Consider the following 57,756-nt stretch of genomic DNA (forward strand, 5'->3'; position numbering starts at 1 on the left):
TAGCTAGAACATATTTTCAACATGTACTTGTAGACTATTAAGTCTCTGCCACTCCAATAGTCAGAAATTAGCTTAGCAAAGGTACATGTACACTTCTCTTTAGTCAATGTGTTCAATCATCACCAATCAATAACCCAACTAAATTAATTTAAAAACTAATAAAGTTTAACCAAACACAAAACTGATACTAGGTCACCAAACCTCATGCCACAGTAAAGAGCTAAATTCAATAAGTTTAACTGGGACATTGTGAATGAGCTTGCTGATTAAGTAAAATTCAAAATTGCAATTGTAACATGGAGACAGAAAACTAATGACAAAATTAAGAGGGAATAAACAATTGCCTAGATTTGTTATCAAATTCTAACTTTGGATGAAATTGATGTTTATTGAAACTTAGGGAAAAAATCTAAACTAAATTAAGCAATTCACTCTTGTTAGATTATCATGCCAATATATATGCCAAAAGATACAAGACATAAGAAGAATTCTCAGAAAAACATAGAAAGTAATAGATTATACAATTGATCATTGTTGGGAATCTTATCTCCAAGATAATAGAAATTTAATAGTTAAAATATGAATTATAGCAAAATCAAGAAATATAGCCAATTCAAATAGGTTTCTAAAGGGAATCAGACAAGCACCTTACCAGTGGCTCTACCCTTCGACCATGTCAAGGGAAGTTCTAAAATCTGCTCAAACAGCTACATTAGTCCAAAAATCACATAAAGGAATCAATGTGTTAAATAGAATGGAAATTTGACCAAACCAATTCTCTGCTTCAAAGTTTTAGAAACATAGAAACTACTTACTAGGGCAAAAAGACTTATGATCTTCAAATTTGCATGTCAATTTATTGTTGGAACCCCGAGGTGTTTTGATGTGATCAAACAAGTTAAGCTAGGTCCTGCGTTGTTTAACCCTTGTGTCTAAGTGTGGGAGCTTAGGAACACAGGTCCGAGAAGCGCTAACGAGAGAAGGACGACAGGGGAGAGGCGACGGGCTCGGTGCGTCCGGGACGAGGTGCCGCCAAAGAGTACACCGGACGAGAAGAACGTGCGGCGTTCGAGGACGAAACCGGGAAGGAAGGTCGCCGAGGAGAAGGCGGAACATGGGTTGGTGAGCCCTATTCAGGCGAGATCACCTAAGCAAGCGGAGCCGGGCGAACAAACCCGAGCCGGATGATTTGGATGAGGCAGAACAGTCAAAGCTCAATTTGTTGACCTTAGGCTCCGGGCGTCGAACCATTCCGGCGCCGAACCGTAGGGCGCCCTGAATCGACTTTTCAACAGGATCGAGTTTTGACCGGATACGTTTTGGGGATAAATTTATCAGTCTGCCCGGAACCCTTCCAGGCGCCGGACCAAGACTATAAATATAGCCTTGGTCCAAGCAATTATCAATTAAGAACAACTACTTGTAATCCGTAGCTTTCATTTGTGTTATTTCGTTCTTTACCTGTGAAGAGGCTACTACGCTAAGAGAACCAATTAGTGCGTCTTGTTTGCCTTGGATTAGCAATCCTCGATCGCAAACCAAGTAATTCCTCTGTCTATTTTCTCTTTTAATTAGTCTTTTTTACAAGTTCTTTTAAGTTAGTTGAATATCCGAGAAGGGTTTTGCCTTTATTTTGTAGGCAATTCACCCTCCTCTCTTGCCGGCCTCCAAAGGGACCTACAAGTGGTATCGAGCAAGGCCAGGAGGACTAACCACCGATCAAGCAATAAAGATGGCGGACCAAGCATTGTTCCACCAAAATTCGAACACTGGAAGCGACGTATAGAGGTATTCTGAAAAACAGATTTTGAAATTCGGTTTATTATGAAATATGGTTTTGTAGCTCCAATAGATAAAGATGGAAAAGAAAAAGAAGAGAGCGATTGGACAAAGAAGGAGCAGAATGAGTCGGTAGCAAACAGCCGTGCGGAACATCACCTGCTGAGCGTGTTACCGCCTCAAGAGGTCAACCGCATCGGAAACTATGTATCTGCTAAAGAACTTTGGGAGAAGTTCTTGGAACTCCACGAAGGAACGTCTGAAGCAAAGCTCGCTAGAAGGGACATCCTCCGCAACAAACTGATGAACATCCGTCTGGAGAAAGGTGAGAAAGTAGCTGGTCTACATGCGAAGGTAAAAGAACTAGTTACTTGTCTCGAAAACCTTGGTGAAACGGTAACAAACCGGGACACTATACGCTACGCGCTCAACGCGTTTCCAAGAACTCCGGAGTGGACATCAATCGTCGACGCCTACTACATCTCAAAAGACCTAGAGGTAAGTACTTTAGAAGAGTTGTTTTCTACTCTTGAATTGCATGAAACCAGGTGTGCAGGAACGACAAAGGATACAACCCAGACTATGGCGCTGAACGCAACCCAGAAGGATGAACTCGAGTCAGACTCCGAAGACGATCAAGAAGCATACATGGTAAGAAATTTTAAAAAGTTTTTTAGATCTAATAAATTTAAAATGCAGAATAAAAAGAATCAAGGTAGAAGAAAGGTATGGTGCTACCAGTGTCGGGAAGGACAAGGGAAGAGTGCCTAACTCAAGAAGGTCAAAATGAAGGCACTTAAGAAACACAACCTAAAAGCAACTTGGGCGACACTTTTCCTCAAATCGGCTCAAGAATATGCCGGATAGCGATGGCAAGCTAAGGACAAAGTACATCGAACCCGGCATTGATGAAGGGGCGACCTCGGATGGAAGTAGCGGCAGGGGAGACAAGTCTGATATGGTAAGTGAGGTATGCCTCTTACCTCCTGATGAACTTTACTTTGGTATTAAAGCTATGACTAAATCCATGTATAAATTAGAAAATGAAAATATCAAATTAAAAAATGAAATTTTGGAAACAAAAAGAATTTTAGCAAAATCATGTCTTATAGAGGATTTTGATAAATTAAAAATTGAAAATGAAAAACTAAAAGAAGAAATAGAAAGATTGAAAAAATATAAAAGTTCAAATCTTTCTACTTTTAGAAATTATAGAGGTTTAAATTGGTATTATAGATTTCATCAAAGTCAAATTAGAAATATATCAAAAATCTATGTACCTAGGAAATACTTGGTTAACCCTGTAGGTAGGAACCTCTACTGGGTTCCAAAAACCTGTTTAATTTAAAATTAGACTTAGCATTTTCAGCAAGGAAATTAAACGACTAATTTCATTATGAGGCTTTGTCTAAGGAAGTGGTTGTTGCTCCAATAACCAAGAAGGCCTAGTACCTCGCCATGACCTGGAAGCCAAGTATCGAAATGAAAAGTTTAATTGACTAACTGAAAAAGCATTAATTTAATTTACCTAATGCTTTAAAAGAGTTATTCAATTTGTGTTAGAAAATACTTAAAATTGATTTATATAATAATAATTTTTTTTGGAAAATAAATTTTTTTTTAGAAAATTTTTGAAAATTATTGACTTAGATATTTTTTAATTAACTTAGAAATTTTTTTATGAATATTGTCTTATACATTTTTTTCGCCTTAGAAATCTTTTATAAAAAATAACTTAAAAATTTTTCTGAATATTGACTTAGAATTTTTTTTTTTAAAAAAAAAAAAAACTAGATATTCTCTTTTGAAACATTGCCTTACAAATTAATATTAATTGCCTTAGAAATTTTTTTATGAAAATTCACTTAAAATTTTGTTTACCTTAGACTTGTTTAAAGAACCCCTATTTTTAATGTGATCAAAGGGGGAGAAGAATGTTAAGTCTAGGGGGAGGTATATAAATTTTTTTTATGAAATATCTTTGGACTTAATTGCAAATAAATTGTTTTTATTGCATCTGTTTTTCCCTAGCTTAACTTGGGTTGCTCACATCAAAAAGGGGGAGATTGTTGGAACCCCGAGGTGTTTTGATGTGATCAAACAAGTTAAGCTAAGTCCTGCGTTGTTTAACCCGTGTGTCTAAGTGTGCAGGAGCTTAGGAACACAGGAAGTCGAGCGGAAGACGCGGCTAACGAGAAGGACGGCATGGGGAGAGAGCCGACGGGCTCGCTGCGTCCAAGGGACGAGGTGACCGCGGAAGAGTACACCGGCGGTCGAGAAGAACGTGTGCGGCGTTCGAGGGACGAGAAACCGGGAAGGAAGTAGGTTCGGGTGAGCCCTATTCCGGAAGGCCGAGATCACCCAAGCAAACAGAGCCGGAGCGAACAGACCCGGACCGAGATGAGCTGGATCGAGACGAGCTGAACCGGAGTCAAAAAGTCAATTTAAGTTGACCTTAGGGCTCCGGGCGCCCGGAACCCTTCCGGGCGCCCGGAATCGACTTTTCAACAGGATCGAGTTTTGACTCGATCCGACCGTTGGGGGATAAAATTTGTCCCCCCCAGGGCGCCCGGAACCCTTCCAGGCGCCCGGACCAAGACTATAAATATAGCCTTGGTCCAGAAGCAATTATCAATTAAGAACAACTACTTGTAATCCACAGCTTTCATTTGTGTTTTTTCGTTCTGTGCTTTCAACGCTGTAAGAGGCTACTCCGCCCAGAGGAGAATCAATTAGTGCGTCTTCTTTGCCTTGGATTAGCAATCCTCTGATTGCAAACCAAGTAATTCCTCTGTGTCTATTTTTTGTTTTAATTAGTCTCTGTTTTTTTTACAAGTTCTTTTAAGTTAGTTGAATATCTGAGAAGGGTTTTTGGTTTTATTTTGTTGGAACCCCGAGGTGTTTTGATGTGATCAAACAAGTTAAGCTAGGTCCTGCCTTGTTTAACCCTTGTGTCTAAGTGTGCAGGAGCTTAGGAACACAGGAAGTCGAGCGGAAGACGCGGCTAACGAGAAGGACGGCACGGGGAGAGAGCCGACGGGCTCGGTGCGTCCGAGGGACGAGGTGACCGCGGAAGAGTACACCGGCGGATGAGAAGAACGTGCGCGGCGTTCGAGGGACGAGAAACCGGAAAGGAAGGCTGCTCGAGGAGAAGGCCGGAACATGGGTTCGGGTGAGCCCTATTCCGGAAGGCCGAGATCATCCAAGCAAACGGAGCCGGAGTGAACAGACCCGGACCGAGATGAGCTGGATCGAGACGAGCTGAACCAGAGTCAAAAAGTCAATTTAAGTTGACCTTAGGGCTCCGAGCGCCCGGAACCATTCCGGGCGCCCGGAACCGACCGGGGCGCCCGGAATCGACTTTTCAACTGGATCGAGATTTGACTCGATCCGACCGTTGGGGGATAAAATTTATCCCCCCAGGGCGCCCGGAACCCTTCTAGGCGCCCGGACCAAAACTATAAATATAGCCTTGGTCCAGAAGCAATTATAAATTAAGAACAACTACTTGTAATCCAGAGCTTTCATTTGTATTAATTCGTTCTGTGCTTTCAACGCTGTAAGAGGCTACTCCGCCCAGAGGAGAATCAATTTGTGCGTCTTCTTTGCCTTGGATTAGCAATCCTCTGATTGCAAACCAAGTAATTCCTCTGTGTCTATTTTCTGTTTTAATTAGTCTCTGTTTTTTTTACAAGTTCTTTTAAGTTAGTTGAATATCCGAGAAGGGTTTTTGGTTTTATTTTGTAGGGCAATTCACCCCTCCCCTCTTGCCGACCTCCAAAGGGACCTACAAGTGGTATCATAAACCAGAGGAGCGCCGATCGAAGGAACAAAGATAGATGACCCAGCATTGTTCACCAAAATTCGAGGGGAACTTCGCAGACTGGAAGCGACGTATGGAGGTATTCCTAAAAACAGATTTTGAAATTCGGTTTATCATGAAATATAGTTTTGTAGGTCCAATAGATAAAGATGGAAAAGAAAAAGAAGAGAGCGATTGGACAAAGAAGGAGCAGAATGAGTCGGTAGCAAACAGCCGTGCGGAACATCACCTGCTGAGCGTGTTACCGCCTCAAGAAGTCAACCGCATCAGAAACTATTTATCTGCTAAAGAACTTTGGGAGAAGTTCTTGGAACTCCACGAAGGCACGTCTGAAGCGAAGCTCGCTAGAAGGGACATCCTCCGCAACAAACTGATGAACATCCGTCTGGAGAAAGGTGAGAAATTAGCTGGTCTACATGCGAAGGTAAAAGAACTAGTTACTTGTCTCGAAAACCTTGGTGAAACGGTAACAAACCGGGACACTATACGCTACGCGCTCAACGCGTTTCCAAGAACTCCGGAATGGACATCAATCGTCGACGCCTACTACATCTCAAAAGACCTGGAGGTAAGTACTTTAGAAGAGCTGTTTTCTACTCTTGAATTGCATGAAACCAGGTGTGCAGGAACGACAAAGGATACAACCCAGACTATGGCGCTGAACGCAACCCAGAAGGATGAACTCGAGTCAGACTCCGAAGACGATCAAGAAGCATACATGGTAAGAAATTTTAAAAAGTTTTTTAGATCTAATAAATTTAAAATGCAGAATCAAAAGAATCAAAAAGGTAGAAGAAAGGTACGGTGCTACCAGTGTCAGAAGGAGGGACACCTAAGGGAAGAGTGCCCAGAACTCAAGAAGGTCAAAATGAAGGCACCTAAGAAACACAACCTAAAAGCAACTTGGGACGACACTTCTTCATCCGAATCAGAAGCTCAAGAATATGTCGGGATAGCACTGATGGCAAGCTACGAAGGACAAAGTACATCAGAACCCAGCATTGATGAAGGGGGAGCGACCTCAGATGGAAGTAGCGAAGCAGGGGGAGATTCAGGCTTCAAGTCTGATATGGTAAGTGAGGTATGCCTCTTACCTCCTGATGAACTTTACTTTGGTATTAAAGCTATGACTAAATCCATGTATAAATTAGAAAATGAAAATATCAAATTAAAAAATGAAATTTTGGAAACAAATTTTTTTTTAACAAAATCATGTCTTATAGAGGATTTTGATAAATTGAAAATTGAAAATGAAAAACTAAAAGAAGAAATAGAAAGATTGAAAAAATATAAAAGTTCAAATCTTTCTACTTTTAGAAACTATAGAGGTTTAAATTGGTATTATAGATTTCATCAAAGTCAAATTAGAAATATATCAAAAATCTATGTACCTAGGAAATACTTGGTTAACCCTGTAGGTAGGAACCTCTCTGGGTTCCAAAAACCTGTTTAATTTAAAATTAGACTTAGCATTTTCAGCAAGGAAATTAAACGACTAATTTCATTATGAGGCTTTGTCTAAGGAAGTGGTTGTTGCTCCAATAACCAAGAAGGCCTAGTGCCTCGCCACGACCTGGAAGCCAAGTATCGAAATGAAAAGTTTAATTGACTAACTGAAAAAGCATTAATTTAATTTACCTAATGCTTTAAAAGAGTTATTCAATTTGTGTTAGAAAATACTTAAAATTGATTTATATAATAATAATTTTTTTGGAAAATAAATTTTTTTAATTGACTTAGAAAATTTCTGAAAATTATTGACTTAGATATTTTTTAACTTAGAAATTTTTCTATGAATATTGTCTTATACATTTTTCCTTTGAAAATTGCCTTAGAAATCTTTTATGAAAAATAACTTAAAAATTTTTTCTGAATATTGACTTGGAATTTTTTTTATTAAAGTAGACATTCTCTTTTGAAACATTGCCTTACAAATTAATATTAAATGCCTTAGAATTTTTTTATGAAAATTCACATAAAATTTTGTTTACCTTAGACTTGTTTAAAGAACCCCTATTTTTAATGTGATCAAAGGGGGAGAAGAATGTTAAGTCTAGGGGAAGGTATATAAATTTTTTTTATGAAATATCTTTGGACTTAATTGCAAATAAATTATTTTTATTGCATCTGTTTTTCCCTAGCTTAACTTGGGTTGCTCACATCAAAAAGGGGGAGATTGTTGGAACCCCGAGGTGTTTTGATGTGATCAAACAAGTTAAGCTAGGTCGTTGTTTAACCCTGTGTGTGCAGGAGCTTAGAACACAGAAGTCGGCGGAAGACGCGCTGAACGAAGGATGCACGGGAGAGAGCCGACGGGCTCGGTGCGTCAGGGCGAGGTGACATGGGAAGAGTACACCGGCGGAAGAGAAGAACGCGTCTGACGTTCGAGGGGCAGGAAGGAAGGTCGCTGAGGAGAAGGTCGACATGGGTTGGGTGAGCCCTATTCTAAGGCCGAGATCACCCAAGCAAACGGAGCCGAAGCGAACAGACCCGGATCGAGACGAGCTGAATCGGAGTCAAAAAATCAATTTAAGTTGACCTTAGGGCTCCGGGCGCCCGGAACCGACCGGGGCGCCCGGAACCCTTCCGGGCGCCCGGAATCGACTTTTCAACAGGATCGAGTTTTGGCTCGATCCGACCGTTGGGGGATAAAATTTATCCCCCCCAGGGCGCCCGGACCAAGACTATAAATATAGCCTTGGTCCAGAAGCAATTATAAATTAAGAACAACTACTTGTAATCCAGAGCTTTCATTTGTATTATTTCGTTCTGTGCTTTCAACGCTGTAAGAGGCTACTCCGCCCAGAGGAGAATCAATTAGTGCGTCTTCTTTGCCTTGGATTAGCAATCCTCTGATTGCAAACCAAGTAATTCCTCTATGTCTATTTTCTGTTTTAATTAGTCTCTGTTTTTTTTACAAGTTCTTTTAAGTTAGTTGAATATCCGAGAAGGGTTTTTGGTTTTATTTTGTAGGGCAATTCACCCCTCCCCTCTTGCCGGCCTCCAAGGGGACCTACAAATTTTGCTCAAGAATAGTTACAAATACATCAGCAGCTGACAAATCTCCCCCACCTTCACAAGTCCGCTCCTTTCTCCATTCCCTACAATTTCCACTCAGTTGAACATGCACTCCACTATAGTCACTATCAAGTTTGAGACACCCATTCACTTCAATCATTTCCCTACACATAAGAACATTTTTCATTTCAACTATCATATATATATATATATATAGAACAGTGATATCCTGCGCGACGCGCACAGTGCGCAACTTGCGCATCGCGCAGGATATCAACAGCTTTGTTTTTTTTTTCATTTTTTTGATTTTTTTAATATTTTAAATTTAAAAAATCAATTAAAAAAATTAACATTTCTTTATATAAATTTCTAATACATTAATATATCCCCTCAACATATTACAATACTCAATAAATACTTAAATTAATTTTATTTTAATTTTTTTTTAAAAACCAAACACTATAACCTAATTGGGAAGCTTGAACCCCAGAGGTAAAATCTAAAAAAAAAATAACTTTGATACTATAACCCAAAGCCTGAACCCTAGAGGTAAAATCTAAAAAAAAAATAGTTTTGATACTATAACCTAAAGCCTGAACCGTAGAGGTAAAATCTAAAAAAAAAAATAGCTTTGATACTATAACCGAAAGCCTGAACCCTAAATAGCTTTGATACTATAACCCAAAGCATAAACCCTAGAGGTAAAATCTAAAAAAAATAACTTTGATACTATAACCCAAAACCTGAACCCTAAAAATAAAATTTTAAAAAAATAATTTAATTATTTGTTGCTACAACGCTTGTATTAATTTTAATGAGTTTCAATCTTAATTAATTTGATGTGCCAAGTGACATGAAAATGGATCACACCAAATTTTGGCGCCATTGCCGGGGAAGTAACTAGCAATGTGTGTTTATTTTAGATTGATCATTGAGTGATTTTATTGGTTAGCATTTTTCTTGATTGATATGATTGCTATTTCTCTTTTGTATTTTCATGTTGGTTTATTCTTGAAATGTTTAGTGATTCTACTGTTCATGTTTTCATTAGTTTGAAACTTTATGCTCTTGGATCTTCTAACATTTATTTTTAGTGTTGAATTATAAGAACAGGAGATTTCTTTAGCATGGATCCAAATTTTCAGAATTTTGGAGGTGGAATGGAGAGTTATCAGTGTTTTCAACCTGAGTATCAATTTTACCCAAATTTGGATCAACGAAATAGGTATGAGTCATTTTCAAATGGTTTTAATGCTAATTGGGTAGATAATTCATGTTTCAGGTATGAAAGTGCACAAGGACCATTTGTTGAACCATATCCAGCTTTCCTAAGTTCATATGGGTTCCAGGAAGTTTCAACAAATTTTATGCCAAATTTTTTTCAACAAAACAATCTCCAGATGGATGAATCAACATGGAAACTCAAGGAGATCATGCAACAAATGAGTAAACATCAAGAACAACAATTTTCAAGGATTCAGAGCATACAGAGTCAGATAGATCAAATTGCATCAACCATCAATCAGCTGCATGCACAAAACTCCAATGGAGAGATGGAAAGTAGCGATTCTGTCAGGCCTGACCCTACTCCCATTACTTCACATGATTTTTCTAGTATTTTTTGTGATGATTATGTGATTATGCAAATTTCTGATCCTACTGATGTTGTTGTTGAAGATGTTGTTAGTGATTCAGGTTCTGAACATGTTTTTGAAGATGATTTAAGTGTAGGGGAATGTTTACTGGAAGCATTACCTCAAGAATCACCAAGAGTTGAAGATGTAAGTGTAGGGACTTGTGCTATGGAGCCAAGCACCCAGGAATCACTACATGAGGATGAACATTCACAAAAACAAGAGCTTGAGCCATATCAATATGATGAGGAAGAGGTAACAATCACCACTCCAGGTACCTTTCAACATGAAAAGGTGAGTTTTTCTTGTGATTTATCAGAAAATTCAATAGAGGTACCATTTGTTGATTTTATTAGTTGTGATTCATTCCTTGACATATCTTGTACCAACACTAATATTCTCCTATCTTCTTTTTACCCCACATGCGTGTGGGAGACATTTTCTTTGATTGATATTGTAGGAGAACATAAGCTTCCGGAGTGGATGCTTACACTGAACCGCCTTAGACCTCCGGAAAGAATTTGCAATGGAAAAATGGTCAATAAAAAGAAATTGATTGCAACCAAAAGTACTCCATTCCCGGTGTGGATTTTGTTGCTAAATCTTCTTCGACCACCGGAATTAAAGGGGAGTTGGTTCTAATTTTGCTTTATCTTGCAATTTTAATTCATGCTTTGTTAATAAATTCTTGCTTCATACGTGTCTTTAGTTCCATACTTAGCAATTGCATTTTATTTCCGCACTTTGCTTACATACTTTGCATTTTGTTTGGTATACATAGCATTTCACTTGGAATAAAATTCTCCATGGAAGTTTCTAGTAATATTTTTAAGATGGTAAAAGTCTCTTAAATTTGATCATCAATTTAGGTCATTTGACATGATTGGATGCTTTTCTTACATGTTATTGGTTAATTTGGTGGTGGATTCCAATTTGATCAATTAGGCATGATTGCATAAATAATACCTAGAGAGGACCACTATAAGCCTACTCTCTATTATATTTTTGTGTGGCATGCACTCATAGCAAATTAAACTCTAGAACTTGCTTAGTTTCTTTTCAAAGTCACAATAGCATATGTATCCATGAAAAGTAAGGATATTTGTCATTTTTATTCCATCATAAATTCTAATTTCTTTCTCCACAATTTTCTTGAAGCATTTTCATCTAGAATTCGAAATCTTTATTATCTTTGCTTGTCATTATTTCATTGAGAGTATTGGTTGAATTCTTGATGAGTTAGATTTTGCAAGAAGACAAAAGAATTAAGTGTGGGGGAGGTGTATATTGTTTTTGGAATGTTTGGATTCATTTATTAATGTTCGGGATTCTAATTCAAGCTAATGATGGAGTTTTGAAAAGATGCAATGAAGTTAAATGCTTAAGGGTTTTATGGTTGGAGTGCTATTGTTCTAGAAAAGATAATGCTGAAAATGCTTTTATGAATGGAGTACTCTTTAGATTGTATGCTAAATGTATTCATCATTTGAGTTTTATCATGTCAAGAGTAAGCTCAAATTGCTTTGGATTTTGAGACTTGATACTATGTTGATACATTCAAAACTCTAGGAGACATATTGTGAATTCTGAAATTTGGATTGCTAAACAAGTCCATGAAATCATTCCAAATTGTATCAAAGGCATGGAGAAATGTAGTATGCAGTGAATTGCAGCAGTGAGAACAGCCACAGACATGATCGATTGCTGAAATGGTTGTTGCTATGATACCAAGTTTTGGTGAAGAGCTCAAAAGAGAAGAAAAAGAAAAATCATAGAATCTGATTTCTCAAATTAGTTGCTGGAATCTGAATCACAAAGCTGTGGAAGTATGCACCAATTACCAAGAGCAAGTCTTTTGTGTGCGAAACTTTGAGGCTGCAAGAAATGAAAGTGCATTTCTGGAGCTAAAGATTAAGTCCACCATTTCTGAATTTTTCAGAAAACTGAACATCAATGTTGTACCAAACTCTTTGAAGAAGTTCTCAAATCATTGAGAAACTCGAGTAAAATTCTTGTATTTTCAGTGACAAATGGTGTTTTTTTCTCCTTCCATGATGTCTACAAACTCTAGATCAGAACTTCAAAGCTAAAACTTACTAAATCAATTCAAGAAAATGCAGGAAAGAACTGAGATAGTGGTTTTTGTAGCTTCTGAAATCTGACATTGGGAAGATGTATGTTGCAGAATTCTATAGCATTTTGTGCCGGAAATCAAGAATAGCCTTTAAACATATGTGAAACTCAGGTTAGATTCTGTTTAGTGGTTAAAACAAATGGTATTCTAGCTGCCATGGCATCTACCTCCAATTCTGAAATTGGAATTTAGACTTGTGCAATGCTGTTAAAAAAAATCAAGAAATTAGAGAAGTTGTTCAAATGATACAAAGAGGTGCAAATCTTCAAGATGCCACAACACATGCCAAGATGTTCAAGACACAATTGATATTTGCTGCTAGAGAATAAAATCAGAGTTCAGAAGAGGCATTCACTTGGAGCAGAGTGGTCAAGTGTATGGCAATGCTGGAGCTAACAAAGATGATGAGAAATCAGTAAGATCAGATTTCAGAGTTTGGATTAATGTTCAGTCGTGTTGAAGCTGAAAATCCAAGTGTTGAAGCTGAAACTCGTGTTAAACAGAAACAGAAATGGAAGAATTAAAGGAAGTATAGAATCTGTATTCTCTGATCTAAAAGGAATTGAAGACAAATTATTTTTGATGTGGAATATAAATAAGATGAGTTGTTGGGATTAAAGCTTCAATGCTTGGTCTAAAGTCTCATTCAAGGATTATAATTTAAGCTTTACAATGGAACAAATGGGAACTAAAGAGGATGATTGCTGAGATTACAGAAACTATCAGAGAAGTAGAAACCAGGAAATGCAGATTCTGCAGAAATGAATTGGGCTTTTAGTGCCAGATTTGAAAAGGAAATTGTATTAAGCAGGAACTGTAGAAACCTGAAAGTTTTAGGTTATGCATTGTGAAAAGTCTTAAGAGACAAGATGAAAGAAGTATTGAAGCTTTGTGTGACTAAACGTGACAGATTGATACAAAGTCAGGAACTGAAATCAGTAGGTTGCTGTACAAAATAGATTTTGAGGCCATTGGTTCAATAAATTTTTGGAACTCAGCTGCTAATTCAGTATTGACAGATGATTATCTTTCTTCTCCAGAGTTTACAAGATTTAAGATAAGAAATCTAATATTTTACAGAGAAATTGAGCTGGAGCTGAAATCTGAAATTACATTAAATCTACAGCTGAAGTTTTGGACTGTTTGCAGCAGGAGAAAGCTCAAAATGGAGCTGTAAGTTTGTTGCATTGTAAGAGAAGAGGTTAAGACTTAATGCCAGTCAAGTGCAGAAAAGGATGTTAACAGAGTGCAGATTGGTATGCTTGAAAAAAAAAACCAAATCAGTAACAGGAAGCAGTAATGTATCTCCAAATTACTGGAAAGATGCAGTGAGCTGTAGAAGCTGGAAGTGGCAGAATTAGCGTGCTGTGGTATCTTGTTATGCTAAGCATTGTGATTCATATGCTCAATTCTAGATGCTGATTATAATCAGTGATGGATTCTGAAAACTGCAAATCTGTTAATCCCTGAGATGAATTTAGTGCTGTTATCAAAGATTGAAAGTTGGACAACATAAAATTCTGTTATCAAGAATTTAAGTTGAGTGTTGAAATTTCATTGAATCTAGATTCATTGAAACTATCGGATATATGAAATCTATGTGCCAAGTTCTTTGCAGATTTTTGATTTGTGTGTGTCAGCTTTGTATCGATCTCCACACTGATGGTCTTTTATGTTTTCAGGCCTATTTCTCTAGCCTTACCTTTGACTCTTATATTGATTCCACGTTTATGCAGAGCTTGAGGTCATTCATAAACAGGGAGCTCCAATTTTTGGAATCTGATTAAGGAAGCAGTAACATCAGAGTTGGCTATTAAGTGTACCAATCTTAAAATTTAGAATTTTGTACAGTCTAAAAACGGATGAGAGCTGTAAAGTGAACTTGAATGCAATTCTTTAACAATGAATATCAAGTGATGAGGAAATGAAATGGGATAAGTGAGATCAGATTAGAGAGAAAAGTTTATGAATCCTGAGTGAGCAGATATGCAGAAATGCAGGAATGCAGAAATTACAAGAGCTGGAATTTTGCAGAAGCTGCACTTCAGAATCTGTATGGCACAGCAGTGGTTACTGAACTGGTTACTTCAGAATTAGAATTTGAGCAGGGAAGATGTTTACTTTCTTTAATCTGATTGAAGTTTCTTTGATGAAAGTTGAAGCTGATACTAAATTTGCAATGCTATTTATTCAGATCAAGTTCAGAAATTTTTGGTAAAAAAAACTCAGTTGGTTTTGACAGCTATGGCATTAAGGAAATTTGTTTGCCTAAGACTTACTTTGATTTCTGTAATTCTATTCGAATTTGAATGATAAAAATGCTGAGCAAGTCCCCTGGAATTGAAAAAAAAAAAAATTATGCTGGAAACTGCAGTGCAGAAATCAGAAGTTGTTAATATGGATTCTTGAGACTAATCCTTCATGATGTTTAGCTGAATCTGATGCTTTATTGTGGATTTGAATTGGTGACATTACAGAACTCAGAGCTAAAGCAGTAAGAATGGAAGAAACAGAGGAAGAGAAGTAAAACCTGCAGAAAAGTAAAGAAAAAAACAGTAGCTAAAAGGATATCAAGCCATTAGATACATGTTGTGTTTGAATTGTCCGAGACGGCCAAGTTTAAGTGTGGGGGAGGGAACTCTTCTTGGCTAGTTGATGTGAGATTATTTTTGTGATGGAATGAAGTGGAAAAAACAGTAAAAACAGTGAAGAAAGAAAGAATGGCACATTTAAGAGAGTATCAAAGTTGGAGATAGAGTATCAAGATTCTATGTTTGCATTCAAATTGAAGGGGAATTTAGCTTGATACTTTGAAGTGGTAATAACAAATGGTATTCATCTCTTTATACATCAAATTGGTCAACTCATCAAGTATATTCCTCCAATACTCTTATCTTCCCATTTTCTTCATGGAATTCTTTTCTTTTGCCTACTACATTCATTTTCATTGTTCTTTTTGACTCCATTTCAATTCTTGTTGATAAATCCTTTTGATTCATGTATGCTATGTTTATAGTGGTGGAGAATTAGAAAATAAGCAAGCTTATGGTAGTGAAATGTTGTGAGTTGCATTGAGTGAGCTCCATATATATACATGTTTTGAGTGTGAGGGCTAGAATAGGTAAATCCTTTGTGAGATTGCAACTTGCTTAATTTTTCAATTGGATTGAAACCACCATACCTACTGATTATTGTTTGGATTGTATTCATGATTGTTAGTGATTTTTAAGATGATCTTAGTTAAATTCTTTTTACTATCTTCTAGGTATTGTTAGGGAATTTTATATGGAGATGATTTTGAGTTTTCTTTACTTGCACGGAACGTTCAAGACTAAGTGTGGGGGATTTGATAACCATGATTTTACTGTATTATTCTGATTCATATATGCATGGTTTGATGTTGATTTTATAGGTTTAAATCATGGTTACATCACATTTCATACATTGTGGGTATTTTTGGGCTTAATTGCAAATTATCTTATTTTTGGTGTTATTTGGTGCTAATATTTAATTCTTATTTTGTAGGCATCAAAGGATCTTGGATTTGGATCTATTTGGACTGAAATTGGGCTCGAATCGGAGTTCAAATAAGAAGATCAAGTTTTGGGTCGTTTTGGGCCGTTCATCAAGAATAGGACAGATCTGGACCATCCGTTGAAGATCTGGCCGATCTAACTTAATGGAGAGCAGATCTGAGCCATTGATGAAGATCCAGAAGTTTTGATGCAGATCCGAGTTCATCTAGCTATTGATCCATCCCGACTTAATCTGGACCGTTTATTGAAGACTAGTCGGATCTGGGTCATCCAGTGATGATCTGATCGATCCGACCTACAGGAGAGTAGATCCAGACCCTAGATAAACATCAGTACCTTCGGATCGGATTTTGGATGACTTTTCACCGTTGATTTAGCCCAAAAATCATCTCAGCCGTCCGATCAAATCTGAGATCTGTTTTAAATCTGAGAAGCTACAGTACAGCTCCTTCGTCGATTCTCCTGTGCTTCGCGTCGCGGCGTTTCCAGTGAGATTCCGACCACCATCCTCTTCCAGATCTACTTCTCAGTGAGTCTCATTGGTGTTGGAGCTTCCATCCGTTGGCTTCCAAGTCTTGATCATCTGCACGCGCCGGCGAACATCTCTCCGGAGCTCAGATCTGTCCGTGAGTTTCCTCTGCTTCAGCCATCATCGGAGGAATTCCTTGGTGACAGTGGCTCGCCTTCTATCAGAGAGCATCGATTCAGAGACTGCATACTTCAGATCTGCAGAATTTCGAGCTTGGCAGATTCATTCTTCACCAGCTTTTCCGGGAAGATTTTCTTCGGTGCTGGGGAATTCTGAACTGAGTTAAGTGTTTGAGAGCTTCTTCATTCATGTTCCTTGTGTGACGGCAAGGAAAGACTCATTAGAAGAGTAGATTTGAGTAGAGATGGTTTAGATTCAAATTCTGCAATTTATTATTTCTGCAATTGTTTTGTTTCTTTAGATTTTGTCATCGGATTCCTTGTTTCTTTTAAATCTGAACTGAGTAGTTATAGTTTTGTCCCTTTAGATCACATTTCTGCAATTAAATTCTGTTTAACTTGTTTCTTTCAATTCTGAATTTGTTAATTACTGCTTTGCAAACCCCATTTCTGATTTCTAATTGAGATCCTGATTTTCTTTGAACTTCTAAATTCTAACCAGTAGTTAGCTGATAACTTAGCTTGAATTCTAGTTTTAATTCCATGTATCAGTTCACAAGTTAGGGGTAGTTTTAATTCAAAAACTTCAATGATGCTTGGATCCGAATTTGTTTGTGTTGTGAATGAATTTGATTGTAGATACTTAATCTGAGATGATGAATGTTACCTCTGTTTTGTGTGTACTTGAAAGGATGGAGTAGAATCATGTTTGAATGAGGTTGATCTTTCTTGTCTCTGTTCTTGATCTTATTAGATGAGATTAGTTTGAAGTGTGAGTTGAATGGAAAAAGTTTAATTGACCTTGATGATATAATGAATTCAATTTGAACCAATTCTAGAGTACTCACACATTTATTTTGCTAGTAACCCTTGGAAAAAAATATGACTTGGGACTCGTTGCTACAACGCTTGTATTAATTTTAATGAGTTTCAATCTTAATTAATTTGATGTGCCAAGCGACATGAAAATGGATCACACCACAGGCCCGCCACAATTTTAACATTGTCTAGAGCTCATCACAAGTTGAATCATCCAATCCTCCCCAAATAATGTGAGATCTGATGGTGAAGGATTCACCTCAGTGTCACCATTACTTGGTGCATATTTTCATCCAAGAAAAAAATTCATGTAATAAATTATCTCCTAATACAGTTTGCAGAAATCCATAAACCATTTTAGCATGGACATTATTCAAAATCTCAAATCAAAAGTAGTTCCATTATCGGATCAATTAGTTACTAAATCATAACACCTATCAGAAACATAAAAGTAAAAAAGTTGTGTATTGCATGTTCCAAGAAGTGTAAAAGTATTGTCTATTACCATGTAACAAGGGGATTTCAAAACCAAAATCACTAGCTTCCGATTCAAACATGTCACCTCACTGATATGAGACAGGAGCAAATCATATCCTAAGCTTAAGTATGTGAAGAGTGTTTAAATTGTTGAAAAAAACTAACACCGCAAGATTAAGAAGAAAGTAAATGCAAATGACATTTCGATATTGGTAGTTATCACAAATATAGAAAAGTTATGACTCGTGTTGATAATAATAATCTATGAGGTAATAAAGCACCAGAATCAGAATATAGGAGAAATAAAATAAAAAAAAAATATTTAGAAAGTTGCAAATTTCTTAACTGTTACAATTTCCACTTCTGTCGATAATTTAGCACATTTCTTTTTTTGCTACTACAGGCCTGAAGCACAAAGAGATTTTATTCATTGGTGCTAATCCAGTGGCATGTGGACTTTTGTTTATCTTCATGGTGCTTTCGGGCTAATATATTTCATGTTACCTCAATTTGAACTTGCTCAATTTGTTTAATTGCGAGAGTTGAGTAAGGAAACAATGGTGGTAGAAGGAGTGCCCACTTCTTTTATGATGTGAAGATAGATGACTATGCAATCACATATATAATGATTATTAAACATATTAATAAATTGCATCGAAAGTATATATTTTAAGTGCATTCTTTTGTATATAGTAGGTAATAAATAACAAAATGAAAATAATATTAGCAATATGAAAAACATGTAGTGCTTATGGAAGCTTCAAGATTTATTATGCACAATTGGTATCTTCAATCTTAAGTTTAATCGTGATTGAATTCCTGATAGCAATCACATTCTCATCTCTTTGTCTAAGTCATGATGCATGAGTTACAATTATTAGGCGACTCATTGGTTAAGACAATTCATTACCCCTCAAAGCTTTACAATTGTTTTATTTTATATCATAATCCAGCAAATAACATTCTTTGACAAGTTGTATCATCTCTTACTTTCTTATTTTGTCAATACATTTTATTTGCATTAATTTAAACTTTAATAATATTAGTCATCTTCTTCATGTCTATTATATTTTTAAAATGTCTAATCAAATGGAGTAAACCCAATTTAGTATTGGTGAGCCATTTTGAACCAATCTGAGATAAAAGTAATATGACTACATATGTGGTGCTGTGATTAAAAAAATGATGCCTAAATCAGTTTGAGTCAGAGTTTGCATACCCTTGCCAAACAAAGTAACTATGTAAAACAAATAAACTAGTCAACTTTGCCTTCTAGTGTTGATGGTATTAAAGAATATTCTAATTTGATTTGATTTGATATGATTTAATAGATTAGGAAAGTAACATAGAAGGAAAGGAGAGGTCAATCTGTGATTGAGAGAGATTTTTATTTTCCTTTTGTTTGTGATCTTCCTTTTCTAGTGTCTCCTGCATCCTCCTATTTTAGTTGGACTCTTTGTAAATTATGTAGAGATGAATATATATGTATGTTCTTGTTCTCTTCATACAATTCTACATGGCATCAGAGCAATAAGACATAAGGATGAATTTTAAGACAGCCCTGGTGGGCTCTGGCTCAACATCTTCGGATGCTAGGAGTGAGGTGATGCCTTTGGAGGCAAATGCACAACCGATGGCTGGTTTTCTTCCTGACAACTCTATTGGCTCTCTCCAGATTAGCCTTCATAAACTGAATGACAAAAATTACCTTGAGTGTTCTCAGACAGTGCGGTCGGCAATAGAGGACAAAGGAAAACTGGATATCTGAATGGTGAAATCAATCCCCTAACCACAAAGGATCCAAGATTCAAGCATTGGTGGTCTCAAAATTCTATGGTCACTGCTTGGTTAATCAACTCTATGGATCCTGTGATTGGAAAGCCATTTATATTCCTACCCACAACTCGAGATGTGTGGGAAGCTATTAGATTAGGACAATCCAAGCGATAGTGCTCGCTATAAGAAGGAGATAGAAAGAGGTCGGGTATTTGTGTTTCTGGCTGGTTTGAACAAAAAACTTGATGAGGTTCGAGGGCATATCTTGGGATGAAAGCCCTTGCCCCCTCTAAGAGAAGTTTTTTCATAAGTACGCAGAGAAGATGCAAGAAGCCATGTGATGCTAAAACATTCCTGAATCAAAACTGGAAATGGAGGGGCCCACTCTTACAGTTCGTGGTGTAGAATTTTAAGGAAATAGACAAGGAAAGCAAAGGCCTTGGTGTGATTATTGCAAAAATCATGGCACACTCGTGAAAACTGTTGGAAGCTACATGGAAAACCAGCAAATGGAAGCGATAACAAATTAGGGGAGAACGTCGTGCCCTTCATGTGAACCATTCAAATCCAAAGCAGCAATCTTCCTCAGAATTTTTTCCCTTCACTAAGGAATAAATGGAGCACTTACAAAAACTATTCTAGTCCCAATTCTTAGGAAATTCTAACTCTTCATGCGCCCTTGCTCAGTCAGATATTGTTCCCGTCGGTACCATTGTAAGTACCAAATCTAATGGCTTATGGATCTTAGATTCAGGTGTCACTGATCATATGACTGGTATTTTGCAATATTTCTCTTCATATACACCAAGCGCAGGAAATAAAAAGGTCAAAATTGCATATGATTCTTGTAGAGTCCAATGTTTCTAAAAAAAACATAAATCCAAGGGGGGACATGGAAATAGACTCTTTATTTTCCTTAAGGGGAGCAAAATTGCTAATAACCAATTAATGGACACATGGGCTTAGCCCAATTGGTAAGGAATGGGCCTAACCCTAGGGATTGATTCTTATAAAGGGTGGGCGGTAAAAGAAAAAAGAAAAAGAGAGAGGTGAGGGGTTTCGGCGGAAGAAAAGGAAGAGGAGGGAGGTCTCCACGGAAGGAAAGAAAAGGGGCGTCTCACCATTGTTCGTCGTCGCCTCCTGTGCCAACATCAGGCCTCCGAACATAAGGCACCTCTTAGAACCCTCTTCTTCCACTTGATTAAGTCTGTGTGTTTCTTTTCCTTTTGTTTCATCTTGTTTTCGCAGTAGTTTCCAGTACTTCTTCCAGCTCTTTTGAACTCATATACGCAGCAAGTTTGAGGGATCTCTAGGCTTTCCATAGCAGGTAGGGATGAGCGTTATATCGGGTTGGACAGCAGAGGGTTTTTGATGGTTGTGTCGGTGTTATATGCAAGGGATTGATCGTTTGTAGCCTGTTCCGAGATTTGAGTGTTGGAGATGAATTTTAGAGTTGTTTTGCTCCCTTGCAATAGATTGGTTGCGGCGAAGTGGATTCCATCAGTAGGCTGACTGAATCGATTATTGTTATTATTTATTTTCTTGCTTTGCCCTTCTAGGGAATTTTTGAAAATTGATTGGCTTGGGAGGGTGAGGTTCAAGATTTCCTCAAGCTAGTTGCTTTGTGGTGGACAAATTCTGGGTGCCGGGAATGGACTGGGTTAGATGTTATAGTGAGTGTTTTCTGCTCAGGGTGGCAGGGTTGGATGGAGGGTATCAATGTTGTGTTCTGGAAATATGGTGGGTCTCAGTTATTGGTCAGAATGAGTGGAGAGTAATGGATTTGGGTGATCGCTGGTGAAGTTTTTGATTTTCCTCGAGCAATGACGAGGGAAAGGGAGTAGTTTTTGCATGGCCTTGGTATAATTTAATCCTTATTCTGCCCATTACTAAAACTGCATGACTGTAGTATTAAGTGAATCTTGCTTGTTTCTTTTATATTTGTAGGACTGTTAAGTGATTCTAGCGTCTTGATTTAGGTATGGTATTAACACTGCATGCCCAAGGTATTAGCTAATCTTTGTGTTGCTTTTCACTAGAATTGCATGACCATGGAGTTAAGTGAATCTTGCCTGGTTCCTTCCACATTAATAAGTCTGTTAAGTGATCCTAGTTTCTTAATATAGGCATGGTAGTAAATTACATGGTCATAACATCTAGATTGCTTGAGCCACCCTTCTGGAGTGTTAAGATGTATTCTTGGCCACATGAAATCCTTACGTTGCATGAACTACATAGCATAGACTCAAATAAAGAATAGGTAGTGGGGCAGGTTGCTTCACCTAATAGATTCAACCATGGAAATTGACAAGAGTGTAGTGAATTCTAGTAATGACGGAGCTATGAGGGTGGAACCGAATCTAGTTTTAAATGACCTTCAAATAGGAAACTTGCTATACCATGGTCCGGATTCCGTTAGTGTTTGTCACTCTATGATGTCTCATAACATTCAGGTTGTTCATGAATCTTGTGGAGTTCAATTCCTTTGCTACTGTTGCAGGAAAAGGACCAGTACCTATTTCTCAAACTATAACATTGAAAAATGTTTTACATGTTCCTAACCTTTCATACAATCTTCTATCCATCAGTAAATTCACCCATGATCACAATTGTTGAGCTAATTTTTGTTCCTCAAGTTGTGAATTTCAGGATTTAACCTTGGGGAAGATGATTGGGGATACTAAACAGAATGATGGGCTTTACCTCCTTAATGAAGGGTCTAGTTTTCAATAATAATGAAATTTTGTTATGACATTATAGACTGGGTGTTGGGACCCCAAGGTTATTTTTGGTGTGATCAACCAAGTTAGGTTATGTCCTGTTATGTTTTGATCCCTGTGTCTAAGTGTGCAGAAGCTTAGGAGCACAGGAAGTCGAGCGGAAGACGTGACTAGCGAGAAGGACGACACGGGAGAGAGCCAACGGGCTCGGTGCGTCCAAGGGACGAGATGCTGCAGAAGAGTAGGCCGATGGACGAGAAGGATGTGCGCGACGTCCGAGGGACGAGAAGCCGGAACGGAAGGCTGCTTGAGAAGAAGGCCGAAAATTGGGTTCGGGTGAGCCCAATTCCGTTGGCCGAAATCACCCAGGCGATCGGAGTAGCGGAAGAGCTAGAGTGGAGCTATGGACCTGCTAGAGGCACCTTCAACAGGACTTGGAGGCGCCTCCGCGACCTTCAGGCAGAAGCCGCCATCAATGGATGAAGGCGCCTTCAACCAGCTATGGAAGGTGTCTTCCATGGCTATAGAAGGTGCCTTCGACTGGGCAATCTGGCTGTTGGCGGAAAGGATAAAGTTTTATCCTTTGCCACGCTGGAGGCGCCTTCTAGCCCTATGGAAGTGGCCTTCAGCATGAGGATAAGTTTTTCCAGGGGCTATAAAAAGACCCCTGAACCTAGGAAAGATGGAACAACTTCTATATTCCTTTCCTAACAATAGTCTGAGCTATTAAACGAGTGTAAAAGGTCTCTCCGCCTTCAGTGAAGGAGATTCTTTAGAGCTGTCATTTGTCTTGGACAACCAGCTAGATTGTAACCAAGTAAATTCTGGTGTCTTTTACTGTTTTATTTAAAGTTGCTATTTCTGTTTAATTTTATTTGCTATTGTTGCTAACCTGAGTCCAAAGAACGAGAAAGGTATTGTTTTAAGTATTTTAGGTAACTCAACCCTCTCCAGCCGGTCGACCCGGACCAACACTGGGGTATCCTAGTTTTCAATATTTAAAGCGGTTGTTTCCTAAGCTATTTATGCTGTAAGTTTTTCAATGTGAGTCATGTGAATTAGCAAAATTTCATCGATCTATTTTTCAATCCCAGCCGTACAAAAAATCAGCTCCTTTGACTATGATTCATAGTGATATTTGGGATCCTTCTAGATTGACCACCGTTTTTGGAAAACATTGGTACATTACTTTCATTGATGATCATACTAGGGTCACATGGGTTTTTTGCAAAATGAAAAATCTGAGGCTGCAATGATGTTTAAAATTTTCTATAACATGGTTCAAACTCAATTTTCATACTCAGATTAAAATTTTATGAAGTGATAATGGAATGAAATTCTTTAATAATGTGTTGGGGATTTTTTTTTTTGCTGAGAAAGGAATTGTGCACCAAAGTTCATGTAATTATACACCCCAATAAAATGAGGTTGCTGAAAGAAAAAATAAACATCTCCTTGAAGTTGCTAGAGCCTTGAGTTTTACAACGAAGGTCCCTAAGTATCTTTGGAGGGGAAGTTGTTCTGACAACAACCTATTTGATTAATCGAATGCCAACCCGATATTTGGCATTTAGAACTCCAATCCAGGTTTTCACAGAATGCTTTCTCGATTCTCGATTATTGATAAACATCCCTTTGAAAATCATTGGAATTGTTGCATTTGCTCATAATTTTGATAGTAGAAAATCAAAACTTGATCCAAAAGCACATAAATGCATATTTGCAGGATACCCCAACAATCAAAAAGGTTACAAATGCTTTGACCCAGTTTCGAAAAAGATATTTGTCTCGGATGTCACCTTCCTTGAAGGAACTTCATACCAGAACTCTCATCTTCAGGGGGAGAACAAAACCTAATGAAGATGAATGTGTTGATAAATCTGACTTAACCTTTGCACTTGTTCCTAATGATGCCCGATCACTAAAAGTAAAAGAGGTAGAAAATGTGGAAAATATTGAATCTATCAACAAACAAGAACACTTTGTGATAATGCCATCTTAAAATGAACAAGCTCAGAAATAGATGTGAAACAATATAAAGGTATTGTCTATTCAAATAAAAAGGAAGGTCCTAGTCCCCAGCATCCTCAAGAATCCAATCAGAGGTCCAATCATGAAATTCATGATTCACAAGGCCTTGATCTTCCAGGTAACTTTGAGTCTAACTCTTCTAGTCAACTTGATCTTCCTATTGCTCTTAGGAAGGGTGTTAGAACTTGTTCAAAATATCCACTGTCAAATTTTGTGGCTTATGAAAATATTTCACCTTCCTGTTGTACATTTATTTCACAATTGTCTATCCATTCCTAACAGCATCCAGGAAGCCTTGAATGTTCCTAAGTGAAGAGAAGCTATTCTTGAGGAGATGAGAGCTTTGGAGAAGAACTACTTGGGAGAAAGTGGACCTACCTAATGGGAAGACAATTGTTGGTTGTAAGTGGGTATTTACTGTGAAATACAACTCAGATGGATCCTTAGAGAGGTACAAGACCCACCTGGTCCTCAGACTTATGGAGTAGATTACTCCGAGACTTCTTCTTCGATTGCTAAGTTAAACATAGTACGAATACTTCTATCTATAGCAGCTAACCTTGATTGGCCATTGAATCAACTAGATGTGAAGAATGCATTCGTAAATGGAAACCTAGAAGAGGAGGTTTATATGGAACCTCCACCCTGATTCATTGAGAAATTTGGAAGTAAAGTGTGCAAGCTAAGAAGGTCTATATATGAACTCAAACAGTCCCAGAGCTTGGTTTGACAAGTTTATAAGGTTTGTTAAAGGTCAAGGATATACTCAGGGTCAATCTGATCATACTCTATTTACTAAAAAATCCACTAAGAATAAGATTCCAGTGTTGATTGTCTACGTAGATGACATAATATTGACCGGTGATAATGCTGAAGAAATGAGCAAATTGAAGCAAAGCTTAGCCAAAGAGTTTGAAATTAAAGACTTGGGCTAGCTAATATATTTTCTAGGAATGGAATTTGTCAGATCCAAGAAGGGTATTATGATTTCACAATGGAAGTATATTCTAGATCTTTTAAAAGAAACTAGAATGAGTGGCTGCAAACTATCAGAAACTCCAATAGATATTAATGTTAAGCTTGGAGAAGTCAAACAAGGAACTCCTATAGATGCAGGAAGGTACCAAAGATTGGTTAGAAGGTTGATTTACTTGCCACACACATGACTTGATCTTGCTTTTGCTGTGAGTATGGTGAGTCAATTTATGCACTCTCCATTTAAAGAGCACCTTGAAGTTGCATATCGAATTCTCTGATATTTGAAAGGGACTCCAAGAAAAGGACTCTTCTTTAGAAAAAAAAATAACAAGAGAGGGATTGAGGTGTATACTGATGCTGATTTGACAGGATCAATCACTAATAGGAGGTCAACTTTAGGCACTGTACATTTCTTTGGGGCGATTTAGTTTCTTGGAGAAGCAAGAAACAAAGTGTAATTGCTAGAAGCAATGCCCAGGCAGAGTTTAGATCTATGGCTCAAGGTGTCCGTAAGGTTCTTTGAATTAAGAAGGTCCTAGGAGATCTTACTAAGGCAATTAACCTTCCTATGAAGCTATACTATGATAACAAGGCAGTGATCAGCATTGTTCAAAATCTAGTTCAACATGACAGAACAAAGCATGTTGAGATTGACCGACACTTTATAAAGGAAAAACTCGATAAGGGAATAATTTGTACTCCATTTTTGCCAACTTTACAGCAAGTGGTAGATGTGTTGACCAAGGGCTTGTTGAAATCGACATTTGAATTTCAAGTCAACAAGCTGGGCACGATAGATACCTTTGCACCAACTTGAGGAGGAGTGTTGACAGTATTAAAGAATATTCTAATTTGATTTGATAGATAAGGGAAGTAACATAGAAGGAAAAGAGAGGTCAATCTGTGATTGAGAGAGATTTTTATTTTCCTTTTGTTTGTGATCCTCCTTTTCTAGTGTCTCCTGCATACTCCTATTTTAGTTGGAATCTTTGTAAATTATGTAGAGATGAATATATGCATTTTATTTTTCTCTTCGTATAATTCTACATCTAGTAACATAAGCATTTTGTTATAAATGCATCTACAAGCCATAAAATCATACAAAAGGAAAAGATCAAATTACCACAAGAAATTTTAGGTCCCTTTCTAGGTGATTCATATCAACACTGCATCAATGAGAATAGGCATATTATAGCTGATTCATATGAAAAGCTCAGAAAAAATGAGTCAGAACAGTGAAGTGCCAAGATATACGTGTATCTTAGTTTGTTGTATAAAATTGAGCAAAGGCATATTAAAAAAATTGTAAACCAATGCCAAATAACAAGTGTTGAATGAAACATGTGAAGAATTATACATCAACAAAATGAAGCATACAACAACATCAAAGCATTATCCCACTAGGTGGGTCCGCTATATGAATGCTTTTACACCATAGGGATCTATCTCCTACTATATTATCGTGTATATTTAAATAAATTTTATCTTATTTTATCGTAGCTAATGAAGTCTTCTTTGGTCTACCTCTTTCTTGTTTGATTTGCATATGAAGCATAGGAATGAAAAATTGCAATGTATATGTCAGAGAGATCGATTCTAGTAAAATTGTCTGGGATCAATGTCACCAAAGCCCAGAAGCATTAGTATTCCTCCTGCATAATGAACAGAAGCTAGTGTAACTAGAAGAGCTTTCTTGATGGAAGTAGTCTTAGTTACATCTTCAAAGAATGAAGGAGAAATGTCCTGGTAACTTTTACTGAGGAATTAATTAAAACATATTTATATTAATATTTGATTATTATAGAAACTTACTATTAGATTATATTTGAGATGTTGAATGTTAAATTTAAATTTAGATAATCAGTAAGCATCATACATACAAAACTTTGAAGGATTTAGTATAGAATGAAGAAAAACAATTCCATCCCCATTAGATCATAAGCAAAGAAGAGCATCATTACAGAAGGAATAAATAAAAAATTAATAGATTCGCTTATATTAGAGTAAGAATATCTAGAAAATTTTAATGACTAAATAAAGTCTTCATCAGAAGACAACCATAGTTATCCACGAAAAGTCTTAAGATAATTTCATACATGACTTTTTCCAAAAATTCATGTAAGTGCTAAAGAATACTTGTCCATACAGCTTGAGTATTAGATCTAGAAGTTTTAGAAGCATCCTAAAGTGAACTTGCTTTTCTTCATATGGGTTTTCAGAATAACTTTAAGAGCAATTTGGAAACTACAATATAAATGAAAATTAGAAATACAATTCTCAGCCGTTATTCTTGTTGTTCATATGAAGATCCTAGAATAATTCTGTAACATTTCCTAAGAACCAATACACTGCATTTGGTTAGAAATAAATCTTTCTCAGGTTCATGTGGAGAAGGAAATTGACTATTTGGGTGCATGATAAAAAAAAATTAAATTGATTATGGCATCAGGGGACCATGTTGTCAGCTAACCATATGGGCACAAGTACTAAACCATTTTGAGCTAAGAATGAAATGGATCTCAGCACCAGAACTTTAAACCTAGAGCAAATTTACTGTATCAACTGCTATATTACTATGTTATTTTCAGTGATCAACCATAATCCAGACTATTATAATACATATAACATATAAATAAAAAGGAGGCATGGGAGGGTTGTCGCCGCCTTCCCTTCCTTGAGCCACAATGTGGGCGCTGCCCACAACGGCTACTACTGCCCTTCCTCACCAAATTGAAGCCGCCACTATCACCAAGTTGCCACCCACCACCACCCAGTACTGCCCCTTATCTAATCACAACAGCCCCTCACGACCCTTCTCTATGAAAGGCGCATTACTTCCCTTCTCTATCAAAGGCGCATCCCTGCCCTTTACCACCATCTTCCAACAATCATCTCCCTCCCCTCTCAACGTATGATTCGATCAACACTTCCTTCTCACAAAAATAGCTTTTCTTTCCCCTTCCTGAAGAACCCGAGTAGTTTCTACCTTAGATCATGATGAATGTATCCTCAAGCATCAGAAAACTACAATATTTAAGCGGTATTAGATGCAAACTGGAGTGTTGCAATAAGGTTGGTGGGCATTTAGTCAAAATTTTGTGGCAATCTTCACTTGGGGCAGAAAAACATTATTGAAACTATTTTCACATTACAAGATTCTTTGCAGATAGATAGTACATATATGATCAATGTGAGACCAGAAATATCAGGAAAGAAAATGTTATAAACGTAATATGGAACCATGTATAGGACCATGGTACATTGTATAGGACCATGGTACATTGTATAGAACCATGTATCCTTTTGTATCAACCATATAATGAGATGATATTAGTTCATGTGAAATGTACATGTTGTAATTGTAAATCTGGAGCACTGTTGCACCAAAGAAGGCAGTTTAAATTTTCAAGATCAAAGCATATGTTCAAAGTATCATTTCATGCTAGATAAAGGTTGGTGTTAGGTTGATACAGTATGTACTGACACTAAATTGGTAGTTATGCCAATTCAACACCAAAGGAATAAAAGATGGATGAGGAGGGAGATACACAAAAATTAGAGAGAGTAAGACACAAGACAAAAAGAAGAAAGCATGTCCTAAGAAAACAAAACAACATAAAAGACAAAAATAAAAATAAAACCCCAAACAATTTAATTAATTGCTTCAATTGGAATACTCTAGTCATGTACCGAATCAATCAGACTTGGACATAAGACATAATGCTCAGCAAGTGCATTATACTTACAGCCATACTACTCTGTACAAACATTGATACTGGCCATGCTTAAAACTATGCTTGAAACTGAAAACATTTATAAAAAAAATTATTTAATCAGGAATTTAGCACATTATAGAACATAAAGTTAACATATCATGTTACTATACTTAGTGCAAGGACATAGAGAGCTATGTTGTTCCATCTTGACATGTTAGGACAAAGCCCTTTAGGATAGCAGCTAATCCAACCTTCAAAAATAAAGCAACATCATTAGTTGGATCAAATACTTACAAAAATATAAAAGTAACTTAGTAATTACAAGTCATGAGTATTATAAACATAATAGTCAGAGCAAAAGTTGATTTCATCAAATTATTTATAGAGCCTTAGATTTATCTTGAAATCTGAGACTTGTTTTCTATCCTTAGCATTTAAAGTTAAGGTAAACCTCCTTGCAATATTATTTTCAGTAGTTACTTGGTAAAACAAAGTCCTGCACTAGGCTACTTCAAACATCTAGTAGTTTTTTTTAGAATTACTTACAACCTAATTGAGAAAAGGTTGTTGGTATAGTATAAGTTACAGGATCTATGAGATTAATTGTTATATAAATAATAGTTTGTTGTTATAGGCCATGGTGGGTCTACTGTGTACCTTGATAAACCTTTGTCATTTCTTAAGAAACAGGATATCAGAACCAGTGACAACTCTTTAAAGGATGCAACCTTGGAACAAAACATGAACCATAAAAAAACCTTAGAAGAAAACAAGGAGTCCCTTCACATAGAAATACAAGGATGTCAGCATCTAGGCTACCCTTCAAGTTTGGCATTATCCTTCTCATCCTATTATTTATTGCATTGCATAGTTCCCAAGTTAGTCCTACCCAAGTATCAACCTCAAGCAATAAAAGGTTGGAAGGAACAAGGAAGCCTACTAAAAGTGAGATTTCAAACACATACGATATCAATAAATAAAGAAGGAAACTATGTGATCTGTAGAAGATGACAGCATATCATCCGAGATAGATTTGTAACCATGGTCACATCCATTAGGTTTAAAAGGGAAAAAAATAATATCAAATTTGTACAACATGTATATGCTTAAGGCAAAAAATAAATGGAGGTTTCAAGATAGAAACTATCCATATAGTTTATAATTAACATTTTTTCATGGATTAACCTTGTGATATTACTCTTCAATTGAACTTCTCAAACAACACCTACTGATACATTCGTTACTTTGCACCAAAGTTCAAAGGTACAAAACAATAGTAGTATTTAATATTTACTAATTAAGGTAAAGTGAAAACTCAAAATATATTGTTTCTACAACTAACATATCTTTGATATCTAGCTAAGAATAGGTAATAGTCCAAATGGGTTCTTCAAGTTGATTAAAGTCAATACTGTCATGGTAGTCAATGCTAATTGGGTTTTTGAGGTTCCAATTCATTGAAATACTATTTTTCTCAATAAATTCAAACAAACCATTGCATATTTAGGGATTATACTATGCAAGGAGAATAGGTGATTAAAATGTTATTTTATTGAACTATTTCCTAATGAAGTTATTGCAATATGACCAAGAGGTCATGGGTTCAAGTCGCTAAAACAGCCTCTTGCAATGTAAGATAAGACTACGTACAATACATCCTTCCCTGAGACCGCCAATACCTCACATTGGCGGGAGCTTCGTGCATTAGGCTACCCTTTTTCTTTCCTAATGAAGTGAAATTTCAATTAGTTAGTTCATGCTAACTAAGACAAATGAGGGGATTAACCCATTTCATGTTGACTAGAAGAAAATTCAAGAGCCTCATTAGGTGGCTACTTGGTTAAACTTCCTTTGTTAACGATACCAAAGTTAGCAAGTTTGTGAGTTTGATGTCCAATGGACTAGTATTTCAAATTGAGGACAATCCTACTAAGGAATGTTCATGTATCAAAATCAGTTTTGAAGCACCTAGCATCAGTTGTAGCATAAGTTAACCAATTTGAATGGACTAACTTGGCTGCATGACCACCAACACTAGCACTGGAATTGGCATAGTTATAGTTATAGCTATAAAACAACAATGTAAAAATAATAAATTGAGAAGGAAATGCAAAGTTAAGCAAGAGTTACTTCCAATGATAAACCAATAACAAACCCTTGCTGAAGTGGATGATCAAATGGTGATCCACCTAAAACTGCATCACTTATTTTATCATTGAAACTAATGATTTAAAAAAAAAGAATCCAATAAAATGTGAGTAAATAAAATTTAAAAAAAAAAGAAATATTAGAATAGGCAACAAAACTGGGTAGGAATAATGATGCAAATGCATATAAGAAGAAAAGGTATAGTTTCATTCAAATCGAGAATTCAATTTTGGCTTATTAAAATAAACTTTTGTCAGTTTTAATGAATCTAAAAACTTCAAGCAAAGCTAAACAGATGAAGTAAATAGAAGTATTCATTTACCTCATATTACTATGCAATTGCAATTTAAGAGAGAGTACAATTATGTAAATGAAGATCTAGACAATATTTGGCAGCCAAAACACAAATTTTTTAATCATATATATCCTCCATCTTGGCTATACTATATGATGCCCAAGGACTACTTCAAGTCAATCTAATCAATAGCTGTGTCGAGAGTTTCAGACTTTCGCTAGAACCATAATATTTCAGTATTGTGTTGATGTTTCAACCTACAACACTAATGGAGAATTGGAGTGGTACGACGAAGGAGATAAAAAAAAAAGAAGAATAGAACACAACTATATGCCAAATTTCGGATTTTATGTTCTACCTGCAACAGTACAATGTTGATGTTAAAAGCTACAAAAAAAAATAATAAATATTATTTCAATTTATCTTAATAAGATTTGTGGCATGTCAAGGGGTCTATAATGTACACACTCATTGACATTATTAATACAATTACATAGAATAGATTACCTATATTAAGTTTCAATAATTTATCCAAACGACATGTTGAACGGTTTAGACTATTTGACTTTATTGAGCACAACTAGGCAAATAAGATTGGCATTGATACCAAATTGATGCAATCACACTCTGTTACTCAAAATTAAATTAAATTGATAAATTTAAATGCAACATCAAATTTTTGCTACGTAACCCAAATTTTGCCATGGCAGCCCACCGGCATCCTTGATGCTACGATAATCTTGTGTAACCCAAATGTTGCATGTGGATGCTCTTAGTCTTTAGGCATGTCTTCAAAGGAGGTCGTCTCTTGACTAAAACCAGACACCTTGTAATGTCGGCTTTGATACACTTTACATGGAGATCTAGGAACAGTTGCATCTTTGATGAGGGATAGTCAAAGAGTGAGAAATTTTATAAAAATGCACAAATTCATGATTGTTGGAGTTTGGGAGTATTTTTTATCTAACATTATGTCAAAGATGAGCCGCTACTAATTTTTGGGTATTGTACCTTGGTCTTGCTTTGATATATATTTTTTTACTTATCAAAAAAAAGGCTTGGAACTTAAAAGTAACTTAACCAAAAGCACATTTGCGCCATGTATCAAATATATCTGTTGGAAGAGGAAACTGTGTGTAACCTGGGCAACAAAATATTACAAGAAAAATCATCAGAGATTTGGATACAATAATCATGTCAGAAGAAGTAGTAATGTTAATTGTCAGAAACACCCTTCTATAGATGTATCTAGGCATGAATGCACCTAAACAATACGTTTACTGTTACAAATATTATAAAAGTCTATGTATAGAGTCATAATCTTATCTAGTGAGGGGATGACCTATACTGTATCTACTTATGGCGACATAAGGATTATGCAACAAAGCTTGTCAAAGTCCAAATGATTGATTATTTATCAAGTTATGTTAGACCCAACCATTATGGTTTAGCTACAACGCTGACTTATTTAGGATGTCATATCTGAGCATATTAATATTATCTCAATAATTTTTCTCCCATTTCAACATATCCAAATTACTGCAGATTGATTCAATAAAATTGCAAAATAAAATCTAATGGCATGTGTATTTTTAGGAATTCATCTACATATCTTTTATGGATTTGCCAATTGATTAGCATTAATTGTTATGTATTATGTATCTAGTGTTATATATATTATCTATGCCCACATTGGTTAGAATAATTAATTTAATTGTTAAGTGATTAGACATTATATTTGTTTGCATATATGGATTTGATTTACTTATTTTATATACTATATAGTAATTAAAAAAACTCATATAGTCGTACTTTTTGACATGCTATTTGGCATTATTATCTATACAATGGTGTTAAGGTATGGGCAGTAAATGAAGGCGCTATAACCATACTGGATATGCTTTATGTGGTGGCTCTACCACATATTGTGTATATGATTTCGAAACCTCCACTGTTAATCTTTCTCAATAATTATTTATGTTGTTTTATATATTGCCTAATTTATACTCAACTGGTGAAGAAGATCGTGTGTGTTTTACCATCTATTAGAAATAAAAAAAAAAGAATAGAATGGACAAAAATATCTCAGTAATCAGCTTTCCTTGCAAAATTAAGGCCCCAAGGTTGTGTCTCTCATGAGTGTAGGAAACACAAAGGAAATAAGTAATTGGCAGAAGGATTTATCCGTCAGTCCTTTGCTAATGTTTTCTTTGGCAGAAATAGAAGACAGGAGGTAAGGAATATGAAATTCTTTATCCAGTTCAACCCAAATTTTCTTCCAGTTAATTTGGATAAACATGAACTATTCACATGCAATGGACACAATCCAACCAAAAAAGAATCAGGATTGTTTTGCTCCCAATTCTATACTTGATTTATATTTTTTAACAAATAAATTTTGAAACTTTGGTTGCTCTCCCTCATTGATTCCCTTCATGAAATGGAACAAAGGAGCACTCTATTTCTTTCCTTCACAAGAAGGGAACAAAAGCTAGAAAAAAAAATTTACTAATGTGTTCTAGATTTTATTTTTCTTTCCTTAGTTGTTTCCTTCCCTCGTAGAAAAGTGAGCTAAAGATTGAGCTTACTACTAAAATTGCATTCTCAATTATACAAACAACCTCACAGATTTACATCAAGAACGTGACACCAAAAGCTCCATCTCGATCAATGTTAACGTAAATGCAAAGGTTGACCTCGAATTGGAAAACAATAAAATAGTAGGGGAATAGTGTTGGGAATCATAAGCATATGCATCCATCACACAAGATGTCCAAACTTTATAACCTATACAACCAACAAAAAACTGAACTCCCTAATCAAACTCATTGCCAATATCCTCCTCCAAGAAGTATTTGTTGGTGCGGTTAGCACTGACGGTCTAACTCAGGTTTTGATAAATGACAAAGTAGGTTAAGTTAGTTTCGTTGTGATCTAACACCTTGACGAAGTGTGCAAGAGAAGCCCAGCTAGGTCGACGGGCCGACCGGATAGTTGGCACGAAGTCCAAACATGTAACGCCCCGGCTCGGGCGGGCCCCACCCGAACTGAACCGGGAACGCTACCTGAATTGCCCATCGGGTTGACGACTAGCTCCACAGACCACCGGAGGTCCTTTCAACGTGCTTTGTCCTCACTCGCATGCAAATTTAGTGGTATCACTAAATTGTCACGCCCCCAGAGGAGTCCCTGTCCGAGAAAATTTCGACAGCATCTCCCCTGTATGGTGGACAATCTGAAACTTTTCTACATCTCATATACCTCAGCCACAGGCGGCTGGAATAATAACAGTAAATAAAATCAATCACCACGCAGTTTATATATGTATTCAGCCTCTGGCTGTCACAACCACGCAGTTAATAAAATAAACAACATAGTAATACTCTGACTCGAAATCAACCCTACTCAACTACACTCGTAAAGCCCAAATCCGATTTTTCTTACCTCTTCTGCCGTCCAGGCAGGCATGTAGTAGAGTAAATCCAAATCATACTAAAAGTTCATCCAACGGAAAGATTCCATAAAATATCCATATGTAAGTCCAAAACAAAACTAAAACAAAGTCTGATAGCGAAAAGCTAAAGTAAAACAACAACTCAAAACCAGAGGAGAGACTACGCAGTGGGGACTAGCGATGAAACTCCCTTCCGACAACATCAACCGAAAATAACAACAATGGAGGCGGGTGAGTCCAACACTCGACAGATACAAATATGCAGAGTAAAGAAACAACACCTAGCACTAATCACGCAGATACTCGATAAAAGATAAGAATGTATCCAAATAAACAGGAGAATACTTGTAACCAGTCCCGAGTATAAGGTCAAACATCGAGGGATAAAATCCTGTATGATGTCAAACATAGGTATCGAAACAATATGCAGCATATAAAGACCAACACACAATAAATGATCATGCGATATGATGCTGGTGCTGGTCACCCCCGACGATCATCTCATACAAAAGTGAGGCCGAGTGGGTAGGGCGACAACCGTGCACTCTGCCGTCACTACACCTGAGTGACCGAGGGATGCTTTTTGAGTACACCTATCCTCCTACCCCAAATCAGATGGGGAGCGAATGCTCTCAACTCCTTGACTCAAAGACGGGAGGAATCACGGATAACACGTTGTGTCACACTACCCACGGACCAACGGTGCTAACAGAGTCCTCACGCAACACACTCGAATCGACCACTAACCCACGAGTGGTGGTGTGTGATGAAATCGGCGATGTGCTCAACAATAATGGAGCGGACTATCGCACAACATGCAATCAAATAGTGCATGGCATTAACCACAAGAATATCCTGACCTAATCCACATATATATAAAAATGCATCAAAGGTCAACGAATCCAAAACAATCCAAAGGTATACAGAAGGTATAAAACCTAGGTCCTGAACATGGTCAAGCATGGCATATCACTACCCCTATAAGCATGTATAAACAGGTAAAATATACCTGAGATGCAAAACCAATCAAGCATGTAAGATTTGGGTAGTGATTAACCGAAACAGATAAGAAACACAATTAATGCAACATGTTAATTTAATTACTAAGCATATCAAATGACATAAGTCAAAAGTACCCGCCTCCGACAAAATGGTCCAATCCGGTCCGAACACGACGTCGAGATACTCGTCTCGTGTCAAAGTCCTGTATCCAACATAATGTCTAGTTTAGCTAATTCTATCATACACAATTAGCCAAACTAAATTCTAATCCAATTAAATAATAAGTTCATCCTTAATTCCAATATCAACCCATAAACCTATTTCATATTCATCATCATAATAATCCAATTCCAACCTAATTCAATGTATTTACCTATCTAACCATCCTCTACATCATGCATCAAATCCCTAAATCTTACCTCAATTCACAGTCAAAGCTGATTGCTACAGGATGAAGTAGCTGCTGGAAACCAAAAGCAATCCCACAACAAGTCCTACTTCATCTCACGATCAAAATTCCAACACCACAGTATCAACCCACAGCACACAATCCTGTTGAATAAACCCTCACTGCTGAAATCAAACATATCAAGAAGAAGACCAGGACTAGGGCTCGGCAGAACCTGGTGGCCGGAATGCAAAGGTGCGGCGGCGGCTGGGATGCACCCACTGTGCCGGCGATAGTGCTAGGGCACAAGGGAAAAATCGGCGGTGGCAGAGTCGCCGGCGCTTGGAGAAGAAGACAATCGGCAACAGCTTCGGGTGGAGGGAAGAAAGGAAGAGAAAGTGGCCGATTGCGTCGCCGGCGACTGTGGCTCGAACGGCGATCGAGGGAGGAGAGGTGGAAGCGTCGAGGCTCTCAAGAGGAGAAGAAGAGTTAGAAGGTGATGTCATCTCTACTGATCCGGATGCAGGTTAGAAGAAATGAGGGGCGGTTAGGGCAAGGAGGAGGAGAAGGCTCGGCGCGAGTAAGAGAGAACGGCGAGAATGAGAGGAATTAAAAGAAATAAGATAATAAATAAGAAAAGGAAAAGAGATAAATAAATAAATCTTTCCTCTCTTAAATGGGTAGCCAAACAAAGCTTTCTGGGCCCTGCTTTATCCTCGTGAACTCGTCAAGTTCAAAAATTCGAAAATGTCCAAAAATTCCGGAAAATTCCCTTATTCATATCCGCCTATTTCCGGTATTTTACATTCTCCCCCACTAATAAAAATTTGGTCCCCAAATTTCAGTATCTACCATCAGCAAGTACTAGTAACAGATATAGAGTATAAATGCTGAACGGTAAATAAATCACATACCTCAAGTGAAAAGATGGGGATATCGAGTTCGGATAGTGTCCTCGAGCTCCCAAGTAGCCTGCTCGTCCGAATGATGCTGCCATCCGACTTTAACCAGCCGGATGGTCTTGTTCCGCAACTTACGCTCTTTCCGATCCAAAATACGTACCGGAACCTCCTCCTAAATAACGTCAGGCTGAACAGGAACTGAAATATCTGTCAGCACATGTGTCGGGTCAGGTATATACCTCCTCAGCATAAACACATGGAATACGTCATGCACGCCTGACAGGAACGGTAGTAGTGCCAGATAGTAAGCTACCGCTCCAATCCACTCCAAGATCTGGAAATGTCCAACATATCGCAGAGCTAGCTTGCATCTGAGGTCAAATCTCTTCACCCCTTTCGTGGGTGAAACTCGTAGAAATACATGGTCGCCAATAGAGAACGCTAGGGGTCTACGTCTCCGATCAGCATAACACTTCTGGCGATCCTGCGCCTCTAACATTCTCCATCTGATAATACAGACCAACGCTTCGTTCTGCTAAACTCTATGAGGTCCCAGCAACTGGGCCTTCCTAACCTCATCCAGAGGGTGGGTGTCCGACAAGGCCTACCATACAACACTTCAACGGTGACATTTAGATAACCGAATGCAAACCGTTGTTGTAGGCGAACTCTACCAATGGCAAATGGTCCTCCCAACGCCTCCGAAAACCCAATACACAAGACCTCGCAAGTCCTCTAGAGTGCGAAGGTGTTACACCATCGACTCGCCATGGATGGAAAGTTGATCAAACATAAAGGGCTCGTACAGGTATCTGGCATCTGTAAAAAAGCGAGGCGTAACCGGGTCTCTATTCCAAATAATAGTCAAATACCGGCGAAACCAATACAAAAGAAGATATTTCTAATCGATCCAGAAATTAGTCTTATGTGACTAACCAAGTGTATGTAATCGATCAACGATTACCCAAATCGCGTCATGGCCTCGTCGTGTCCTCGGCAAACCTACCACAAAGTCCATAGTAATGTGTTCTCATTTCCACTCGGGATTAGAAATCTACTGAAATAATCCGCAGGTATCTGGTGCTCGCTTCACCTGCTGACAGACAAGACCTCTCGCTACAAATTATGCGATGTCTTTCTTCACGCCGTTCACGTTGCTCCACCTATAAACACCTCAAATCTTGGTACATACACGTACAGATAGCAAATCATGAGCGATGAGCCTCCTAAGTAACTCCTAAAAGAGATGAGACTGAAGTACGCAAAATCTACCTCGAAGTGTATAACACCCTCCTCGTCTCGTGTCAACTCGGTCTGCTGCCGGAAGCTATATAACCGCAAATACTGATCAGCAGCCTAGGCTCTCGTGATCCTCGTCCCGATCAACGATTGAGCAACCATGGTAACCGTAGTACCACGCTCACCGCCTTACCCTCAAGGCCTAAATCGAGAAACCTTAAATCAAGTCCGCGACCACAACTCGGTGGCAAGCTAAAGTCCCTCCGGACTTCCTAAGCGTATCGGCAATATATTAGTTTTCCCCGGTGATAGTCAATCGTACAACACAATCCTTCAGAACTCCATCCATCTCCTCCGTCGGAGATTAAATTCCTTCGGGTAAAAATATATTTTGAAACTCTTATGATCGTGAGAATCTCAACTGTAATACTGCTGCTGCCAAATCTTCAAGGCAACATAATGGCAGCCACCAGTCATGTACTGGGTAGTTCTCCTCGTGCTCCTTCAACGCCGAGAAGTAGAGACTACTCGCTACGATCAAAACAAGCACAAACCCTGTAGAGATGCGTCGGTATAGAGCTCGAATCCGTCCTCTTCGAGGCAAAACCAAAATCGAGCCGACACTAGTCTCCGCTCCAACTCTTGTCATCCTCAGTCCAGTGAACTTCACGCCTTTCCGGTCAGCGTAGTGACATAGCTATCCGAGAGAAACCCTCAACGTCTCCGGAAATATCGAGCCAAACAAAGGAAGTCATGAGCCTCTTCTATAGACTCCGTCTACTCCCAACGGTGAATAACCTCGATCTCCGGAACCACGGTATACTCCTACCGACGCCGTGTCTCAAACATCTCACAGAAGATAACCAAAATACGCACTACTGATCTTCACATCTAGACGTTTCCATCGAAGCATCTCTAGAACTATGCAAAGATGAAGTGCGTAACTCACCGTGAATCCAAAATAAATCACAACATCGTCAACAAAGACAATGGAAACCGATCCAAACATCCTGGAAATACCAAAATCATCCAGTCTCTGAAAACCTCTAAGGCTTCCCAAACCCTAATGGTAAAACCAATACCCATAATGTCCGTATCACAGACATTTCTAACCATAAAATCCCTGACAATAAGTCTGAAATATGATCACCAACGATATAAATCATCTAAGCATAGATCCTCCAGTGTGAGAGCAACGCTCCATCACAGAAAATACCACATATGTGGGAGCAACGCTCTACCACAAGAAATCCTCAATATGTAGGAGTAACACTCCACTACAAATAATCCATAACATGTATCTGCAATAGATATGGGGACAATGCTCCGCTACAAGCAATCCTAAATATGTATATGTGGGAGTTACGCTCCACCACAAACGATCCATAAGTGTCCAAGGCACCTAACTATCCATCTAGAGGCTGCACCAAATCACTCAACCACATATCACTGTAGGCAGCCAAAGGTATAAACAACCTAGTAAACAAATCAAATACATAGTCAACTCTATCATCATCCTAGTGGGTTGGTCACCCACTAATAGGAGAATTAGTTGACAGGGTTATACAACCAATAACATAATGTAGACACTCACCAATAACATGCTGTAGATACCACATCATGATGCTACCCACCATACACCTGGTACACATGCACACACAACATATGTATAATCGACATAATCCTCCAATTTGTACACACCAAACACACTCATAGCACAGGTATAACAATCATAAAATAAACATCATACCTATTTGCTGTCTGGAGATGTTCCGTCGCTGTCCAGTCCCCAACTTTTGACCTCAAAATTCCGAACGAGAATATCGCCGGAAATCCAAATAAATCCGAAACGGAAATCCGAAACATAACCATATCGAAAATTCGAAAATGCCAGTTTGACTCGCAAACCTGGCTAACCCAAATACCCAGAATACCAACAACAGGTATCCGATAAATCTCCAGAACACCGAAAGCAGGTATCGGAACGATGCAAATCAAGAGGAATTAAACTCACTCCAAAACTGAAATATAGATATCAAAAATCCGAACACCAAAAGGTGTAACCCCTCGATACCAATAAATATTCGTACGAAATCAAAATCCTAAAAATAAAATCATAAGTATAAAGCTCGTTTAGTGGCACCAAGTAAATAAATTGGTATCAATTATAAAGAAACATATTCCCCTTAATTAGTATTGTAACGCCCCGGCTCGGGCGGGCCCCACCCGAACTGAACCGGGAACGCTACCTGAATTGCCCATCGGGTTGACGACTAGCTCCACAGACCACCGGAGGTCCTTTCAACGTGCTTTGTCCTCACTCGCACGCACCCTGGAAAACTTCCCAGGAGGTCACCCATCCTCAAATTTATCCAAGCCAAGCACGCTTAACTTTGGAGTTCTTTGAGTTTGGGCTTCCGAAAAGGAAGGTGCACCTTGATGATATGTATAGTACCATCTAACCTTTTAAGCCATACTTAACCAGAATCTCAAAACCGGGGTATTACAATCACCCCCACTTAAAGACACAACGTCCTCGTTGTGCAACCACGAATCACACAACAGACAAATCCATGAATCTCCCTCGCTGGTGTGCCTCATGCTGCCACAGGCGCACTCACGGTCGCAAGGTCGCTCTGATACCATCTGTAACGCCCCGGCTCGGGCGGGCCCCACCCGAACTGAACCGGGAACGCTACCTGAATTGCCCATCGGGTTGACGACTAGCTCCACAGACCACCGGAGGTCCTTTCAACGTGCTTTGTCCTCACTCGCACGCACCCTGGAAAACTTCCCAGGAGGTCACCCATCCTCAGATTTCTCCAAGCCAAGCACGCTTAACTTTGGAGTTCTTTGAGTTTGGGCTTCCGAAAAGGAAGGTGCACCTTGATGATATGGATAGTACCATCTAACCTTTTAAGCCATACTTAACCAGAATCTCAGAACCGGGGTATTACAAAACAAGTCGACGGGCCGACCGGATAGCTGGCACGAAGTCCAGACAGGTTGACGGGCTGACCGGATGTCTGACATGAAGTCTAGCTAGGTCTACGGGCTGACCTGATAGCTGATACGAAGTCCAGAGAGGTCGAGGGGCTGAGCTGATGTCTGGCAGGTAAGTTAAGGTAAGTCACTGGAGGAGAGTGACTTGGTGATGATGCATTCCCAGTTAAGGAACTTAGGCGTCGATCCAACTTAGAATCATTTCGGGAATCTAAGTTAAGATCGTGACTAGATTCCGGTCTCGGTGAGACGAAATCTAATTATTACTTTGTTTTACTATATTTGTGCTAACTTTTGTTTTGTAGGGTAGTTTAATCTTTATTTTGCCTCGGACTAACATTTTCTTTCAGGAAAAGGAATTTCTGGAAAATGGTGGTCCGGGCGCCCGGAACTGGTCCGGACGCCCGGAGTTGGTCCGGGCGCTCGGAACTGGTCCGGACGCCTGGAAGGCAAAACTTATCTCGTTGCAAATATGGAGTGCGTTGATTGGCCGGGCCTACGTCACGGTCTGAGTGCTCTGAAGGGATCCGGGCGCTCGGAGCCCGGATAACAACTTCTTCCTACGACTGCTCCATTGCGCACTGCTCCTGCGACGCTGCGAGGTTGCTCCGACAACCTACGATTCGAGCTTATTGTTTTTCTATTGTCGGTATTTCATCTTTATTCTTGTACTTAACTTTGTAATCAATTTTCGAGCTGCTAGTGAATTTCCCAACGAAAGCACTCGACGAGTGCGGACCTTGCAGTAGGAGTCGACGAAGGCTCCAAACCAAGTAAAACTGGTTCGTGTTAGCATTGTGATTTTTATTTTTCCGCTGCATGCTCGCTTCGAATTTTCGATCGCTATCCCTCCTCTAGCGACTTCTACGACCCAACAGTACTTATATCCACTAAATTCCACAAAAGATCGAAACCCTAAACCTGTGCCTAAGATGATTTCATTTCAAATACCAATCATTCATAAGGCCCGTAACCAGATCCTAATCCTAGGGTTTAGATTGACAACCAACGACATAAGGAGTCAAATCGAGAAGACAAAAACAGATTTGAGATAAACAATGAAGGATACCTGGAGATCACTTAGGTCATTTAAGCATAAATCTAGGTTTAATAAATCTGACACACTGAATATAATTTAAATGATAAACAATTGAAACATACTAGCTATAGATGAGAAAGAAAGTTTATAACAAGTGGAGATTGAGATCCAAAAGTTTATATCACGCCCACATAAAGAGCAATCAAACTACATAAACTAACATATCATCATAATGAGAATAATAAATGCTACTCAAAGCATACTTTACAAAAAGGAGCACTGATCTACTGGATATCAAAATTCATAAAAAATAAGAAAGTTAATGCATTCTCATATATAAACGGAGTCTCATCAATAATACTTAACTACCAAAGATGATCCCTATAGTGAAGAATTTGAAACTTGCAACAAAAGGAAAGAAATAAAATATGCTAGGACATGAATATCTGATCTAAAGACACCATTTTCAAGGCATTTGACCACCAATATATAGAAGACGATTCTTATAGAATTTCTCAAAATCTGACCGGTGTTTGTTAAGATAAATAACATTTTCCTTGTGAGCCTGCATATGGGGAAAGAATTGTAATGTCAGATTAGCAACAAGAAAAGGCATCAAAAGCATAATGATACTGAAACAAAATATTCATTGTTAACCTAAACCAAGATCATGAACACAGTTTCCAGAAACTCTAATGTAAGTACTTCAATTAAAAAACATTACAAATCTAATAGGGCATATGTTCTTTGCATAAGAAAAAGTTGCATTTAAAGATTGGCCAAAGATAACAAAATAACTTACAGAAGACACATATTCATTATAAAAAAAACACTTTGCTAGAAAAGGCCACACTTCCACCTTAACAACATAAGAAATACTCTCTCAAAAAAGAACACAAGCACAACATGATGGTTACACTAATCAGAGTATATCATGATATTATGAATGATTATTGTTTTGTGAGACAGCTATGAAATTACTAGTGCAACACCCTTCATGAATAAGTAGCCTTAATGAATGGGGGCATATCCAATTTGACAAAGATATGTGAACAAGATGAGAAGTGTCAATTAATTTGAATAAGTGATTATTCACTTATTTTAGTCTAGAATAAATAAAGAGACAACTTTCACAAAAGGAATATAGGACCCTTAGTTTGCTTAATAGTGAAAAGATCCACGCAATCAACACAATGAATATGAAAACCTAATGCATCCAACATGAACATAGAAGAATTATAGACATACTTAAAACTAAGTTGGTAGAGACCGGTTGAGCATGACAACACAATGATTTTGTTTCTAGTGAAGTTGTATTTCTTACAAGAATAACTTGTAATTGATTGAATCAACCTACACAATGAAATATGTAACACACTCTAGAAGGAACCTAATGTTGGCAGCTTCTCCCCATATAAAGAAATAAACTAACGTACAACTTCTTTTCCTTGCTAAGGTTATCCATGCCATAGAAAATTCAACAAAAAATTAGTAAAAAAAACTTAATAAAGGAAAATATATAACATAATAGCAAGAAGATAGTCACACAAAAAAGTGCATACTCCTTCCATACTGGTTGAAGGGCAAATACTTGTATCACTTGGTATAAGTTCTAAAGAGACTTCTCCAAGACATTGTTTACAGTGGTTTCATCTATTTTCTGCTCAACAAATTTTCCATCTTATGTGGCAAAAGGCGATTCGCTCGCCCCCAGCGCCCCCGCCAACCCGTCCTTAGGCCAACACGGAGGAGGTAAATCACGGGTGGCTACTAGCCATTAGTGCAAATGGCCAAGACATGGGGGAGGTTATGCTCGATCACGTCGAGTTTCGACCCCAAGACCTCATGTGGCAACACCCCATGCCTTAACCATCGCATCCATCTTATGAACAATGAAGTATTGAATTAAATGACGAATCAATTGATAGATAAACGTTGTAAGAACAATATCAAACAATAAAAAATGAAAATGAAAATAAGTAAATTATAGATGGATGAGAAGAAAAATAGGACATTGTACTTGTAGTGAGATATACTTATCCAGAATAATGGCACCTGCAGAGTTAGATAGGTGAAATTTTGTGGTTATAACTAGGGCTGCAAACGAATCAAGTCGGCTCACGAGCTTTTCGAGCCGGCTCGAAAAATATTCGATACATATTCGAATTTATTGAATTCGAGCCGAATTTGAACATGTTTGAACTTTTTTTCAAGCCAGACACAAGCCCAAATTATATTGTTCGAGCCGCTCGCAAGCCTTAATATTTATTAATATAAGTTGAATATATATTAAATAAATAAATTTCAAGCCTTTCGAACCTATTTTCGAGCAATTATTCGAATAGTTTGCAAACATGTTCGAATATTTTGAGCTGAACTCAAACCCGAGCCCTAATTCGAACCGAACTCGAACCAAACATTTTGAAGTTTTCGAGCTTCGAATCAAGCTTGATACCTATTTCGAGCTGAATTCGAGCCTTAAATTTTTCTGCATATTCAGCTCGATTCGATTCGTTTACACCCCTAGTTATAACAGTACTATGACCCAATAGCTAGACGCCACTGGGTACTGGGTACTGGCTACTAGTCATTTTTGCTTCATATCTTCATTGTATAGCTCATAGTAATAATATTAAACCCTCTATTACCTAATTGCAAATTGAAGATCTAATGGAAACTGATCAAAGGTATATACTTGATGGTTCTACAAATCATTTTAAAAGAATTATATAAAGACAATTTAATCCCTTAGTTGTTTTACATACAGGAGATTGAAATATCATAAAAATGTTTCTTTTTTTTCATTGGTTGAGTCGTTCACTCAAGCTGAGACTGAAGCTACTATTCATGGACTTACTAAACTTACAGAAAATGTGGAGTGAAATCATACCCAATTGCAGTAGAAAATGTATTATTAAAGTCATCTATAAAGTGTTGGCACTTAGACTTCAACAATTAATTAGTGATATAGTGCCTCCTAATTGCTTTGCTTTCCTTAAGGTGCAAAAGCATAGCTTTATGACTATAATTGAAATAATAAATTAGTGTCAAAAGAATAATAAAGAAGTTGTATTGAAGATAGATTTTTTTTTTTAAAAAAAAAACCTTTATAATTGTTTTTTGGCACATTATGCACACAAACTCTTTTCTCTTCATTTATTCACATTGTCCACAATGAGTTTACAAAGATCCTTAAACATGGTAAACATAAAGAGCATCATTTAATTTTTATTTTATTTTATTTTTTGCTAGTTAGTAGCAACCTCCTTTGGTAATTCAACTGGTTGACGATACATTGTTTCTTGTCAAGGCTGATACAACAAGAACAATCAGCTGTTATTTCACTAAATCGTATCAAAAACTAACAGAGTAATAAGCAGCGGAAATAGAAAAGAGAAGCAAACACACACAGAAGGACACGGAGAATTTACTTCATTCGGAGCCTGTAGTGACTCCTACTCGAAGGCCCGCGATCCTTGATCGCTTACTGTGGGCAACAACTATAAGCTCGAATAGATTTAAAAGTTTAAGTACAAGAAGCAAATAAAGAACGTAAATAAACTTTTATACCGACAACTAAAATGCTAAATTGAAGTTCCAGGTCGTCGGCGTCGAGTTGCAGCACTTCGGAATGAGTTCGTTAGCAGTTGAATGCAGGAGAATCGCTTGAGAATTGATATTTTTCACTGCTGCTCGAAGTCCCCTTATAAAGGGCATCCAAGGCGCCTTGAAATCCATTCAAGGTGCCTCTACTGCTCCGAGTCCACCGTGCAGATGAGCGCTGACCATTCTGCGCTTATCCCATCTGAAGGCGCCTTAATCCACCCGAAGGCGCCTCCATCCACTGGTCCAAGGCGCCTTAAACCTCTTCCAAGGCGCCTAGGACTGTGCTGCGCTGGTCTCTTCTGGCTCGCACCCGAGGCGCCTCCAAGCTCCATGGAGGCGCCTGGGCACTGTTCATCCGAGGTCATTTTTGCACTTTGGTCCCTGCAAGATATGTTAATCCAAAAATACCCTGCAGCACAAAGTTAGCATAAAACAATAATATAAATGGAATGATATGACAGTCTCCGGGCTGTCCGGGTCTGATTTCAGATTGTCGACCGCCTACTGTTCCCTCTACGGGAACGCGTCCTCACCTACTCCACTCGTGAGATTACCATTGCTAGTGCGATCCTCCGGATCGACCGAACTTTTGCTCAGCACTCGACGCTCATCGTTGCATTGACATCCGCTTCTGCTAGTCCATCTTTCCGTTACGTGACACCAGGACTTTCCACCTAGGGTTACCACCCTCTAGGACTTTTGCCTGAAGCCATCGACCTGCCAAGACTTTCCGCATAGGGTTACCACCCCCTATGACCTAGGGTTACCACCCCCTAAGGTTTTCGCCTTGCCTAACCATAATTAGGTCTTTTCTCTGAAACGCTTAACAGATTTGTTAGATCACTAAACACCTTAACTTTGAATCCTTTGCCATTATCAAAACACGAGTTCGATCGTCGGATGCTTCCCGCACCAACAATCTCCCCCTTTTTGATTATGACAACTCAAATTCAAAGTTAAGTAAATAGATATCAAATAAAGAATAGATGCAAATAAAAATATTTAAAGCAAGCATAGCATCAATGAATATTTTGCTAAAGTAAACTCCATGAATTTAAAGCATAGCATCAAGTTTAGGCTCCCCCTTAACTGTTACTCCCCCTTTAATATTTTGTTATTCATTATTTTAAATTTGAATTTGCTACTCTCATTTTTGAATTTGAATTTGCTACTCTCCCCCTTTGCCATATATCAAAAATAATCAAAATAGTCATTCGATTTTTAAAGAGGGATAACAAGACTTTGATAACACTTAACATTTTATAATTTTCTTTTCTTACCTTTTAGCTACGTGAAATAAAGATCTAAAAGTTAATAAGGGTTGATTTTAAAGGATGATGTTAGCCCTTTGGAAACTTAGTTAAAATTATAAAACCACTAGAAGGTGGAACCTTTTGACAGTCTTTAACTAAGTTGAAAAGCTAGTAAAACTATACGTAGAGAAGTACTTGTCTAGATTTTGAAAATTTGTTAGAGAAATATTTGGAGCCAAATGATTTTTGATAAAACATTTTTGAAGTCGCTTTTTACTTAGTAGAAATCAATGAGTTAAATTTTGCAAAACTATGCTTTACTTAGGAAAGCAAGAATTTACAAAGTTAGATTTCAAAGTGAGCTAAGTTTTAAAATTTTGAAAACAGCTAAGTAGATAGAAGTTGGAACTTAGCTAAGCTCGTTGCAAGTATTGGATTTTGAAAACTATAGCTTAGGTTAAAAACTTAGCTTAATTTTAAACAATACTTATTAAATTTTAGGACAAGGAGGAAGTGTAGTAGCTAAAATTTTGGTTTAGGTTATTTATTCAAAGTTAGTTGGTTCTTAAGTCCAAGCATGAGTCAAGTTCAATAGATTTCAAATTATCCAGTTTTACTTTAAGAGGTATCAGAGCCCTAAAGATCAAACATGCTTAACCTGAACATTGAGTATCCTTTACCAACTGTCTAACCTTTAGCTACTTGCTGATTGCCTAGAGGGCAACATCTTTCACTTGGTTAGTCGAGTTAAGTCTTTTAGTCCAGTTAGATTTGACTAAGACTGGAAGACTTGACTTGATTGATGTATATTACGTGTTTAACGCCCAGACTCATATTGATGCACAGATATAAGCATTCTTGAGTCCAGGCTGTACACTATGCATCTCACGCCATTCTATGTTTTATAAGCACAAACAAGGTAGACTTAGGTTTTTGTGAGATGCTCTGGCTTAAGTCTAGGGGGAGCATGATTTCTAGGGGGAAAACTTAGGCTGATTCCAACTTTTGAAAAATCTAATAAATTGGGATTTTGAAATAAATATTTTCCTAGAACTTTTAAAATGATAAGTAAACCCAGATTATTTGAAACTAAGTAAGTTGTTGACTAATAAACATGCAAATAAGTAGATATCACTTCAAGAAAGTCTAACAAAACAAATAGATAGTGAAGTGTAAGTGTCCATAGTCAACAGTCCATAGTACAATGTATAAAAGGGTCATATCAAAGAGTAGGATCATCTACTCGAGTAGCATCAGCTGGCGGGTCATCAGCGGGAGGTGGTGCATGGGGCTGCTCGGGTGTTGGTTGACCTAGACGTCGTATCTCATCACGGAGGGAGGTAAATCCGGTAGCCATCTCGGATCGAATGGAGAGAACTATCCGTCGTGTCTGGATGGACTCGACCTCGAGTCGAGCAAGTCTGTCCTCGACGGAGAGTGATGCAGAGGTCGAAGGTCCAGATGAGGTGGATGGCCCGGCAAACGGGGAAGGATCCGCGAAAAGATCCTCAGCTTAGAAGTCGGCCCACTCCTCTCCCTCGCCTGGTATATCCTCGGCCTCTGGAGTGATAGGGGCAGCGGCTGGCTATGGTCGTCCTGTCCAGGCTAGAACTCCATCAACGGTGATATCAGCACTGGCTAGTCTACAACTGCGGGATCCTAGCTCATCATATATGGTTAGAGGGATGACTGCCCCTCTGGATACATCTATGTCCTCTATGGTCGAAAATAAGCGTGTCAAAATATGACAATAGGACATGTGTACTATCCTGGAAGTGATTGTCCCAGATGCACAAATGATGTTCTGGAACATATGCAAGGCTATATCGATATCTAATCGATGACACAAGGCGTACAAGAAAAATGAGTGTGAAGACCTCATCTTCGGGACATCCCGAGATGAGATCGGCAAAATACATGCTGTCAGGACCCTATACATCACATAGTCCTGAACCCGAAGAGAGACTGACTTGAACTCAATCAGGCCATGAGGTCTCTCTTCCCCGAAGAAATACGTATAGATAGTATCTAACGTAATATGGGAGTAGGGATCGCCAAATGGCAAGTCCCTACTGGGGTAGCATAGGAAAATAGACTCTGAAGCCCTAAGTCCTAGTGGTGTATCATAATATTGTTAGGCCATTTAATTTTAATTTTATTTTATTTTAGAATCAAGAACGTCCTTTTTGAGGTTGATGATGACATAAAGAAGCTGGTGGTCCAAATTGATAGGTTTCAATCATCCGGATACTGGTCAAAAAATGACCTATTTACATATCTAGGTTTGATAGGTTCAAAAGTGTAACTAGCAAAGGTATCCCTAAGATGTTCAGTAGGGAATCTGATATATGCTGATGAAAGTCTAGCTGGAGTAGGATCAACGTGACGGCGCTTCCTATTTTCAACGATTTTACCAAAATTGGCAAAAATAAGCATGAATCTTATGTAAAACTTGATCGGGAGGGGTTGAGATTATACCTAGGAGGCATTGCTAGGTGTTGAGGGAAGAACAACGGGTTGAAGGCGCCTTGGTTGTCAGAAATCGCACGCGGAAGTCGTGCTCGGCATCGGCAGAAAGTGAACAGAAAGCGTTCTGTTCGTTTTCTGAAGTCAGGGATTGAAGGCGCCTTAAGCAAATTAAGGCGCCTTAAGTAAATTTTTGGAGGCGCCTCGGATTGATCCGAGGCGCCTTAAGATGATGCGGCGAGAATTTTCCCGTCGCGCTTGGGGGCGCCTTCCCGTGTGGGAGGCGCCTCCATGAGGCGCCATGTGTCCATATATTTTTGTTTTTATTAAATAATTAAGTTAATTAAGTTTAATTTAATTTTGAAGGTTTAATTGATAACCAAAAAAAATTTAAGGTACATTTTAATTAATTTTGAAAATATTTTAAGTTAATTAATTTTGAGAATTTATTTAATTAATTTAGAAGATAATTTTAAGTTAGTTGAATTTTGAAAATGATTTTAAGTTAATTAATTTTGAAAATAATTTTAATTAATTAATTTTGAAAATAATTTAAGTTAATTAATTTTAAGTTAATTAATTTTGAAAATAATTTAAGTTAATTAATTTTGAAAGAGAATTTTAAGTTAAGTTAAATTAATTTTGAAAAAGAATTTTAAGTTAAAGTAATTTTGAAAAAGAATTTTAAGTTAAAATTAATTTTGAAAAAGAATTTTAAGTTAAAGTAATTTTGAAAATAATTTTAGGTTGATTAATTTTGAAAATAATTTCTGTATTCCCAATTTAATTTGAATTTATGTTTATTCCAAATTTAATTTGAATTAATTTTTATTCCTTAGTCATCTCACCTGATTTAAATTTTCAATCAGGGTATCCTATAGTTGTTGTGAGATGAATTATGGTTGAATTTTAGGGTCTGGTTTAACTTTGTGTTAGATTCAAGTTTAGCTTTGGTTTCAACAAGTAAACATTCTTTGGATAAACTTCTGGCTATGGTGAGTCACAAGGAACTCATTAAAGTAATCATGCCTTCGAGGTTTCCCAAATAGTCCTACCCATTGAACTTAATACTAAACCTTGGTCTAACTGGTTAGGATTCATTTAAGGGTAGCTTCGGTCAGTTCCACTTGGCCAAATGCACCAGGTCGAAGTCATATCTTCCTAGACATGCGATGCCCAAGCTTCCCTAACGTACTATCATCCAAAAACTTCACCAGTACCGTGGGTCAAGTTAAACCTAGCCTATTTTTTCTAACCTTAATTATCCTGTCGGGTAGTCTACTCTTGTTTACCCATCTCGGGTAGATTAAGTTCGGTTACCCAGTCGGGTAGTTTAGTTAGGGGTGCCAGCTATTCTGGATCCTCCTTCTAAATTTGATTTAAATTAAATTTTGAGTTTTAATTTAATTTTAAATTTTTAATTGAATTTTGAATTTTGAATTTTAATTTAATTTTGAATTTTGAATTTTACTTTTAATTTTAATGGTTTTTCTGTTAACTCCCCCTGGATCATAGCCTCGATATGGCCTATCGAGGTAGTGTATTTGATCCTTCGGGACCTAGTATTGGCCAAGTCCAACTTGATTGACCAATTTGGACTTGCGGACCCATGCTTGGATTAGCTTTCGATTTGGTTTGTTTATTAAGGATAAATAGGATTTATATTTCTTTTTAGTTTTATATCCTAGCCTCAGCTTATCAGAACGGCTGGTCCCAAGAATTAGTCAAGATTCTCGAGCCCAAAGAAACCGTTTCTAGTATTTTTAACCGACTGATTTTTCAAACTAGAATTTTCTTCCTCAAGTTTTCGAACTCGAGTCAATTTCAGTCCGAACTCGATCGTAAGGATTTAGAGTTACCACTTTAAGGACAACAACTTCCTTTAAGTGACTTAATCTTAAGGTTCGACTTAGCTAACTCAGGTAATAAATAGTGACTAAATTATTAAGTCTATGAATACTTATAAGGAGTCCGCCCTTCAAAACGGACGCGATCCGGCTCGCCGACTCGGCCTCCGACTCGCCTCGCCTCGATTCGCTGACCGTCCTCGCCATCAAGACGAGTAAACTCGTTCGATCGAGTTCGCCGTCATCGTCCTCCCAAGAAGATTCGTCCCACACGCCTTCAAGGCCTTCTTCCTTCGCTTTTTGGCTCTTTCGTCATGGCTTCACGCGCTCTTCCGTTGCATCCGTAGCAGACATTTCAAATTTTACCTTAACCTCATTGCCTCCTCGATTGCACCGCCTTCTTCGTGTCTTTCGTCAGCCCTTTTTCTTCAGCTTCTTCACGAGGTTCACGAGTTCACGGGTCGGCCTGCTCTTCATCTTCTCGAGTCGGGTTCGCCTTCCGATTCCGGCTTTTTCGCCGTAATCTCGATTCCAGTTCGACTGTACTGCAACCAAAGCAACCCCTTCTCGGTTGACTGTGCATTAGTTCGTGAAGTTCAAACTCGTAAAATAACTCATCTAATTTTAAACAAGACAAGTCCTGGAGACTTTCAGAGGCATCTACCATCGATGCCCACAATGACTCCTGAAATGAAGCTAGAGCGCACTTACGACGTCCCGATTCTCGACTTTCCGCCCGATCGCATGAAGAGAGTCGAGGATGTCTGAATCCGCTGCTGAGCGAACTCGCCGCCTCCTTCCTCGCATTTTAGATTATGCTTTATTAAATAATAAGTCACGCTTACTTACCTTGGTTTCGAGTGCCCTCGTGGAGTTCGATTAATTTCTCCCAGCCCTTTCTTGCCGAGAACGGACCAGCCGCTGAGCTCCTCGGTCACCCACACCGAGGACGCAGTCGCTTGCACGCCCACCTTCGATTATGGTAGATTCCCATTTTGCAGGTGTTGCCGCCGCCTTCGTCGGACGGGAGTAGTCCGGTCTTGATTATGATCCACGATCGAATTATGTCTTTAGAAGGTTTCCATTCGCCTTCCAATATCAAGTCTTCCGAGAAAGGGGGTAACTGGCCGAACCCTTCGGGCCATTTGTAATATCGACAGATATGAAACAAAAACAAAGAAATACGCCAAGACTAGGTCTGGATTAGCAATGAAGATAAGGATAAGAATAATGAACTCGAGTGGTGTCACACCGACTTCAGTAATTCGTAAAATAATTAGAATGTAGTTAATTAGCTAATTCTAATTGACTCCGAAAAAAACAAAGAAAATAACCACGAAAAAATGTGTGATTGGTGGTTGCACCAGATCAACGCGACCCCGCTCTGATACCAATTGTTGGATCGAAACGCGCTAGAGGGGGGGGTGAATAGCGCTCACGGCTATTTCGCTTTTTGAAATCGTAAATCGTATCAAAAACTAATAGAGTAATAAGCAGCGGAAATAGAAAAGAGAAGCAAACACACACAGAAGGACACAGAGAATTTACTTCGTTCGGAGCCTGTAGCGACTCCTATTCAAAGGCCCGCGATCCTTGATCGCTTACCGTGGGCAACAACTATAAGCTCGAATAGATTTACAAGTTTAAGTACAAGAAGCAAATAAAGAACGTAAATAAACTTTTATACCGACAACTAAACTGCTAAATTAAAGTTCCAGGTCGTCGGCGTCGAGTTGCAGCACTTCGGAATGAGTTCGTTAGCAGTTGAATGCAGAAGAATCGCTTGAGAATTGATATTTTTCACTGCTGCTCGAAGTCCCCTTATAAAGGGCATCCAAGGCGCCTTGAAATCCATTCAAGGTGCCTCTACTGCTCCGAGTCCACCGTGCAGATGAGCGCTGACCATTCTGCGCTTATCCCATCTGAAGGCGCCTTAATCCACCCGAAGGCGCCTCCATCCACTGGTCCAAGGCGCCTTAAACCTCTTCCAAGGCGCCTAGGACTGTGCTGCGCTGGTCTCTTCTGGCTCGCACCCGAGGCGCCTCCAAGCTCCATGGAGGCGCCTGGGCACTGTTCATCCGAGGTCATTTGTGCACTTCGGTCCCTGCAAGATATGTTAATCCAAAAATACCCTGCAGCACAAAGTTAGCACAAAACAATAATATAAATGGAATGATATGACAGTCTCCGGACTGTCCGGGTCTGACTTCGGATTTCCGACCGAAAACCCTAGGTCGACCCGACGCCTACTGTTCCCTCTACGGGGAACGCGTCCTCACCTACTCCACTCAGGAGATTACCTGTTGCTAGTGCGATCCTCCAGATCGACTGAACTTTTGCTCAGCACTCGACGCTTCCAGACTTTCCGCTGGACATCCGCTTCTCGGCTAGTCCAGTCTTTCACCTGGTTCGCGACACCAGGACTTTCCACCTAGGGTTACCACCCTCTAGGACTTTTGCCTGAAGCCATCGACCTGCCAAGACTTTCCGCATAGGGTTACCACCCCCTATGACCTAGGGTTACCACCCCCTAAGGTTTTCGCCTTGCCTAACCATAATTAGGTCTTTTCTCTGAAACGCTTAACAAATTTGTTAGATCACTAAACACCTTAACTTTGAATCCTTTGTCATTATCAAAATACGAGTTCGATCGTCGGATGCTTCCCGTACCAACAAAGGCTAATACAACAACTGGTTGACAATTCACATGGTCAGCACTCAACATCAGGTTTATAAAAAATATATGTAATAATAAAATGTACCTCATCCAAATGTCTTGCTAGAAATCCATCATAGAGTGAATCATCATCCTTCGGAAACAACTGCGAGCATCTGAAAGAGAAATTAAAATGCCACTAGTGTTGAATTCAAGACAACATGCAGATGTAAACACGTAAAGAAAGCAATTGTGGACAGCATTCCAATACATGTCCAACAAGACAAAAAAAAACCATTTGAGCATTTTAACATAGGAACATTAACCAACTAAAAGATTATAAATATCAATAGGATGCATACTAAGTTGTGTCAATATCAACAAGACATTACTATCATCCCAATTCCATCCAACTTGAGCATAGAATCATGGCATCAAATTCTCTCATGGCCTAGCACTATCTGACAATTATTGTAACAAAATACCTAAAAAAGGTGCTCTACTAAACTGCATGTAAATTACAATCACCAAGCACACAATTACAACTAATATGAACTTTCATTAAACAGTAACCTAAAATGTGTAATAACCCAAGAAATTTATGAAAAAATATTGTTTTGAAATTTATAACACTGCACTGTTACATAATATAGTGTTATGTGAAAAAAAATAATAATATGATTGTTAATAACTTGGACAAATGTCAGTGTTGTGTTAAAGTCTTCATGATATTTGTTTCTTCCCATGCCCGTGTTGATGTCAACCAATTCCAGTCAACTGAGGATCAGTTGGTTTCTTCTCCCCATTCTCCAAGTCCCTTCCACATGCACTGCATCTCCTAGTGACCTACCCATTATTTTTGCAAAGTCATATTTGCACATAAATTTTATATGAGAGGTCAATACATGATAATATAACCGCCTAGACAACTCTTTATTAGAAAACAAAATCATTTAGCCAATTAATTAAAGGATCATGCAAGGAACATTTGAATCAAAGCCTCTAGGTGAGATGCCTATGTCAAAGTACTCAACCAAAAGATAACTTGTCAACATAGAGATATATTGTGCATTGCGTAGCTGACTAGTAAAAAGCTAAACCAAAATAAAGTGTGTATTCGATATCATTACCCGTCACTGAAGTTGAGGAATTTGGAGAACTCATAGTAGACATGCCTGGTAGCAATATATGCAACATCTTTTAGAAGCATTGCATGAGAAATTACAGTTTCTAAAGGCGACGCGTTCAGAATGGAAACAACTACAAGAGACAAGAGATGAGAATACAAATCAAATAATAACATGAATCATGGAAAAGATATAAATTATAAATTGAGAAAATTAAAGGAATAAGAATAGAATTACCATCTTTATAGTTCTCAAATAATATAATATACAACACTTCAGCACAAGGCCTAAGTCTTTTTGTTAATTGGACTAGGTCTTGATCATGGTGAAAATTTTCTAGATTTTGGGGTCATTCATCCATATCCTTCACTGAGAAAATGAAGTACCTAGCAAAAGAGCAAGTAAAAAAATGGAAAGAAGTACATTCAAAAATGTAGATCCGTTACATTAACAGCCTCCTAGTGTCGGCCCCACAGATATGGAGGAAGGTACATGCAGGTACACAGACGTCAGGCGCATGGTGGGGTAAACTCCAGGTCGTCGGTTCCTGAGAATCGACCCCTGACCATTACGCTAAAGATGTCATGTGCCTACCATCAGTGCTACGCCCTGGGGGCGTAAAGAAGTACCTTCAAAGTAAGAATAAAAGTTGTCTTTCGATGTTTGACTAGCAAACGATGCTAGAAATATCAATTTTGATTAGACATTAGCAGATTTTAAATTTAAGAAATGTAACAATTGATTAAATTGTAATATTGTGCTTAAGTTCTATTGTTCTTCACAAGATGAAGTTTCAAAATTCATGTCAGACATGTTATATTGTGCTTTCTTTTTTATTTACAAATAATCCTACAATTAATGGGTCCAAAATTTAGCTATAATTTGGGAGCTTGTTATATTTTCTAGTACAACCTACTAGAAAATTTATTTTTGAGTACCCCTTTAATCATTCAATTCCATCTCATAGGTCTTTGCTAACTTTGGTATCTAGCAAGTCTATAAAACAAGCATTAGTAGATTAAACAATGACTATCAACCGAGTCATTTTGCCAAATAGGAGGAAGAAGTTTATCTATAACATAGAAAACATGATTCAATTAAACTCGTTAAGTAATTTAACCGATTATAATTCAATTGGGAAAAGGAGCTCGATCTCACGATCAAGAATAAGAATGTCCGGAATACCTGAATACAGATTATAATCTGACTGAGTAGAGGAGCTCGATCCCATGGTCATGAAGATAATCCGATTATAATCCGATTAGGGAGAGAAACTCGATCTCACGACCATGAAGATAATAATAAGAAGATTGTTGGAATGCCTAAGTATAATCCTATCGAGGAGACAAGCTTACTCCCACAGTAAAGAATAAGAATGTCCAGAATACCTGGATATTGATTATAATCTGACCGACGAGAAAAAATAAATCCCCAAGGCCATGAAAATAATAAATATAAGAATGCCTAGAATCCTTAAATACCGATTATAATCTATCCGAGGAGAATAGTTCAATCCCACTGCCATAAAGCATAAGAATGACCAAAATAGCTAAATACTGATTATAATCCGACCGGAGAGAGGATCATGATCCCATGGTCAATAAAAATGCCTGAGATACCTAAATAACGATTACTATAATCTACCCGGAAAGGGAAGCTCGATCCCTCGGTTGAGAGGATAATTATAAGAATACCAAGAATCCAAAGAAGACTAGGAATATTCAGATGTCTCTTTCATACCAAGAGGGAGAGGGGCTCGATCCCTCAGTTGAGAGGATAACAATAGGAAGATTAAAGAAGCCACCAGAATGCCACAAACAATATAAATTCCATCCTTTCCCAATTGGGAAGAGGAGAGGAACTTGATCACTCGGTCAGAAGAATAATAAGAAGAAAACCAAGAATACCCTCAGAAGGCCATGAATACTAAAAGTCGTATATCCTTCGGACGAGAGGATAATAAGGAAAAGACCGAGAATATCATGAATAAAGAAGTGCCAAAAGTCCCATCCCATCGCGATCGAGGAGAGGAGCTCGATCCTTCAGTCGGAAATATAATAATAATAACAGGATCCATGATACCACAACAATGAGTATGGAAGATCCAATAGAAAAATGTTTGTTCAGTATTCCATTGCAAAAAGCAAATTTCTGGGAATACTCCGTACTATTACATGTCAATGAATCATTTGCATTTCTTAAATAGTACACTAAAAACTTAAAACCCAAACAACAACTTTAT

General features: G+C 38.0%; 1 long non-coding RNA gene across 1 annotated transcript; it reads right to left on the reverse strand.

Moving 5' to 3' along the window:
- Positions 1 to 26,825: 26,825 nt before the first annotated feature.
- LOC122037468 lies at positions 26,826 to 34,507 on the reverse strand. The gene is made up of 3 exons (XR_006127651.1): positions 29,260 to 34,507; positions 29,120 to 29,176; positions 26,826 to 27,025 (listed from the first exon to the last, which is right to left on the reverse strand). It is a non-coding gene; the product is annotated as an uncharacterized LOC122037468 (long non-coding RNA).
- Positions 34,508 to 57,756: the final 23,249 nt, after the last annotated feature.

Source organism: Zingiber officinale, unplaced genomic scaffold (assembly GCF_018446385.1).
Source record: "Zingiber officinale cultivar Zhangliang unplaced genomic scaffold, Zo_v1.1 ctg49, whole genome shotgun sequence".
NCBI classification, from domain to species: Eukaryota; Viridiplantae; Streptophyta; class Magnoliopsida; order Zingiberales; family Zingiberaceae; genus Zingiber; species Zingiber officinale.